This window comes from Hirundo rustica, chromosome 14, assembly GCF_015227805.2.
Source record: "Hirundo rustica isolate bHirRus1 chromosome 14, bHirRus1.pri.v3, whole genome shotgun sequence".
In the NCBI taxonomy this organism is placed as follows: domain Eukaryota; kingdom Metazoa; phylum Chordata; class Aves; order Passeriformes; family Hirundinidae; genus Hirundo; species Hirundo rustica.
This window is the reverse complement of record NC_053463.1, coordinates 1,783,286-1,853,219: the sequence shown is the minus strand read 5'-3', so window position 1 is coordinate 1,853,219 and position 69,934 is coordinate 1,783,286. Positions and strand designations below refer to the sequence as shown.

The 69,934-nt window shown below is 53.5% G+C and overlaps 1 protein-coding gene across 1 annotated transcript; it reads left to right on the top strand.

Annotated features, from left to right (window-relative positions):
* The first annotated feature begins 31,465 nt into the window (after positions 1 to 31,465).
* Positions 31,466 to 58,654, top strand: ADRB2 (adrenoceptor beta 2). The gene is made up of 2 exons (XM_040078464.2): positions 31,466 to 32,662; positions 55,670 to 58,654. Exons 1-2 carry the CDS (start codon positions 31,489 to 31,491, stop codon positions 55,702 to 55,704), a joined length of 1,209 nt encoding a protein of 402 aa, XP_039934398.1. The 5' UTR covers positions 31,466 to 31,488; the 3' UTR covers positions 55,705 to 58,654.
* The last annotated feature ends 11,280 nt before the right edge of the window (positions 58,655 to 69,934 follow it).

Below are 69,934 nucleotides of genomic sequence, written 5' to 3'. Positions count from 1 at the left end.
TCAGAGACACATGAAGTGCGGGATGTGATTCAAACCCTGGCGCTGGCAGGAGAGAGGAACTCAGATTTGGCCAGTCTCAGCATTTGGAGAGGGCAAATGTTGGTGTACCTCTGCTTTGAGGGGCAGAATTGTTTGTGGAGCCCACCAAGGCCCCCAGTGCAGCTTCCTCAGGGTTTAAAAGAGGCTGAAGCTGTGACAGAACTGCAAGAGAAAAAAAAAAAAAAAATACTGTTCAGTTAAGTAGAAAACACAACAAAAGCGTAACAAAATCCTGGTGGCATTCCCAAGGAGAGGAGAGCGAGGAAAATGTAAAACTGGGCAACCTGAGGGCTCTTCCCTGTGGGAACGCTGAGGGTTCTTCCCTGTGGGAATCCTGTGAGTCACATCAGGCGCTTCACAGTGTGCTCCCAACAGGAGTTTCTCGCCAAGACTATCGCCCTTCTTCACCCGTAAAATCGTAATTTGAAAGAATTTTTAATACTTTTTGAAGTCCCTGACTGCCACAGAGGGTGGGGAGCATCCACTCCTTGCTCCTCCTGCCTCAGCCTGGAATGACCTCGGCAGCCCTGGCAGCACCTCCCGCCCCAGGAGGAGCAGGGACGTTTTATGGCCTGTTTCAGGCAGCAATAAAATGTTCCACACCTGGATTTCGGATGCCTGGCTGCTGGAAAACGCTTGGGAAAGCCTCTGGTGGAGCCTTCCTTTAATGGTGGCTATTTTGGGGCTCCGCTGGGCGCTCTCCAACCAACCTCAGCCACACCAAAATGAATAAAAGCGGCGAAACATTTGTGATGTCGTTATCGCCTGGATGGGGAAACTCTCGAAGCTTTGCAGAGGAGGGAGGGACGGGGTGTAAATCATTAATTAACGCTGCTTGGAGATCTCCAGCACGGGATTCCCTAATCCATCCCTAATCACCGAGGCTTCAAAACCATTTAAAAAGCTGTGCCCGGGACCTGTCCCCCAGCAAACATCGATCACATTCCCTCTGATACCACAGCCAGGAATTCTGCAGCATGGAGGAGGCTTTGGAGCACTTGTCCAGCGTTCCTGACATCCAGCTGCTTTCCTTGGCAGTGCTGATGATGTTTTAGGAATTCCCTGCTGTTTGGAGCATGAAGGGCAGCAGTTTTGAGTATTAAGTCAGGTTTAATGGTATTAAGTCAGGTTTAATGTCACAAGCACTGGATTTTGGGAGGTTTAAAAGGTTTGGTGTCACCGAGACGCACAAAGCAGCCACACGTAGACAAGAGGTTTTGCAGAGCAGAGGTTTCTCCGTCCGCCTCAAAGCTGAGTCAGGGTGGAGAGAGAGCCTCTTTGTTTTATTTCTTACTTTTTATACATTTGTGGGTCTAGCAGAAGATTGGCTTCTGGGGTTTTTCACCCCTCAGCCAAGTGGCTAAACCAACTGTCATTTACAATTGTTTTCAGGTTAGAAATATGCAAGCAAAGGACAGAGAATGAAAAACAAAGGATTTGTTTATGTTACATCTGTGGGAAAAGGTAGAACTGCTTTTAATATCGTACAGTAACTAAAAAGGTCTGACTCAATTTATGAAAATCAAAAGGCTATAAAAAACTCAGAAAAACCAGGGTAACAGTTTGGGAAGCTACAGCTGGGACCAGTGTGTTCAACATCAATCAAAAATAGAGAAGGTGAAGTAAGAAACCCACTGAAGAACAAATTTAAGCCAACAAACTGATTCCCGAACCCCTCCCTGGTCAAATCCGAGGTGTTACAGCGGCTTTTAGACATTTAAATCTTTAATATTAATATGAAAATTTACCATAAGCCCTTACTGAAGTTGAGGCAGCAGCAAATCTCACTCTGGCTTAAACTCAATTTGGTGACACATTCCCACGGCAGGGAACACATCCCAGCGAGGACGAGCTGGGAGAAAATCACATTTCTAATTCCTCTTGGCATTGCAGGGGCTGCTGGTTGCCAGTGGAAAACCTGCTGGAAAATGGCATCACCAGTGATCAGAGCACAGTCCCAGTCTGTCAAACCAGTTTGCCGGCCTGTTACTGGGAGGGGTTTTCTAGCTGTAGATTTATCTGTCTTTTCACCCTGAGATTTTTGGATACCGCGACCAAAAATAATAAGTAGGCTCTAATTTGATGCCTGCAATCAGCTAGGAGCATCAATTTTCCCCAGCAGCATTTAAATTTCCATACACCCAGCACTTTCCTGACTAATTGAGAATCAAAATTTCTTCCCCAAAAGGGTTTTGATGAAGGCAGCCTGGCTGATTTCTTTAATTAGTGGCAATCATGCAGCACTATATTTAATATTTACTAAGAGCAAAGACTGGGGGACTCATCTTGCTCCAGGGGCACCTTTGATGATTCCAAATGTGGAAGTTTCTTTGGCTCACAGGTGAAATGGGGTTTTGGCTCAGTTCTGGGCACCAAATCCTGCCCTTTTGGCAGGGGACACCCAGTGTGGAAGGGACCTGAGCACATCCCCAGCCCTGCCCAGGGCACCTCACCCGTCCTGAGCCACCTCAGAGAGGGGCTGGAGAGCCTGAACATCGCCAGGAGCATCCCAAACCAGGCCTGAAACTCCTTCCCTTTCATGAGAAGCAAAGCAAATATTTTCAAAGTTAGTTATCCTCCCCAAGAGATTCATTACCAGCCAAAAAAAAAAAAAAAAAAAGAGATTTTAAAGCTGTTCCCGTTGCCAGTGTGAAGAGCTGTGTTGGTGTGGGTATTGTGCTGACACCTTAATGGGCTGCTGCTCATCTCTGGGATCTGTGGGACTGGGAACACTCTGCTCTTCACATCCCAATTTAGGGGAATTAGTGCTTCATTTGCCTCTGTAAATGATGTGGTTTCTTTCTTCTGGAGTTGCATCATTTTGGATGAGATCCTCCAGAAGAGAGGAGGCAGGGACCTTGTTCAGCTGCTTCCTACGAAGGGGAAGGAGCCCTGGATGAGTCTGGAAAGCCAAAGTGGCTCTTCCCAGCAGTGATTTAGGGACAGAGCACAGCAACAGATCTTCCTTCTCTCTCCCATCCCAGTGGGAACAGCCAGCTCACCTCCTCCAAACCCCTGCTGAGTTCTGTTCATTCTCTTTTTCCCATTTTTGGGGGAAAAAATTGCCCATTCCTGACCATCCCTCAATTTGGGCAGCTGATATCCAGCCCTGCCTGTGCTGGGAGTTTCTGCAGTGGGACAGGGTGTGGTGGTGTTGAAACCCTTTCTATTCCTCCATCACCCTTCAATTTATTTAAAAAACAAATAAAAATCCCTGTGAGCCACGCTAGACTGTTTAATCAGCAGAGGTTAGCAAAGGAAAATGGGTGGCTGAGCCATGTGCAAAATTCTTGGAAATAATTCAGGGATTGCACTGGAAGGAAAATACCCCAGGGCAGTTGTGACCAGAGGGGGTTGGAATTCAGATTCTGCTCAGTTCTCTGAAAAAATGAGGAGTCTCTGGGTGGATGCTCCCAAAAACATTGAGGAGCTATAAATAAAGGCACTGAGCCACCTTTCCCACTGGGAGCTGCTTTTCCTTGGAAGCGTTTTCTGGGATCAGCTGAGATAAGGGCTCTGTGTGTGCCAGTTAACTGACCCTCACTCCCATGACATCCCTGAATGCTTTCATCTCCCAGCTGCTTACAGCCAGGATAACAAAATCCCCAAGGATCCAGGGGCACCTTTTCAAACACAAGTGCTGGAGGGAAGGAATCCAGCCCCAGATCTCCGGTGCATCCATGGGCAGCTGCTCCTGCTTTGTAAAATTTCCGTGGTTTCTCCTCAGATTTTTGACCTGGTTTTTAAACCTTGAGCGTTTCTTTCAGAAACTTTCACAGCTTCTGCACCTCTGGCATCTCTGAGGAGTTTTTTTGGCTTCAGGAAGTCCTGGAGTGTCACCGAGACACACAAAGCACTCACACGCAGACAAGAGATTTTTGCAGAGGTCCTTCCAAACCAGCTCCCAGCTGAGAGAGCGGAGAGAAGAGGAGCCCCTTTGTTTATTTTTACTTTTTATACATTTGTGGGTCTAGCAGAAGATTGGCTTTTTGGGGTTTCCACCCCTCAGCCTCAGTGGCCAGACCAATTGTCAGTTACAATTGTTTTCAGGTTAGAAACATGCAAAGGACAGAGAATGAAAAACAAAGGATTTGTTTATGTTACATCTGTGGGAAAAGGTAGAAAACTGCTCTTAATATTGTACAGTAACTAAAAAGATCTGACTCCATTTAAGAAAATCAAAAGGCTCAGAAAAACCAGGGTAACACTGGAGCAGCCCAGGGATGCACAGGGAGAACCTCAGACATTGAATTCACCCTCAGCAGATCCAGGTGATAACATCAGCAGGCTCTGCTGCTGTTAGGGACCACTGGAATTCCAGGAAATTGGTGCCAAATTGACTTTTGTGCCCGTTCATCATCATCATCCCTTCCACAGAGGGGGCTGAACACGGGCAGGGATGAGTCAGGGACAGAAGGACAGGGCTGGGATGGTTTGGCAGAGCTCTGCAGGAGGATTTTGCACAGAAGCTTCACAGTCTCTACAGAGCTTGGCACGTTCAGCCCTCCCCAACACCTCTGGCACTTTGCAGAGCAAAGAGATCGATGCCAAACTCCAGATGACTCCTTTGGATGCTCAGGGAGAGCCAAGGAAAAGCAACCAGCCACAAAACTCCTTCACGAGGATCTTTTTCCTCGGCTGGGAGTGGAAACTGGGAGGAGCTTTGTGGGATGGAGCTGCCAGAACAAGCTGCATCCATCACCAGCTCCATTTTCCCCAGGAGAAGGGGCAGCTGTTAATTTATCTGTTTGTCTCTGCTCTGTGAATAGGATTAGGGGGAAAAAGCCTGGAAACAGTGGGACAAAGTGCCCCTACACACGGTGATGAGCACGGAGATGGGGGATTTATGCTCGAAGCGGTGGAAGAATTCCAAACTTGTTTTCATATTCTGCATCCTGCCTTTCATGCCTCCAGCAGGAGGAAAAATGTTGTCTTTACACTTCTGCCTGGAAAAACAATTAGGAATGTTAATTGCACTGCCCAGGAGGTGGAACAGAGGCTGGCCGGGAAGGAATTTTCTTTGCTTGTAAACAGGAAGACTCAACCTTTCCCGCCGTTCTCCGGGAAGGTGGCAGGAGGATTTCAGGGAACTGGAAAATGGGGCTTTGGTGGGAAAAGCAGCATAAGGGAGAAATAAAAATAGGGAACAACGAAGTAAAGGAGCCATCCAGGAGCAATCCCTGCTCCCCTTCCTGCTGAGGGGAAAAGAAGGGTGGAGGCACCTCAGCTGCTCTTTGGAAGTTCTCCAGGATTTTCCCAACACCCAGGAACACTCAGCATTCCCCCTTCTCCTGAAATTAGAGTTTTCATAGGCAGAAGTCTGAGTTATACCCAGAGCTCTGAGCCCTGCTCAGCTCCATCATTACGGACTGATGGGGGTCCCGTGGGAAGGGATATTTGGGGAGGAAGCTCTTCATTGCTCAGGCTGAAACTCTGAAACTCGGTGTTTCTCCTCAGATTTGGACATGGCTGTTAAGCCTTGAGCATTTCTTTCAGAATCGTGGTTTTCTGGTAAAAAAAATGTGAGAGATTTTCCTGATTTCACGTCTCCGCCTTCATCCCTCTGCTGAGTGCAGCGCGATGCAGGGCACTGGGAATGTGAGCTCTGCCCCTGCAGGTCCCCAAAGCACCTGAGTTGGGGTTATTTAATTAATTTAATTTCTTTTTTTTCCGTGAAGAATTTATAATTTATGTGACCTGGCCCACGATTTTCCCTGCCGACAAATCCCGATGGAAATACAGATATCGGATATGAGCCCTGGTTATCTCTGGTTAACTCGTGTGCGAAAACAAAAGGTGAAGTCGGAAGTTCTGAGTCTCCTTTTACGCTGCTTTTCAGGACATTTACGTTTGGCTCTCCCCAGGACACAGGGAACCGGGGCAGGGCAATTGGATAACACCAAGCAAATAATTTCCTCTCGCTTTGCTTCACTATTCCCATCAGGAAAAGGGGAAAGAGGAATACGGAGTTCTCCTTGAGGGGGTAATGAGCTGGCTGCAGGATCCTGAGCTGGCAGTGGTTGGATAGGCCATGTGTTATTATCTAATATTGGATAAACAAAGCCGTTTCCCCGGGGTCTTTAGGATAACAACACGTTTTAGTGGGCGTTAATTGACTTTCGCCCAATTTGTGTCTGGATCCCTTCGTTAAAACGGTGACTGCACGGCCTAAACCTTCAGCAAATATCGAAAAACTCGAGTTTCCGTTCTGTCCTGCTCGCCAAATGCGGTGTTTTGTCCCTTTTTGCGGTGATTCAGTGTCCATCCCTCCGCTGGCAGTGCCAGCCGCCGGTGACGTCCGGGATGTTGGGGAGCAGCTCTGCCCTGCAGCCCCTGCCAAACAGGAATTGTTCCCAAGGTGTCCCAGGGACCTGAATCCCATCCAGGGACCTGAATCCCCTCCAGTGACGAGGCCAGGAGCAGAGGATGCTGTGCCACTGCCCAGGTTTGTGAACGGAATCAGAGCCTGGAGAGGCAGATCCCAAAGGATCCGGGTGCCATTTCCTTCCCCCCCTAATTACCAGAGCCACTGGGAATTGTTGGCAGGGAAAACCGTGGGCAGGGTTACATAAATTCTGCAGGAAAAAAAGAAGATTAAAAGTTATTCAATAGCCCCAGCTGAGGTCCCAGTGTCTGCGTCGTGCTGCATTCAGCAGAGGGATGAAATCAGGAAAATCTGTCACGATTTGGCTCTGTCACATGACCCCGCTTTGGGTCGTGGCCATACTGGATGCAAACAGATGGATGAAAACAGATTTCCTGTAGGGATATTTGGCTGTTTCGCTGTTCCCCCTCCTGCTTGGAGCAGCACCAAGGTTTTGGAGGATGTCCCAGAGCACCAGTCACATGGGATAACGTCCAGCTACAGGAGAAACCCCTAGAAAAGAGCTGTTCATTCAGGGACGTGCCCTCATTTGCAACTTCTGGGCAAGTTCAGATGGCTCCAAGTGCTGGGATTCCAACCAGCACTTCCTGAATAGGGAACAGAGGTGTCCTGGCACCAAAGGGAGCTGCCTGCAAAGGAACATCCCTGTGGAGAAACTGAGACCCTTTGTGTGCTCCTGGCACAGACCTTGCACTTTTCATGGGGCTTTTTCTTCCCCTTCCTGGCATTCTGAGTTTTCTTTCCTAGGGAAGCTCTAGGGAGGAAAATTCCTGGGGGATTTTCTCTCCTAGGGAAGCAGGAGCTCTGGGAAGAGCCCAGGGCCAGCAGTGCTTCTGCCAGCTTTAAACGGGGTCGCACCCCAGGATTGCTGTGGGGGAAAATGCATTTACCCCAAACCCACACACCCGGGCTCAGGAATGAAAAAACTCTTAACTTGGGTGGTCAGAAATGAGATTATGGTCTGAAAGCATTTCTGGGACACCCGTGATGGATTCAGAGGAGTCAGCGAGGGCTTGGCTCTTCAAGAGGTTTCTGGAAACACCAGTGAACTTCCAAGGCTTTTGCTGAATCCTGGATGGCTTTGAAGGAAGTTAATTCATTGCAGGAGGTAAAACTGTCAGGAAAGGCTCCTGAGGATTTCATAAAAATCCCGTCTGAGTATTTAACAGGAGCTTGTGGTTTGTGCAGCCCCTGGAAGAACAAGGAAGGATTTAGGATTGGAAACACTGCGCGGGTACTTGGAGGCTCAGTGTCAGAGCAGGATAATTCCCTTCCTGCTCCCCTTCCCGGGCTTGCTTTAGGCACAGATTACAGTCTAATCCTCAGTATTCCATTTTTTTCCTGTCCCAGAAGTACAAAGGTCCAGGATTTAGGACGGTGAGACTCAGCGGGCTTGAGAGGAGCTTGCCTGGAGAGTCAAAGACAGCAAAATGTCAAGGAATCGCTTGAAATCCCTTCTAATAAGGCCTCCTGCCAAGTCTATCCAAAGCAGCAGGAGCTTTTCCATCGCCTCTAACGGGCTTTGGGAGACGCTCTGTGGCACAGCAGGGAGCTCTTGTCCGGCAGAGCAAACCCTCCCAAAGAATGATTGGATATGGGAACACCCCAGGTGGCCCCTGGTGGCCTTTGTTGCCTGGTGCTCGCTGGTTCCCTTCTCCAGAGGGGGAGCAGAGAGGTTCTGCCGGGAAAAGGCTGCAGAGGGACGGGCATGGGACAGCTCTGGTGAGGAGGCGATGCCACATGGGGGGAGAAATTCTGGAAAACAGGCAGGAGATGTCTTCCCAATTATCCCAGCAGCTTCATTTGGATGAAATTCCTTAGCTGTGCAAGGGAAAAGTCAAGGTGCTTTATGCCAGGCTGGTTTGGATTTGGCACTGGGAAGAGCTGGTGACTCCCCAGGAAGGGCTGCAGGTCCAGTGCCAGGGGCACATGGAATAACAACAATGGGGAACACTGGAAAAGGGCCGTGCGTGCCCGCTTTGCACCCTTGGAATCAGGATTCAGCCCTTTGCCACTTGCTGACGTCAAACATCATTTCCAGCAGCGCTGAGGAGCTTATGGAACGTTCCCGTTTCCCCAGGAAGAAGCATCACAGAACTCCTGTTCTTTTGTGCCTTCTCGTGGCTGAACTCATTCCAGAGGTCAAGTGGAGCGCAGGAGCTGTGGGCACCTTCCCTGGGATGTGGACATTCCTCCAGGAATTCGGGGATATTTATAGCCCGTGCCCAGGGAGAGGAGAGGGCTTGTTTTAAAGGAAAGCAGGCAGGGACAAGCAGAAGTATTGGGGAGACTCTGCTTCCTTCAAATTCCAGAGGAAACCTTCTTTTTAAAGCCTCTATCCCACAAATATCCCCAAAAAATGCAGGGAGGTGAAACGGGGGAAATAAATCCTGGTAATCTGTTTGTGAAGTACCTTGGAGCAACACAAACTTCTCCCTGGAGCCCAATGTTCCCAGAGTTGTTATCCAGCTGCCTGGCTACCAGATAATCAGGAGAGGCAAAGAGGAGAATTTTGGCTCCTGGCATGAGAACAGATGACCCAGCTGAGTATCCCAGTTCCTGGGAGAAGGAGTGGCCCAATCCCTTCGGAAAAGGGAAAGGAGAGCTCCAGAAATCCTCCCACATAACACAGAGCAATCCCCAGTTTGGATTTGTGGGGGGTTTTTCCCACCCACACAAATTGGCAGTGGCTGGTGGGAGGACAGTCCACGTGGGAAGCTGCTGGGGAAGGATTGGAAAGCGGAGGAAGCGGGAATGTGTTGGTGAGGCAGAGGGAAAATTATCCAGGAAAAGGACTGTAAGGAACTGTAGGAGAGAAGGGAAAGAGCAAAACCAGGCCCAGATGAACAACGTGCTCAGTGGGAGATAGAGCTGGGGAATGGACAGCCTGGGGAAACAGAGGGAGAAATGAGGCACCTCACCCTGAACCCCCTTGGCCACCGCCACAGCCAGCCCGGATTTGGGAACGGCAGCGTCCCGGGGCTGGGAACGCAGCAGAGCGGAGGGAGCTGGCTGCAGAGCTGCCCAGGGATCCATCGCATTCCCGGGGCTGGGAACGCAGCAGAGCTGCCCAGGGATCCATCGCATTCCCGGGGAATGCGGGCAGCTCTCCAGCCCGGCGGGGTGAAGGGCACCGCGCTCGCCGCAGGAAGACGCCAGGCGACCCACGGAGAGCACGAAAGGAAAGAAAACAAAGCCATGGGGATCGCTCGGCGTTTCAAAGCTCCGCGCCACGCCCGGGCCGGTTGTTGCTGTTCGGGCTGGGAGCCAGGGCTGGAATGAAGAGGGGAAAAGCTGCTTTATCTCGTTCTGCTCAAAACCTGGCTCAGCCCTGCGAATCGAGCACCTGAGAGAGGAGAAAGACTCACAGCTGTGCCTCCAGACACATCTCAGGGACATCAGGCCACCTTAAAAGCCGACCGACGTGACATTTGTCTCCTACATCACCTCCATGTCAGCATTTAGCACCCAAACTCCTGAAAATTCCAAGTTCCCCTGGTGCTGCTGCATCCCAGAACTGGCATGGCTGGAGCTGAACTTAGGGAAGAATTATTTGGAGGAGAAGAGTTGGAAAACTGCTCTTGAAGAAGGACAGAGAAATTGGGAGTCCAGAGTTTGGTAAATATTAAAAAAAAATTAAAAGTCTGAGTCACGTTCGCAAATGAATAAAATTAAACTGCTGACATTATTCCCAGGAGTCTCAAGGGGACTCACATGGAAAGCTGCTATGAAAAGTTTATAAATGGTGGCATCAATTATTAATTTTATTAAAATGTCTGCCGCAGAGCAGCACTCAGGAACCGCTGCGGGGTTTTCAGTCAGGGCTTGGAGCAACCTGCTCCAGTGGAAAGAACCCGTGATGTGGGGCTGGAAGGAGCTGATCTTTAAGGACCCTTCCAACCCAAACCATCCCGGGATTCTGGGATTCCAGGAACCAGCAGAGCAGCCAGGTGAAGCTGGCACTTTTTGCCACGGCCCCGCAGTTTGCCACACGTGGGATATCAACTGATGAGCAGCGACTTGTTGGGATGCTGTGACTTGTCCTCGTGCCCTGGGGCTCCAAAATCATCACTTTGGGCTGTGGGAGCAGTGGAAGAGGAGGCTGTTGCCAGCTCCACGTCCACCTTTGTGTGGTTTGGGGCTGCAGGGTGATGGAGCCTCCTCTTCTGCTGTGGTTCATCACCCACAGCCGGGGTTGTGTCACCCCCAGTGCTGTGACAGCGTGGGCAGCGTGGGGCTGGCTCTGCCTCCTGCTCCGTGCAGCTTTGGGCATCACAAAATAAATGTACACCAAGGAATTGCTGTCCAAAAGAGGGTTGTGCAGGTGGTGAAAGGCCAGCCTTGGGTGCAGCCTCCTCTGCCCGCCCCAATTTATCCCCCAGAGCTGTGGGATGTGGAATGGGGATCCAGGCTCTGGCTCTCAGTTCTGCCAGTCTGAGGTGCAGCTTCTCCAGCCCTGAAAACAGCTCTGAAATCAGCTCTGAAATCAGCCCTGAAATCAGCCATGAAATCAGCCCTGAATTCAGCTCTGAAATCAAACCTGAAATCAGCTCTGAAATCAGCTCTGAAATCAAACCTGAAATCAGCTCTGAAATCAGCTCTGAAATCAGCCCTGAATTCAACCCTGAAATCAAACCTGAAATCAAACCTGAAATCAGCCCTGAATTCAACCCTGAAATCAAACCTGAAATCAGCTCTGAATTCAGCCCAGCTCGTGCTCGGGTTGCTCGTGACTCAGAGGTGTGAGTAAGTGTGAGAACACTCCGCAGCCCGGCTCCTCTGATGGGAACGCTCCCTCTTTCACACGCTTCAGAGGTGATTTTTTTTTAAAAAAAAATAAAATCTAAAGGAGCAGAATGTGAGCAACAGCCAAGGAATTTATTTGCCCGTGTGCTTCCCACCTCTCTCCCACACCTCTGTTCTCCTGCAGCTTTGCCCGTGGTGCAGATCTGGGTGGAGTGGAGGGGATAAAGGTGATTTTCCTCATGGGAATCTGTGGGTTTTCACAGGGGCTGGCTGCACTTACACACTTTGCTCAGCGAGGAAGGAAGGCTGACCTCGAGGAGGGGAGGGGCAAGGAAAAAAATGCAGGTGAGTGTTTCTGAAGCAGCATCTGCTCAGAGGAAAAGGTTGTAGAGATCTCAGCTAAATATTCCTGGACATGGAACTGGACTTCAGAGGGAAATTATTATGGGATTGAGGGAGAACACGGCAAAACAGGAGCGGGGTGATGGTGAGAGCCTGGGAAAAGCTGTCTCTGGAAAAACAGTGCCTGTGGCACCGCATCTGGTGCCTCAACCCTGCATGAAAACCGGCTCCAAAAGGGAGTTTGGGTTCCTGATGCCCCTCAAGCAAGGCTGGGTGTGTCCCCTGCCCGGGCTGGCCTCAGATTCATATTGATGTAAATCCCTCAGCAGTGACATCTCTTTGCTAGCTGCCAGGGTGAAATTCTTCTGTTCTGAAGTCCTCACCTGTGAAACATCAAAAGCAAGAGCGAGGACACTCCAAGCTAAATCCAGCCTGGCAGAAACCAGCGCCGGCGTGAGCACAGAGGAAAAGGCTGCGCATCGGTATCTGGGTGGAGCTGGGCCTGGGGATTAGCTGAGATCAGCTCCAGCGAGTGACTGCAGGGCAGCAGGAGCTGATTCTGTCACTGGGACCTGTGAGAACCAGCTGGGAGTGGCTCAGGCAGGCGGGATCCCTTTGGAAAACATCACACTTCACTTCCCTTTTTGCTAAAGGCTGAAAGCAAAACTGTCCGGCTGAGGTGGCAGCTCCAGGCACCTGGGACATCCCTGGCTGGCATCAGCCTGTCCAACAGCTCTCATTTTTTCACCCAAATCAGAGCATGGGAATGGTCTCGGGAGCAGCTGTCGTGTCCTTATCCAAGGCTGTGGGAGAGCTCAACAGCCTGGAGAAAAGGAGGCTCAGGAGGAACCTTGTGGCTCTGCACAAGTCCCTGACAGGAGGGGACAGCCGGGGGGGTCGGGCTGTGCTCCCAGGGAACAGGGACAGGAGGAGAGGGAACGGCCTCAGCCTGGGCCAGGGGAGGCTCAGCTCGGACAGCAGCAGGAATTTCCCCATGGAAAGGGAGCTCAGGCACTGGAAGTGCCCAGGGAGGTTTGGATCCCCATCCCTGGAGTGTCCCAGGAAGGGCTGGAGGTGGCACTCAGTGCTCTGGGCTGGGGACAAGGTGGGGGTCGGGCACAGCTTGGATTTGATGGGCTTGGAGGCCTTTTCCAACCTCAATGATTCTGGAATTCTGGGAAGTGCCACTTTTGGGTGTCACCAAGCCTGTGCTGAGAGTGGGGTAAGAGACAGAGCAGGCGCTGGGAGGTTCTGTGAGACCTTAGAGACACCAGTGAGAAGAAGGGCAGAGAAACACAATAATTGGAAATAAATGGGAATAAATGGGAAGGCTCGAGCTGCTGACACATGAAGGGAAATGGAAGTGGCACAAATTAGGCAGTGACTAATAGAACACTGCAAACAGAAGGAGGGTCACACACCAACAAGGAAAGGAAAGCAATTAGGGGGATCGTTAAGAGAAATGGAATGACTAATTGAAGGAAAGTGTCAGCTGAATGTCAGGAAACAATTCCTAAGTGGGAGCAGCTCAGGGCTGTGGAACAAGCTCGAAATGAGATTTCCTGAGTTGTTCAACCCTGAGTCAAACGCTCAGAATCCACCACTGACCTGGCAAGAGGCCTGAGCTGCTTCCATCGGAGCCTCTGCTCTTGTCACAGTTGTTTTAAAAACAAAAATGATGTCAAAGTCCATAAAACACAGCTAAATTTCCACTCAGCCTTCACCACAGGAATCCCTATTCCTTGAAACTCCTGGTCAGGCTCAGACCTTTGGTTCCATAAAACAGCCATGGAAAGATCTCCAACACTGATTGAACGTGTTTGCCTCGAACCCTTCCTCCTCCCGCAGTTCACAGAAAACCAAACAACCTCGAATCCTGATTTTATCTTTATTGTCCTCCCTGGAAGGCACAGCCATTTTCTGATTCATTTACTCCTGTGGCCAGTGCCAGCTTGATCCCTGGAATTGCCTGTCTAGGAAGCTGCTGCCTGCCTGGGATGGGTGCTCTGGTGTTTTCCAGCTCGGATGGAGCTGGTTTCCACGTGCCATTCCTCTCCCAAAGTCCCCTGTGCCACGGGAACAGGAAAAGAGGTGAAGTCCCGACAAAACTTGTGCAGTTCTGGGAATCACAGAAAACTCCCAGCACAGGGATTTTGTGTTGATCTGGAGTTTGATATCAAGAGATAAACTTCCAGATCTTTGCTTCCATCCCTGATGAGCACAGGACTCCTCTGAAAACCTGGAATTTGCTGCAGGTGTGGGCACGAGTGCTGCCCTGCACTCAGCCAGGTTCTACATGGACCCATCTTTGGCCTCACCTCAGAAATCCTCCCTCTCAAAACTGTGGTTATCCCCAATTCCTTCTTCCCCGCTTCCTGCCCCAGATCCTTCCTGGTGCTGGAGCAGTGCTGGGAGCTCTGTTCCTGGAAAAGCCTCGCTGGAGCCATCCAGGGACTGATTTCCAGCTCTCCTGTGGGCACTCTGTGTCCAGCTGCTCTGTTCCCGTAATTGTGTGGATCTGCTCGAGAGCCACGTGCCCCCATCTGCCGGCGCTCGGTCCTGATAGGAAAAATAAATTTTCCCCTGCTGCTTCTGGTTTTCCACTCCGCTGTTTCTGCCTCGAATGCTGCGTCCTCAGCACGATGCCAGCTCTGCTCTTTCACGGCATGGGCGTGAGCCTCAGGAAAGCCTGGAGAGGGATCCCTGGGAATTTTGTCCAGGAAAAGAGGGTGGTGTGGTCATTGGAGCTTGAGGGGCACAAACCGCGGTGTTGAGTGATGGAAACTGATAAACAGAGAGCTCCCCAGGGTAAACATCCCCCCTTCCTCAGAGATAAACTCCAGCTGGCAGCATGGATCTGTGACAGCCCTGGCATGTGCAGTGGGAGGCTGTAGGGTCTCTAAGCTGATCAAACACCCCAAAGCTGCACCTGTTTCATGAAATTGTGGTGGTTTTTAGCTTGGCCTTGTCCAGAAGTAACCTCAGGTGTCCGGCAGTGCCTTGTGAGGGTGTCACTCACCAGGTCCCCTCTGTGCCAGTCACAGGACACAGCACGGCAGCTCGGGGGTCCCTGGTCCTGATCCTACAGCTCCCAGAGACGAGGGTCGAAATTCCACATGGGCTGCAGCTGGCCCCTGAATTCCTGAGTGTCCCAGCATCCTTGAACTTGCGGTGGAGTTCAGGAGAAGGCTCAGCCCGTGTTGAGCTCTGATTTATTCCTCAATTTTCACCTGGTTTCCCTCAGGAGAAGATAAAAGTGGTGACAGCAACACTCATCTGTGAGATCCACATAAACCTTCAGCTGCTTTTCCTCCATCCCTTCTCTAAAAATGAGCTGAAGCCACGGTGATGAACCTGTTTTACCAATGCTGCCCCTGGCCAGAACCTGAAAATGTGGCTGCTCGGTTATTCTGGGCTTGGAATCCCCTCTCCCTTTCTATCCTGCTTCCCCAGCCAGAGCAGAGTTTCAGGGGCAAGAGGAACACAAAAAGAAGTGGAACATCTCTGCCTAACCTTATCATCGTCTGTTCCTGGGAACGGCCCGAGATGTGACGCTTGCCCACGGTATTTTATCCAAACTGTGGATTCCAGCTGCTGTTTTTCCACTTCCCCACGAGTCCCCCGGAGCACAGGGACAGCCTCTGCTCGGGGCCACACCAGGATGTGTCTGAAATCCTTCAGCTGCCTGGAGTAGCAGAACCGGATTTTTATCGATGTAAGCAAGACGAGATTCTGTCCAAGATGTTCTAATGAAAACAAGAGTCTGCCCTGGGAACAAAGAGCCTGGTGAAAGGGTTTTTTTGGTTTTTTCCAGCTCCTTCAGCACTGAGGAGCTGCAAACAGGGGGGTGCTGCTGCCATGGAGGTGCTTATTTTACTTTATTTTATTTTATTTTATTTTATTTTATTTTATTTTATTTCATTTCATTTCATTTCATTTCGTTTCATTTCGTTTCGTTTCGTTTCATTTCATTTTGTTTCATTTCATTTCATTTCATTTCATTTTATTCTATTTTATTTTATTTTGTTTTGTTTTATTTTGCTTTGTTTTGTTTTATCTTTTTTATTTTGTTTTACTTTATTTTACTTTGTTCTGTCTCGTTTTATTTTGTTTTACTTTATTTTGCTTTATTTTATTTTATTTTATTTTATTTTGGTTTATTTTATTTTACTTTGTTTTATTTTATTTTATTTTATTTTATTTTATTTTATTTTATTTTATTTTATTTTATTTTCCAGGTCTAGCTAGGCAAATACTGTCTGCCCAGAACAGCACAGACGTGGTGACACGGCCTTGGCATCATTTAATGCCAACACGCACAAATGTCACATTCTAATTCTAACGAACGAGTTCTAATTCAGATCCAATCCAAAAAAAACTCCACCAGGATGAATTTGATTTGCATGGACTTTCTGTTCATTCTCCTTTTAATGCCAAAACCCGCTGGAAATTACCCAAACCCATTTGAAATTTAAAATAAAATAAAATAAAAAACCCTAAAAAGTTCTGCTTCATCACTGCATTACTTGGTCTCCAGGATCTACTGAAGTTTCTGCTTTAAAGATGTGGAGGAATTTCTCCCTGACTCTTCCAAAGGACGTTTTCCAGAGGCGCGCAGCGAAGTGTCCTGGCGCTGCTCCAGCCGTGACCCCACTCTCACACCATCCGCTCCCGAGCATCCCCCATCCAGTTTTCCCACCTGGGCTGGGCGTTGATGGGGCAGGAGCCGGGATGATGGATTGCTGGAGGTTCCCCGGTGGGATCAGACCGCGCCCTGACGGATTCCCGACGTCAGCAGGACGTGGAAAAACCTGGAACGGCAGCGAACACGGCCGGGTCCTGAGAGCAGCGAACAACCGCGAATCCCCGGGATAACGCCTGGAAAAGCTTTACCCTGGGCACGGAGCTGTGCTCCTGCTCCTTTCCTGCCGGGATTGGAGCGGGGCCGAGCTGGCAGCGCTTCCCTGCCTGCTCCAGAGCTTCAAAAGCTGCTGGTATTTCCTTTGAGTCATCTGGGTGAAGAGGCTGATAAGGCTGGGCTGGGGCTCGGGGAGGTGTCGGAGCCTCTCTCTGCCTGCCTGGAGCTGCTGAGCCCCCCGGGGACATTCCAGAGCTGGATTTGGGCTCTCCTGGGTACAAACTGTGATGGCTCCTGGCAGGAAAAGCTCCCTAGGAAAGGTCAAGCCAACAGGAACCCCTTGAAGAACAGAGCTCACCGCGTTAGGATGTTCCAAACCCCGCATCCCAAAGTTTTGCAAACTTTCTCAAGTCCCTCTGTGATGTTTTCTGCTTCCAGGCCAGCTCTGATGCACGTTTCTGACCCTCAGAAGGTTTGGGAGCACTTAAAGGACTTTTTAAAGACAATTTAGTTGTCCCCATCTGAACAAGTCAAAGTGAGTGTACAAAACACACGGACAAACTTTAGATTTGCATCCGTGTGCCTGGCTGTGCTCTGGCTTTGGTGGAATTCCATCATTTTTTCAGCAGGAAACACGCAGGGTGCTGTGATTAATGCAGCAGGGATGGAGCCAGGCCTTTGCACATCAGGGTTTGTCCAGAGAGATCCAGGGAAGCTGGAGCAGTGACAGCTTCCACAGGGATGGTGCAGAAATGTTACCCTGGTTTTTCTGAGTTTTTTATAGCCTTTTGAATTTTCATAAATGGAGTCAGATCTTTTAAATTACCATACAATATTAGAAGCAGTTTTACCTTTTTCCCTCAGATGTAACATAAACAAATCCTTTATTTTTCATTCTCTGTCCTTTGTTTGCATATTTCTAACCTGAAAACAATTGTAACTGACGGCTGGTCTGGCCACTTGGCTTGAGAGGTGAAAACTCTAAAAGCCAATCTTCTGCTAGACCCACAAATGTATAAAAAGTAAGAAATAAAACAAAGAGGCTCTCTCTCCGCCCTGTCTCAGCCTTGAGCTGGAGAGGAACCTCTGCTCTGCGAAACCTCTTGTCTGCGTGTGGCTGCTTTGTGTGTCTCGGTGACACAGAAAGCTGGATGGGGTCATTTCCACCGCTCACTTCCAGCTTCCCCTGTGATTCCCCGAGGTTCCTCCAAGACAAACAAACCCCTCTTCGCCGAGGCTTTCCCGATCCTCCCTCTGACACCAGAACTCTTTAGGGGGAGACAAATCCCCTGAGGCTGTTTGCAGCAACTGCTCCTGAAGTCTCTCCTGCTGCTGCATCCTTCCATACGACTCCAAGGTGCCGGGAGATCCTCCCTGTCCCATCCAGCGGCTTCGCTCTGGATGGAGTTGGAGAAAACAAATGGAAACCCCAGCGAAGCTCTCGTGTGCTGCTGAGGGGGCTCTGCTTGTCATTAGATCGCTGCCAGGCTGCTGCTGAATTCCAGAGCTTTATTTCCTGGGAAGCCAAGTGAACCAACAGGGCAGAGCTGCAGCTGGGAGAGGCTGGAGTGGGATGGAAGTTCCTCACTGCTCCAGGTCCTGTGGGAGTGGGAGAAAACCCTTCGGAGCACACAGAGAGAATCTGGGAAGTGGGAATTGCTCTGCTATGGATTTCCTGTGTGTCCCTGGGCATAATCTTCCCATATTTCCTCTTCTCTTGGATTAAAAAAATTGTATTGATTCTGTTCCGCTGCTTGTGCAGGGAGCAGCGAGGAGCAGGACCTCGGGAGGTTTTTGGTCTTCTAAGTCCTGTAGATGGATAGAAATTTAAATTCTTGTGTCAGACACTGAACCTGGTGCCAAGCAAAGGGACGGAGCTGGGAGAGGTCATCACAAAATTATGTCTCACCCTGGATTGTGCCAGAAATTCCCTTTGGTTTTCTTTCCGTGGCGAGAGGCTCTGTTTACGTCAGAAAGAATCTTCAGCCTTTCTGCACCAGGCTGGGAAGCTCACAAAAATCCTGGGATGAGGCTGATGCTGTCCAGGGTCTCGGCCAAATGTGCTGTACAAATCCCGGAGTTTCCTGCACGTTCCAAGCGTCTCCAGATGAATTTAAGATGTTCAGGATCGAGGAGACGTGGAAAAAAGGGGAATAAACCACGGGTGATGTCCTGTAAGATCAGTGGAACATCCATCCTGCACGAGGAGTTCCTAATTCCATTCACATTCCCAGGTGGCACCGCCAAATGAGAGAGGAGAAAAATTCCAGCAGCTCCTTGGGCTTTCAGCTTTAATGACCCTGATCCCCATTCCCACCTTCCTTAATTTATTTTTTTAATTTCTTTTTAAATTTTTTAATTTATTTTTTTAATTTATTTTTTTTATTATCTGAAGTTACCAAGTCTTGTCTTCTTTTCTTCTGATCAGCCTTCAGTTGGAAAGGAAAAGGAGAATTCCAGAAAACGCGTCCCAGCAGAAAGATGGGACATAAAGAAAGAGGTTTTTATGCAGCTGACCAAACTTTTACCTCCATGGACAGTGTGGAAAGTTCTCCCAGGTGTTCTGCACACCTGGAACAGGAGGAAAAGACTTTTTTTCTGTGGGTTTTTGTGTTTGTTTGTTTGTGGGAGTTTTTGTTTGGTTTTTTGTGATTTTTTTTTCTTTCTTTTTTTCTTTTTTTCTTTTTTTTTTTTTTTCCACAGAGTTCCTTCCATTCCTTTAAATTAAGTGTTGGACAGGGGAGGTCAGCACTAAAAATCTTTATGTACTTGTCAGTCTTACCATAACCAGGAATCATTAAATGCCTTCTAAATCTTTCCTTTATGTAGAAAACAAAGCTATTTTTCCATCTAGATTTATCTCAGTGCTACAGTTTAAATTTTGTGTTTGAAGTCAGAAATCCCCGGTTTTTTATGGATTTCATAACCTTTCAGGTTATGAAATATTCCTCCTGGCCCTTAGAAACCCATCGATTTTGCTTTTCTGGTGGCAATCAGGAAGAGATATCACCCCTATCATAACTGAGTTTTGTTCTTCTTTTCCATTAAGTGCTTTGTCTCCTTAGGAAAAGCAGGACATCCAAAAGGCCTTTTCCATATGTTTTTTAATGCATGATTTTCCTCATTACCTGTAAGTTCAGATCCCAGTTTCCAGGAGTTCTCTGAGCTATAACTCCGAAATGTTGCGGGATTTAAAATATAAAGAGCAATTTCTCAGAGCACTGAGCAGCGCTGAGCTCTCCCCAGTGCCCAGCAATACAAATTTCCCTGGATGCAGGATGAGGATTTCCCTTCCCTGGATGCAGGATACGGATTTCGTGTTGTTTTCCTATTAAAACACTTTGGGACTCTCGACCTTCATTCCCTACATGGTCAGATATGAAGACAATTCCCTGCTCGGAGCACTGCCAGCTGATGGCCCAATCCTTCCCCAGGGCCGTGTATTCCACGCCTTGAGGATGGAGTGCAGGATGGAAATCCAAGGGGATGAGTTGGATTTCTACCCCACGGAGTTTTCCCGAGCGCGGAGCCGAGCCCAGCCCCACAGGGGTGGGGGTTTTAGGGATCCCTTGGAGAATGGCTGGAAAGGCTGGGACAGGAGCTGAGAGGAATCACCTTTCCCAGGCACGGGAGCACAAGGTCCATCCCCACGGAATACCAAGGACAGGAGCTCTGGAGCAGGCAAACAGAAGCTTGAACGTCCTGTAATTCTCAGTGCTGCCTGGGCACTGGCAAATTAATGATTAGACAGCGCTGGCTTGTCAATATCGCAAAAATTCCCTCTAATTGCACACTGCTTCTTCCCTCTCATTCCAGCTTTTCCTCTGCCTGCATCCATGGGAACATTTATCCTCACAATTCCTTCTCTGTGAGCTCACATCTCCCATCCCGCTGTGCTGGAAAATGAACCTTTAATCTGAGAGTGAGAAATTCCTTCCAAAGCAATGAGGAAAGGGCTGCTCCTCTCTTGGAGGCAGGTGAAAACATTTTTGCAGCAGCCATTTCATTTCTTTCCCCTTTGTTTTTTTCTACCTCATTACCGTGGTTTAAAGTTAATTACAGTATTCCAGAGCCTGTTGTCAGCAAAGCTCTAACACAGGGACTCAGAGCAGCCTCTGGTCCTTCCTAAGGCAAATTTTCCCTTCTCTCCTGAAGCTCTGCAGGGATAAAAATAATAATAAAAATAATAAAAAAAAAAACTTCTTCTACAGCTCGTTCGAATTTTCCTTGCCACCAGCAGTTGTGAGTCATGTCCAGGCACAGAGGTTTTCCCCAGGGAGCAGAGGGGGTTCATTAACAGCCACAGCAGCTCCTCCAGCCTGCGCTGCTCAACACCCTCAATCATCCCCACCCTCCCCTCAGATCCACTCCCTGCAGCCCTGCAATGATATAACAAATGTTCACCCCCAGGTGGACTCCTGATTTTCTTAAATCTCGCCTCTTCCCCCAGGAAAGGCCCTTTAGGCTGCCCTTTTTTTGTTCTCTGCTCTCCTGAACCACAGCAGCGAAAGGGGTTTTAATCAACATCTCCCAACTCTTCCGAGCCTGGAGCAAAGAGAGGTGCAGGGACCAGGTGCAAAGGTGTGGTTGGTGAATCTGGGCGCAGGCAGGCACAGATCTGCTGACGTTAAGGAACTAAAATGTGCAGAGGTGGATGAATGAGCCAGGAAAGTCCGGAGCGTTCAGGGAGTCCCCTGCCTCGAGGAGAGAGCCCCAGGATTTTCCCTGTTCCTCTGCTGCAGAAAGGTTGGCAGCGGTGCCATCCAGCCCTTTCCCTGCCCTGTGGTTCTCCCAGCTCCCCTCCTGTGCATCCATAACATCTCTGGTGGCTCAGGAGCAGGAATCCAGGGGTGAAAGGAACATTTTCAGTGAAAGGGATACGCAGGTGAGCACGGCGTGGATCACAGATCCCTCCTGCACTCCAGAGCTCTTCCCTGTGCTTCTTGGAGGGCTCATAACCAAGCTCCTGCCCCACTTTGATGGTGTCTCCAGGCAGGAATATTTTGTTTCTTGTCCTCCCCTGTGGCACTGACAGGATTCGAATCCCCCAGCTCCAGGCCCTGCACAAATTTGGAAAGATTTTATCTCCAGAGAAACATCAAACAGCTGAGGGCTGGGTCTGTCAGGGCTGGGCCAGACGCTGGAATTCCTCCCCCCACAGCGAAATTCCTGTGAACTGGGGTCTCCCACGTCTCCCACAAAAGCCGCTGACTTGGTTTATAATGACAACAATAACCCAGACTGTGAGGAGTGGGTAATTAATGAGCTTGAAATCTCTGGGGGAAAGGAAAGCCTGGGTGACTTGGCTGGTGGTGACAGTGCTGGGGCCAGAGCCACGAGCTCCTGGTGCCACTCTTGCTCTGAAGGATGAGGTTTTACTCTTGGCACCAGATTCCAGAGAGGTGCAGCCGCCCCGAGCTCCTTCGCCTGCTCCAAGAAACCATCCCCATCCATGGCTGGGAGCTCAAGCTGCCAGCAGGTAAAGGAGAGGGGTGCTGTTTATTTTAGTTCAGCTTATTTAAAGCCTTACTATTGCTTTTCATATGGCTGTATCCATAATTATTTATTCTGGGCTTGGAGCAGGATTTTCCCTTTTAAAACTGCACCCACTTGAACTCGGCAGCTGCCTTAACTCATGCAATAGGAATGAGCTGAGATTTCCAGGGAAAGGGAACGCAAACCTTCCTCTGAAATGTTTCTTACCAGGGTCTGCCAGCTGCAGCCACCCCGGAACTCTCAGTCTGGACAGGGACAAGGTTCTTTTCCAGATGAAAACTCTGGGATGCACTGCCTGACAGCAGACACTGGATCTGTCCCACACCTCAGCCAGGCCCTCAGGAAGAGATTTAGGATGCTGTGGAAAATCAGGAGTGAGTTGCTCTCCAATGCCAGGGACAAGAGTTCCTTCCCTTGTTTTTGTGGGACGAATCCTGGTGCTCCCGCCGGCTCCTGGTGGTGACAGCTCCTGCCCTGCCTTAGGCCAAGCTGAGTGTCACCCACGTTTGTGCCCCCGACCCCAGTGGGGACATTGTGCTGCTGTGGTCTCCTCAATCTCCTTCTTTCAGCAGTTTAGGAGGCAAAACCAAGGATCTGTGCAAATATCTGGTGAGAAACGAGGGGCGACCGACAAAAATTCCTGTTCCCTGTCCCTGTGCAGTGGCACATGGAGGTGCTGCTGCTGGGCCACACCTGAGCCTTGAGAACCAAAGCAGCAGCTGGTAAAGAGACACAAACCTGCCCTGAGTGCCCGGGAAATTCCCCAGGGTCCTGTCCCCGCCTTCTCCCGGCTAATCCTGCAGGAATGGAGCCGCTGGAATGCGCAGGGATGCACACACATCCCGCTGGTTACATCCGAAATTCAGCTGGGGTGACTCGGGAATTCTCTAAAGCAGGGACAGCGAAGGGAACAGGGAGCTCAGGAGGTTAAAAACTGGGATAAAACTGCTCCTGATGGGAAGGACATGGAGCAAAGGAGGTGGGACAAGGCCAGCCCAGCGCAGCAGCTCCCTGCTCTCACACAGGCTCCTGCCCAGGACTGGTTGATTTGAAGGATGAAATTGATTTGTTTGCATCTGTATTTGTAAAATCTCCCCAGATCCTGTGCAATTCCATGAAATTCGTGCCTGCTGCTCTCTGGCTGGGCAGCAGAGCTGCCAGGCACAGGGATTTTAGCATCACCCCCTTTTACAGAGCTTTTGGGAGCCTCCAGCCCCAGACTCCCAGGGACCTGGCAGTGGTGGGGAGAAGAGCTCAGAGCGATTTTCAGGAGAATGGGAATCTCAGGAGAGAAATCAGAAACCCCATGGATGAAACTGCAGCGGCCTGGAGGGAGGAATTCTGCCCCGAGGGAGCTCGGTGGCATTCCTGCCTTTCCCCACCTAAAATCCCACCCCAGGCGCACATTTACAGCCAGCCCCGCATTTGGGCAGCGCAGCATCTCCCTCCTGGCTCCACCTGCTCCTCCAGGACCTTCCCCGACCTCCCACTGCCACCAGAGGGTTACGCGGGTGACGGTGGCACCAAAGGGTTGTGACCTTTGGAGAGGGGAGTCAGCGGCTGGGCAGGGCTCAGTTCCCTGCAGGAATATTTAACGGGCACAGCAGGAAGGTTGCAGGAAGCCAAGAGATTTTTTTTGTTTGGTTGGTTTGGTTTGGTTTGTTTTGGTTTTTTTTGGGTTTTTTTTTTTGAGGCGGGTTGGGGGGAAATATTCCTAGAACTGGAAATGTAAGTGGAGAAAACTTCTCTCGGGGATTTCTTGCGCTCAGAGTTGGACACAGGTGACTGAGAGAAAACTGCAGGGACAAGGGTTGGTTTATGGGGAACTTCTCTTCTGCAGCAGCATCTCCAGGGATGCGACCAAAAAGTCAGACAGGCACTAGGATGGATTTTTTTTTTAAGGCAAAAACTGAGCTTTTGATACTTTCTGGTGAACTGAGGGAGAAAATTCCCGTTCTCTGGGGAATGGCGAGGAATTCCCAAGGATGCAAAGTTCTAAAAACGCTGAGTCTGCGCCTCCCTGGAAAAGGTTAACAGCGGGAGTAGGAGAGGTGGGAATTGCAGCTTCCCTGGTCAGACTTGGAGCCATTTTTTATCCCAAATATTCTGCCGGGAGCTGGGGGAAGGGGCGAATTTGAACTTGCCAGAGCTAATTTTAGCACGAGACAGCCTTACACCACTTCCCCCAGGGCTGGCAACATCCAGGAAAAAAAAATTAAAATAAAATCAACCCCGGGTTAAAACCACCCGATTACCGTCGTGCAGCAAATCAAAACACTCGCCGGAGATGTAATCGGCCGTGCTACGAAATCCCGGCACCGCACAAAGGGCCGGTCCCAGATTCCATCTCCGAGGCGGGTGCCGCACACAATGGCCCATCTAAAAGCAATTACTGGCTTTGTTTAAAGGAGTTAAAGAGGGTTCGTTTAGGGAGTTAAACAGGAGTGTTTGAGGAGTTAAACGGGGGCTGATTAAGGTATTAAACAGAGGGCGTTTAAGGAGTTAAACAGGGTTTCTTTAAGGAGTTAAACAAGGGGGTTTTTAGGAGTTAAATGGGTTTCTTCAAGGAGTTAAACAGGGGATGTTTAAGGAGTTAAACAAGGTTTTTTTAGGATTTAAACAGGGTTTTTAAAGGGAGCAAAAAGGGTTTTTCTGACATTTCAGAGGGGTTGAGCTGGGGAAAGAGCCCGGCTGTTGCCTTTGGCTTCCAGGGGCTGCTCTGCCTTCAGCGGCGTTCACGAATGAGAAAATGGGAACTGGATACAAAAGGTGGGATGTGCTGCCGGGGAATGGCTTCAGCGGGGTTCACGAATGAGAAAATGGGAACTGGATACAAAAGGTGGGATGTGCTGCAGGGGAATGGCTTCAGCGGGGTTCACGAATGAGAAAATGAGACTGGATACAAAAGGTGGGATGTGCTGCAGGGGAATGGCTTCAGCGGGGTTCACGAATGAGAAAATGGGAACGGAATACAAAAAGTGGGATGTGATGCAGGGGAATGGCTTCAGCGGCGTTCACATCGTGGCCCGGCTGAGAGGGAATTCTCCTGTCCACCTCACCCGGATACCTTCGCGCTTCCCCACCCTTCTCGCCGCCAGACTCGCCCCCCAGTTAAGCGAATTAGTTGATGGTAGCCAATTCCAATTAAACAACTGACTTCGTCAGGAGGTGGCTGCGTCCGGGATTCTCGGTGTGATGGCTGTTCTCAAACCCAGCCTCCTTTTAAGGGTCCTCCGGTCCCCAAATCTTGCAGAACTCAGCCAATGACTTCCTTTTAGGGCATCCGTTCACTTCCATGTCCAGAGCAAAATGCCCGACAATTCCCCCCGGAACTGTCCGGTGTCTGTGTAAAACGGGGCGACCGATGGTACCGCCAGGCTGAGGCTCCTCAAAGAACCCCAACAATTAACCCAAGCCGCTTTTGAATTGTTATTTTCTTTTTCTAACGAGGTTTTTAGGGAAAGGATGGGACCCTTTATGCTGTAGCCAAGGAGAAACCCAAACTTTTTAGGACCGTGTTGTGCAGTCGCTCCAAAAGGACACACAGACACCGGTGAATGTCCTCTTAATGTGCCTGGAGAAATAAAGAATTGTTGATTGAGTTTCATTGAGGGAAAACAGAAAATCGTGGGCACAGTGGCTGCAAGGATCCATGGGATCCGGGAGGAAAAGGTGATCAAAACAAATTAACCCCTCTTGGGTTTGCCCCAGGTGAAGAACACCCCTGCAGCACCCACCGTGGCCATCCCACCCTGCAGCAATTCCTCCTCAACCCATCCTCCCGGAGCTGAGGCAAAGCTCAGCAGCCACTCCGCTATTTTGAGTTTGATACGAGGCAGATTTGATAAGAAAGCTCTCAGGAAAAACCAAATTTCCTCTTGGACTCGGCTCATATTCCGGCACCCGCCGTTCCTTTTCCTATCAGCTCATGGAGCAGCCTTCTAAAATTAGGAGTGAGGTGGAGGTCTGTCCTCCCTGCACACAGGGACCTGTCCTTCAGCTCCAGGGCTCACCTTGGGCCCAGCAGAGCCTCCTGGATGGAGAGGTGGAGAGGGCAGAGCTGCCTGTGCTGTTTTCATGGAATATCTCCTGGATCCATGGTCGTTATTTGTGGGAGTCAGAGCTTCACACCGGCGGAGGTGCCAGTAATTCGCCTCCTGCTTAATGACGCTGAGAACTGAGCAGCTCAGGCCCCTGGGAGAAAGGCAGGGAAAAGGTTTCAAATCGGGAGGCATCTTCAACTCAGCCCAAAATTCGGTGCATTTCTCTTGGAATCATCCCTGGCCTCGCCCCACGAGTGTGCAACTCCAGCCCAGGCTCCTGGGAATTAAGGCGGCCCCGCTCTGCCCGTGTCCCCCCCGAGCTGCTGGGTGCGGGTGATGGAGCAGAAGCCACTCAAAAACCCCGCGATGCGCCGCAAATTCCCCTCCCGCAGCCTCCCAGCCTGCGAGGAAACCAGATCTGGGGACGGGACGAGGGAACACTGCTGGCACCACGGCTCAGGGGTCACCGGCAGGGACGGGACGAGGTGTGGGTTGGAGACAGCCGCCTCCCGTGCTTGGGAAAACAGCGTTCAGTTGTGGGAAAAGCGGCGATAGGCATCTTTTATCCCGGCGGTTCCTGCGCTGCTCTCCCCCTTTTGCTCTGCTGCCCTCATGTCGTGTCACCGTCACCTGGATTCGGCAGCGATGTTGATTTACGGTCGAGCAGCTCGGTCTTTGGCCCAGAGACAACGAATCCCTGGTGCTCAGCTGTCCCGGCAGTGTCATGTTCCACACAAAGCGCCTCGCTTTCCACCGGGGTCATCGCTCCTGCCCAGCGGTTTCCTTTTCCCTTGCTCTGCTCTGAAACACAGGAGCTGCTTCCCTGCTGGAAGTGCTGGGACCGCAGGGGTTGACAGCTGGGTGTCGCACCCTGGATGCCCTGCAGATGCACCGGGAGGAGCAGAGCATCCTCCGGCCCCGGAGCACGAGGTCCTGCTCCGCTCTCCCTTCCCACCTTCACAGCACCCTCGGGTGGGATGAGGTGGGGACGGTGGCACCTGTGGGAGCTTTAGGGAAGCTCCGGGGTCAGGCAGGAGCTGTCCCTGGCATTTCACATCATCCTGCAGCCCCCAGAGTGGGGCAGAACCTCCCCCGCTGCCCCTTCCCCTGCAGGGCACAGGGCGGGCACTGCCTGGGGCAGAGGTGACAGCATCACCCCCTTTCAGCGTCTCTGTCCCTCCTCCTGCCCCGCCTGACACAGCGGAGTGCAGATGGAACCCGGGGCTTCCCTCCCTGCTGCTGCAGCACGGACACAGCCCAGAGCTCCCTCCTGGCCATGCAGGGAGCTCCAGAGGGAAAACGGCAAACGAAAACTCCACTTTGTCACTCAAAACCTATTTGTGATTGCACCAACAGCGATAAAGGAGAGATTAACGGGGAGCTGCGAGTCGGGGGTGGCTCCCTCTCATGGCTTGGAGGGCCAGAGGGGAAAAGAAGTGAGGAGCCAGGAGGCTGCACCCTACTCCCCCCAAAAAACCTGCCCAGAGCCCCCTGACCCTGCCAGGCCGCTCTGAAACAGGAGCTGGAGAGACTCCAAACAGTCGTGGAAAGGGTTGGGTTGGAAGGGACTTGAAAGATGGAATTCCAGCCCCTGCCATGGGCAGGACACACCTCCCACTGCCCCATGGTGCTCCAAGCCCTGTCCAGCCTGGCCTTGGACACCGCGCAGAAAGTGCTCCTGTCCTTCCCAACAGCCACAGCTGGCACATCCAAAAGGAGCTCAGCAGAAAAATGAGGGAGAGCAGAGTGAATCCGCCCGGAGTGGGCACAGGGAACAGAGTGAATCCCCCCGGGCAGAGTGAATCCCCCCGGAGCGGGCACTGAGCACAGAGTGAATCCCCTCGGAGCAGAGTGAATCCCCCTGGAGCGGGCACTGAGCACAGAGTGAATCCCCCCGGGCAGAGTGAATCCCCCTGGAGCGGGCACTGAGCACAGAGTGAATCCCCTCGGAGCAGAGTGAATCCCCTCGGAGCAGAGTGAATCCCCCCGGAGCAGAGTGAATCCCCCCGGAGCGGGCACTGAGCACAGAGTGAATCCCCCCGGAGCAGAGTGAATCCTCCCGGAGCGGAGTGAATCCCCCTGGAGCGGGCACTGAGCACAGAGTGAATCCCCCCGGAGCAGAGTGAATCCCCCCGGAGCGGGCACTGCCGGGCTCGGGCGGTGCCCGGCGTGGCTCGGGATGGGCAGCAGGGTGGGTGGCTGTGAGCCGGCAGCCGGAGGAGCCGCCATCCCTCCCCGCTCTCCCCATGCTGCTGCTGCCTCCTCACACCTTCCCCGCAGCCACGCCAGCTCCCTGCAAGGAATCTCACAGATTCCTCTGCCGCCAAACGCTGCTTTTGGTGAGGATTGTCACTTCCAAGCTCTTGCCAACAGCCTGATCTGGCCAGGCAGCTTCATTCCGGGCTGTTTGTGATAAACATCTGGGCAGGCACGGTAGGGCCAGGGCATCCAGCTCCTCACAGTCCTCGGGAAAGTCTTCCATGCCCAAAAGCCTGCCTTGTTTATTCCAATTATGTCAGTCGGGCTGATAAAAGTGATTATTTCTCTCTCCCAGCGCTGCTTTCTCATTGATCCCACAGGCTGCTCTTCAAATGTCACTCAGCAAGGAGGGAGCACACATCCAATTATGAGAAGGGAAAAGATCAGCGCGATGACAAAGCACCAGGGCCAGTGGGGCATGAAACAAATGAGATCTGTCTGGGTTTGGCACCCTGCAAGTCCCAGGAAGCCAGAAGGAGGCATTTCGGGGCTCTCCCCTCCAAAAAAATTCAAACCGAGCTGTGTCCACAACATCTCTGAGGTTTGGTGTTGTATTTGTTCCAATTTGAAGCCTTGAACCTGATGGAAATCGAATAATTACTCCAAAGCACGGGTAAAGTCACACAAACCTCAAAAGCCAGACAGACTTGGGGTGATGGAATTTATTATTGTGTGAGGGAAGTTGCTGCCTCTTTTTTGAACCTGTGGTCACTTGTCCAGCTCACTGAGGGCTGTGTGGCCAAAGATGAAAATCATCTCAAGCCCTGGGCCCACCCTGCCCCACCTAAAAGGCGAGCAAAGATTGCCAAAGAGGAAATCAAGGGAGAAAATCAAGGAACAAAAATCAGCCTTGCCCTGCTCCCTCCGGCACAGCCTCGTAACCAAAGCCCAGGCTGAGATTTCTTTGAGCAGGGTGCAACGAAGACAAAACAGCGAGCTGTGAGCCGGGCTGGGCGATCCCTGCACCCTGGGCCACAGATTTACGGAGTGCCGGAGCAGCCTCTGGAGAGGGATTGCCAGAGACAGGGATGCCGTGGGTGAAACACTGGTGGCAAAGCAGAGAACTCGCCTTTGTCTCTCTCAGAGCTGGGGTTTTCCCACCACATCCCCAAATCTGCTTCTGCTGCTGCCAGGGCCCGGGGCTGCCCGCAAGGCTGAACATCTCTAGGATGAGCATCCCTATGTTTGTTAGGATAGGGGACTTAATTCACCGGGAACGTTTGGATTTGGTGTCAGAATACTCAGAAACAGCCCAGCGATCTCACCCGGTCACCACCAGACACCTCGAGCGCTTCCCAGAGCTGTCACATCAGCTGTCACAATAAAAGGAGGAACAGGGAGCTGAGGATGAGGTGAAGTTCCCATAATTTCCGCTTTTCCTCCTGCCTGTGCTCCTCACTCCCGCTGCTGCACCTCCTCCTCATTCCCGCTTTTCCAGGAGCTCTTGGCCGTGTTTTCCCTGCGAGGGGAGCGCTGCTGGCCTGGGGCAGAGGGTGGGCATGGATGTCGCTCCCAGCCGCTGTTCCCCGAGCCCCACAGCCCTGCCGGCGGAGCTCTGTGGAAGCCTCGGTGCCACAGACCGAGCCCAGCCGGTCCCAGCTCTACCCGGCCGCGTGTGCAGGGGCTGATGTCCCCGTTAATTTATCTTACAGACAGGGGAAGCTCCAGGTAATTAGCCCAGGTCATTAACTCCTCCCAGCGCCCCTGCTTTCCCAGATGCCCGCAGTGGGAGGCGGTGGCTTCTGGACCTCCCGTTCCTCGTTTTTAAAGCTCTGAAGTGTGTGGATGCAGAGGTGGAGGGTGGGAAGAGCTGGGAAGCCGCCGGTTCAGGGGGGGCTCTGCCGAGACAGACCCCTGAGAGCGCTCACACTGCCTCCAGTCTCGTTTCCTGATTCCACTGCCTCATCTGCCCCTCTGCTTTAAACCACGGCACTTCCTCCCTCCTCTGTAAGCAGAGCACAGCCGGGGGCACGGCACGGGCAGCCCGCGGGCTGTGGTGCGGGGACGGCGGGGCAAAGACGGCACAAAGTGGGGAACTGGCCCTGGCACCCCAGTACTGCGGGAAAAATGAGGCGGAATCGTGAAAACGCATCGGAGCCCAAGAGCTGATGAGTTTCACACAAGATTCCAGTGTTTAACTGGTGACAAAGGCAGGAGCCTGGCACTGCCTGTGCCGTGGGAGGGACACAGAGCTGCGCCCCACCGGGGACCGACCTGCAGCTGCTGCTGGTGGCGTTGGGGTGATCTGGGTGTAAACTCTCCTTTATTTTCTCCCTTTCTGCGGAACCGGGCAGTTTTAGAGCCACTTCTTTCAGCTGTCGCCTCTGAAAGCACCCAGGGCCAGCAGAGCGAGATGCGTTCTCTGGGAGAGCTGTGTTGCTTCAGAGCGACGGCAGAAACGAAACTCCAGAGGCAGCGTTATCTCCTGTCAGGCTCAAAGGAAGTTTTCAGGATTCCTCAGCCCTTATTTAGCGAGTTTGTTTGTTTGTTTTGGAGGGAAGTGTTTGTGACAGCGTCTGGCTCTGACGGCGTGCCTGGCCGCAGCGTGGCCGGCCGCAGTGTCCGGCGGTCACTCCCTGCCCGGTCAGCGCTCCCAGGACACCTCAGGGGCGTCTCTACCCCTGACCAGCTCTGCTTCCCTTGGATGCACCCCACAACCGGGCTGCAGCAACAGCGCCGAGCTGGGGGCCGACAGGGATGGGGACAGGGGTGACATCCTGTCACGAGGCGTCACCAACCACGATGGGGTGCCAGGAGCTCTCCGGAGCCCCGGAACCCTCGGGCTTTTCCCGGCGCTGTGTGCCCTGGTGACACGCAGGGAGCGCACGGGAGGGGCGCGGGCGGCGTGGGGACACTCCGGGCCGCCAGCGCGGGGACATTCGTGGCACGGGGAGCTCACAGCGACGCGGCAGCGCGCGGCGTCACCCCGGGGCGGGACGGGGACGAGAGAACGGAGCCAGTGAGGGGGGCGCGGGCGGAGCAGGGGCGCGCACACGGTGCGGGGACGCGGGGCGGGGACACGCGTGGGGCAGGCGGGGGTGGCCGCGGGGTGCGGGGGGAGCTCGGGGTGCGGTGCCGGCTGCCATTGGCTGCGGCGGGCTGATGTCACGGGCTGCTGTCACTTAAAAGCTCCGCGGCGCCTAACGGGCTGGGACACGGGCTGGGACACGGGCTGGGACACGGCAGGGACGGGACGGGAGCGGTGCCAGGTGCCCCAGCGGAGCGGCCCCGCACCTGTCCCGTATGCTCGGCTGCCGGGCCGCGGAGCCCTGAGCGCCGCCGAGCCTCTCCCCCGGCCGCCCCGGGGCTGTCGCCGGGCCATGGCCGCGGCGGGGACAGAGCTGCCCGGCGGCAACGCCAGCGCCAACCAGAGCGCCGCCGAGCCCACGGTGTCGCGGGACGTGTGGATGGTGGGCATGGGCATCCTGATGTCGGTGATCGTGCTGGCCATCGTCTTCGGCAACGTGCTGGTGATCACGGCCATCGCCCGCTTCCAGCGCCTGCAGACCGTCACCAACTACTTCATCACCTCGCTGGCCTGTGCCGACCTGGTCATGGGGCTGGCCGTGGTGCCCTTCGGCGCCTGCCACATCATCATGGAGATGTGGAAGTTCGGGAACTTCTGGTGCGAGTTCTGGACCTCTTTGGACGTGCTGTGTGTCACGGCCAGCATCGAGACCCTGTGCGTCATCGCCGTGGACCGGTACTTCGCCATCACCTCCCCGTTCAAGTACCAGAGCCTGCTGACCAAGGGCAAGGCGCGCGTGGTGGTCCTGGTGGTGTGGGTGGTGTCGGGCCTGACCTCCTTCCTGCCCATCCAGATGCACTGGTACCGGGCAGAGCACGAGGACGCCGTCCGCTGCTACGAGAACGAGATGTGCTGTGACTTCTTCACCAACCAAGCCTACGCCATCGCCTCCTCCATCATCTCCTTCTACGTGCCCCTCGTCGTCATGGTCTTCGTGTACGCCAGGGTGTTCCAGGTGGCCAAGAAGCAGCTGCAGAAGATAGACAGGAGCGAGGGGAGGTTTCACACCCAGAACAAGGAGCAGGAGCAGAAAGGGGGAGCCGGGCACCGCCGCTCCTCCAAGTTCTTCTTGAAGGAGCACAAGGCCCTCAAAACCCTGGGCATCATCATGGGCACCTTCACGCTGTGCTGGCTGCCCTTCTTCATCGTCAACATCGTGCACGTCATCCAGGACAACATCATTCCCAAGTACGTGTACATCCTCTTGAACTGGCTGGGCTACGTCAACTCTGCCTTCAACCCCCTGATCTACTGCCGGAGCCCCGACTTCAGGTACGCCTTCCAGGAGCTGCTGTGCCTGCGCAGGTCCGCCCTCAAGATGTACGCCAACGGCTACTCCAACAGCAACGGCAGGAGCGACTACAACGAGGAGGACAACGGCTACCCCCTGGCCGCGGACAGAACCTGCCACCTGCTCTGCGAGGAGGGCTCCTTCCCTCGCCCCGAGGACTTTTTGCACGGCAAAGGTACTGCGCCCGGCGGGGAGGGTGCTGGGGGCTCCGGCGCGCCGCGAGGGGGTTGCACGGAGGAGCTTTTCCGAGGAAAATCAACCTCCTTTAGTTGCCATTCCTTTTTAGAGAGCGCCTAAAAACATAACAGCTGCAGGAACAAGCCCCAAAGCCGAGCTCCGCGCAGCGGGGCTGGCCCCTGGCAGGGCGGAGGGGGTGCTCGCAGCTCCCCCCCCGGTTTGGGGCGCCGCCCGGGGGTCCCTCAGCGGGCTGGGGGGGAGCGAGGCTGTGCGGAATGCTCGTCCCCGGAGGGATTTTTCCGGCCGCGGCCGGGACTGAACCGGCCTGGGACCGAACTACCTCATGACCTTGCTGCGAGCTGGAGCGGGGCCGGACCCCCCCTGCACCGGCGGCGCTGCTGCCGGTGTCCTTCTCACAGCGCCGCCGGTGCCTGCGGGAGCGGGGCAGGGGTTGTCCGCCTCGGGGCGTTCAGGGGAGATCGCAAAAGCCCTGGGTTTGATCTGCGACCAAGCGGCGGGGAGGGGATGCGGGGAGCGGGGCTCGGGGCTGCCGGCGCCGGGACGGTTCCATCACCGCCCAGAAAAAACTGCGAATGCTCGGCGGGGCTTGGTTTTTGCCGAGCGCTACAGGACTTTCTGTAGAAATAAATAATAAAAAATAACAACGACAACAATAATAATTAATAATAGAAACAAGCCGAGCGTTTGCCTAGAATGTCAGCCCGTGACTGCGGGGCTCGGGAATGTGGCGCTGGGAAGTCGGGTGACACGGGGCTGCGATCTGCGTCCCACCAAAAGCTTGTAAAGCGCCCGGTTTGTTCGAGTCCCGGGCTCAGATGACAGCGAGCCCGGGGTGCTGGCAGAGGAGGAGGCTCTGGATTTTCCTGGCACCTCGGAAGCGCCGCTCGCCCCGCGGGACGGCTGCAGGTCACCCCCCTGTTTGTACCCCGTGTGCCAGGCTCTGCCAGGTGTCCCCGGGCAGGGTGGGCTGCGGGACGGGACAGGACAGGACAGGACAGGACGGGACAGGACAGGACAGGACAGTCCCTGGCTGGAGGGAGCAGCGATTTGGGCTGGGGGCTCAGCCCGGTGTGACCCGCTGGACCCGCGGCCGGGAGGGTGTGCGAGTGCCGGGTTCTTTTCAGGAATAGTCGGGAAAGGTGCAGGAAAAGCTGCTCCCGGGACGTCCCGGCGCTCCAAGGGCCGTGGTATCCCCCCGGGGACGCTCGGGGGATGCTCGGGCGTGCGGAGCCCCCGCATTTCCACTCGCTCGCCCCGCACCACGGGGGTGTCGGTGGCGTTGTCGGGTGGCTCCGCGGTCACTTTGGGGGTGCTGGGCAGACCCGGGTGGGTGGCGAGGGACCAGCCCGGGGCTGAGCCCCGGTGCAGGAGGAGGCAGAGGGGCTGTGGGGCTGGAGAAGCCGGAGCTGGGATGGGGCTGGAGCGGGTTTCTGGTCACCGACACCCCCTGGCAGTCCCCGGGTGGCCTCGGCTGCTCTCAGGACTCGCCCCGAGCGCCAGGGCTGGAGAGGAACCCCCCTGATGGGCAGCGAGCACGAAGGGTGTCATTGCTGCCACCCCCCAGGTGAAACCCTGGGCTCTGGGAGCTCCTCCTGCTCCTTTTTTTTACTTTCCCAAAGCGGTCCTGATCCTGTTTGAGGAGGAGGAGCAGCTCTGAGAGCGCTCTCTCCTGTAACCCCGTGTCTGACCCGGCTCCTCTGCCCCTTTGGGGCTCAGCCCTGCAGCGGAAACGCGGCCGGGAGCGTTCCCTCACCCCGCTCCGTGCCCTCCCCCGCTGCCCCGGGAGGGGAAGGGTGCTGTGACACGGTGACACGGTGACACTCTGTGGCGTGAGGGGCCGTAGGGCAGCCCCTGAGATAAACATTAACAGGCTGCGGGGCAGCGCGGGGGGAGCGGGGCGGCAGGGCTGGAGAGGTTTGCTCCGGCTGCACCGGCACCCAGGGGTGAGGGGAGCGCGGGGGGGCCGGTGGGGGTCACACTGGGTGCAGGGACACTCGGTGTAGGGACACACTGGGTGTAGAAAACACTCGGCGCAGGTACACACTTGTAGGAACACACTCGGTGCAGGTGCACACTTGGTGTAGGAACACATTAGGTGTAGGAGCACACTCGGTGTAGGTACACACAGCGTAGGTGCACACTTAGTGTAGGAAAACAGTCAGTGTAGGAGCACACTGGGTGTAGGAGCACACTGGGTGTAGGAGCACACTTGGTTTTGGAACACATCGGTGTAGGTGCACACTCACAGGCGCACACAGTGTAGGAACACATTCAGAGCTAAACACTCATGTAGATGCACACTCGGTGTGGGTGCACACTGGGTGTAGGTGCACACTGGATGCAGGTACTACACCCAGTGCAGGTACTACACCCAGTGTGGGTACTACACCCAGTATAGGTACTACACCTTGTGTAGGTGCACACTCGGTGTAGATACTCACTCAGTGCAGATACTACACCCAGTGCAGGTACTACACCCAGTGTAGGTGCACACTCGGTGTAGATACTCACTCAGTGCAGGTGCACACTCAGTGTAGGTACTACACCCTGTGTAGGTGCACACTCAGTGTAGATAGTCACTCAGTGCAGATGCACACCCAGTGCAGGTACTACACCCAGTGTAGGTACTACACCCAGTGTAGGTGCTCACTCGGTGTAGATACTCACTCGGTGCAGGTACTACACCCAGTGCAGGTACTACACCCAGTGTAGGTGCACACTCGGTGTAGATACTCACTCGGTGTAGGTACTACACCCAGTGCGGGTGCTCACTCTGGGGCTGCAGATGCGATCGAGCTCAGTGCAGGCCGGGATTATCAAACAGCGCTCGGGGGAAATGAGCATTAACCTCTGGATTGCAGGGATCCATACCTCCGGTGTTTCCCATCCCCTGCCTGTCACTCCCGTTCTGCGATGCCCAGGGCACGGCGGGTTTGAGGGCACCGAGGGACGAGGGGACCCGCAGAGATGGGGCTCAGGCCAGCCCCCAGATTCTCACCAGTCTGAGGCAGGAGCCTCTGGCACAGAGAATTCCCAACGTCCACATGGCTGTTGTGGTTTGCGTTTTCACCAGGATTAATTATTTGCATTTTGGTAGCGCTCGCGGAGCAGGATTTGTTGTCCAAATAATTGTTCTCTTTTTTTTTTCGGCTTCCTCTTCTTACTTCAAATATTGCGGCTGCGGGTAGCCAAGGCTGGGAGATGAGCGAGTGATTATTTGCAGAAGCGCTCCAGCATCCAGAGCACGTGGCTGTGGAATGGACAGGGAATTCTGGGGTTGTTTGCACTGGACAAATGACCTCGGTACTACAAAGCTCAGCTGCACCATCAGGAAACCTCAGGCTTGCAGTGGAGTCTGGGTGTTGAAGAACTGATTTATGTCCTCTAAGGCAATGTTAGTAAAGCTGGAGAAATATAAACTGTGCAGTTCTGGGGGCAGCTGGAATCAAAAGAGAGAAATATTGGCAGAAAAAAATATTATGGCACCACCAAAGCCAGACTTTTCCATGTTTGGAAAGAAAAAGCTTTGTCCTATTAACGTATTTCATATTAAAAAGTTTTACAGACACATTAAAAAACGGAGCATTGAAGTCAGGAGCCGCTGTTGAAATTGGTTTTTTAGGATTTTCCGCTGGCAGGGTTGGCTCAGGTTAAACACATCTGACAAAACACACGGTGGTGACTTCATTCAAGGGAAACCAGTGACAAATACAAAATTCTCCCTGCAAACAGAGCAGGCTAAATGCTGTGCTGCTGCCTCGTACCTCGTGCCAGTGCCACGCAGGTGGGGACACAGAGGGGACACCGACCCCCAGGCGTTGGGCTGCAGCCAGCTGGAGCTTGGCCCTGCATCCTCTGCTTTCATCCACCTTGGCCAAACACATTGGCTTTGTTTCTAAAGTCTCGGCGGAGCGGACGTCACGAACACGGCTCGGGTGTTGTTACAGAACGCTGCCCTCGCTGTGCCTGGGACTGGGGCAGCGGTGGTTTCCACATCAGGGCTGCCTTTGCTTCATCCCCCGGCACAGAAAGCTGCTGTTATCCCAGTCCTTTGCCTCTTGGGAGCATTCCTGGGCAGCTCTGGCTGTCTGGGCAGCCAGGGCTGGAAATGCCGCTTGCTGCGGCGCTGGGGAGATGTGGAAGTGAACAGAGAGAAAAGGGTCTGGGCGCAGATCCCCAGCTGGAATGTGAACTCGGGCAAGTTTTTAGGACTGGCTGTTCCCAAAGCGCCTCACATCCCAAAAGGTTTGGCAGTTCCTGCAGTCCGGCACTGCCCTCAGGCGCACCTTGCGCTGTCCTGGCGTGTCAGGGCCGCGCTGCCCCAGCCTTACCCCACCCCGGGGCTCACAGCAGAGAGGGAGGGCAGAGATTTCAGCTCCTGAACGCCCCCAAAATGTTTGAAAATGGGCCAGGGATCAGGAGCGAGGAAAGGAGATCCCGCGGAGGGACGTGTGAGCAGCGCAGGGCTCTGCCCCCTCACAGCTGCTGCGCTTTGCAGAGCTGATCTCAGGGGTTATTTACTACAAGGGCCGTGTTTGTGCCACTGCCAGGCAGCCTCCACTTCACCTCCCAGCACCTCTTGCCCTTCTGGTGTAGAATCACAGACCCTTTTAGGCTGGAAAGGGCCTCGAAGGCGAGTCCAACGCTAAGCCAGCATTCCCATTGATCCACATCCCTCTCAGAGCTGTCCTACCCTCCAGCAGGTCAGCATTCCCCTCCAGTTTAGTGTCAGCCATGAACTTGATGAGGATGTACTCAATTCCCTCAGCCAGATCATTGATAAAGATATTAAATGAGAACTTGACCCCAAAACTGAGCCCTTGGGGACATCACTGGTGACCAGCCACCAGCTGGATTTATTCCATTCCCCACTCTCTGGGCTTTGAACCCTGTCAGGTTTATCCCAGTGAAGAATGGACCCATCCAAGTGAAAGGAATTCAGTTTCTCCCGGAGAATGTTGTGGGAAAACGGTGTCAAAGCTTAATTAAAGTCCAGGTGGGCATCACCCACAGCCTTTTCCTCATCCAGGAATGGTCCTCCTGTCACGGGAGATCAGGGCCCTGTTTTCCAGCTCAGGGGGTACAACATGAGGCCAGGAAGGCTTCGAGTACCTCAGCCTCTCCTTCACCCTTTGTGTTTCCCCAGTAAAGGATGGGGATTCTCCTTAGCCATCCCTCTCTTGCTGATGTATTTCTAGGAGCATCTTTAATTGTCTTTTTTTAACTGCCAGATTTAATTCTAGTCGGGCTTTGGTCCCTCTGACTTTTCTCCCTGCATCTCCCTGCGTCCTTCTTGTCCCAACTTTCCTGCCCGTGTTCCAAAGGTCTTAGACTCTCCGTTTTTCCCTGAATTCCAGACAAAACTCTGTCCTGCCAGCCTTGTTTCCTCCCCTGCTGTCTCGCCCAGCACACGGGCACGGGCTGCTCCTGCACTCCTCCTCCCTCTGCCAGCCCTCTGCCTCCCGGTGTTTGTTTTCCCTGGGTGATGGACGCGTTTCCCAAGGAGCTGGGTTCAGGAGCACGTTCGTTCCCCCGGCAGGAGCGAGGACGGGCGGCCCTGCCTGTTCCCTCTCTGCTCTCTCTCAGTGCCACCCCAGGGCGGAGGTTTGGTGCCCGCCGGTGTCCCCGGGCTGTGGGTGAGGAGCTCGGGGCAGGTGCTGCTGCTCTCGTCACGCAGTTCCCCCCGTGCTCCCCTCCCCAGCTGCCTGCGCAGGGGTCCCAGCCCCTCGGCTGACCCCGCTTTTTGGAAACTCCCCGGCTGCGCAGTGGGGACAGGAGCCGGAGCGGTTCTCTGCGGGTTCAGGGGAGCTCAGGCTGCTGTGGAAAGCTGCCCCGGGCTGGCTGCTCCCAGCAGTGCCGCTGCAGGCTCCCCGGGACCGGTGTTTTGCAGGATGAGGGCTTCTCTCACGGCTGTTTTCACGCTTTGCTCGCGTTCTCTGCTCCGCGGCCACCTTGGCACCTCGTCCCTGTGCAAGAACCTCTTCCAGTGCAAAACCCTGGCTCTCCCTCAGGCTGCAGCCCAGCAGCCCCAGCATTTCTCCCCCTTGTTACACTCTCACTGGAGCTCTTCTGAAAGCAAACACCGGCGCTGATCTCTCTTGCCGGGAGCAGAGAGAGCAATTTGCAAGGAGCACACAGCCCGGGCTGTGAGGATGCTGCCACGGCTGCACCCTCTCATCAACACATTTCCGTGGGGCACCAGCCGCCCCCACAGCAACCCGGAGGTGCTTTTTGTCATGTTCCAGAGCGGGGCAGGAATATTCCGCCAGCGCTGGCTCCTGGGAGATGCTGTTCCTGCAGCAGACCCTGTGGAACAGCCTCTCCCTGCCGTACCCTGGCACAAACAAAGCCCAGCCGGCTCCCTTGGGGTTTTGGGGACTCAGCCTGGCTCTAGACAGAGCTGGGGACTGGAGTTTCCACAGCTTGGAAGGGAATTCTCTCCCCTGGAGTGTTGTAAGAGCAGGACACAGCCCCTGGAGTTTCCACAGCTTGGAAGGAAATCCTCTCCCCTGGAGTGTTGTAAGAGCAGGACACAGCCCCCGTCCCCCTGGACCTGGCAGTTGGAATTGCTGTGTGCAAAGGTGCTGAATCAAGCACAGCATTTAAGGGAGGCGCTGAGATTGCTTTTAAACTTTCTCCATCATGGGAAAAAAAAAGTGGATTTGCTGCTTCTCCATGCACACAGTTTCAGTTTTCCCGTTTTTTTCCTGTGGCGGAAGCATCCAGCTGAATTTCTGTGCAATATTGCCAGTGCCAGGGAGAGTGGATTGGGAAATATTCCCTTGTTTCCTGTCCTGGGTGAGGTCAGTTTTGCGCCAGTGCCTATTTAGATATGTGTGTGTGTGTATCCATTATCCATACCCAGCAGTATCCAGTAGAGCTGTGCGTAAACAAGGAAACGTGAAGGGTTTGCTGTGCCAGATAAGCGCAGAGATGAAGATCTGTATGTTCAAAACTCGGAGTATTTACTGCGGGTCCTACTGACTGACGTGTTTAAATAAAAAGAGAACTTGTGGTATTTGTGCTGTCGCCGAGTGTCCTTGCTTAAAGCCATTTCTCCCACATTCCCCAACGTTTTCCCGGTGAATCCTCCAGGGCTCATTAAAGAAAACCAACACCTCGAGCAGCGGGGAGGAAGCAGAGTGTGGACAAAAATTTCCTTTATTTACCCAGTGCTTTGAGCCCTGGCAGCGGGTTGTGGGCGCTCAGCACTCTCTGCTTGTCCCCTCTCCCACCAGGAGCTGCAGTCAGGGGTTTCAAACCCCACCTGCTCCTCTGATTGCGCTGCAGCAGAGCATGGTTCCTGCGCTCCCATGGCTGGGAGGGTTCCGTCAGTGCCAGCATCCCCTGGGGCCGGGAGGGAGCTGCAGCTTCCCCAGCTGTGGTTTTTCTGCAGTTTGGGCTGGGAGCAGGTGACGAGGTGAACCCTGTCCTGCAGGAACGGGGCGGCAGCAGCGCAGCGCGGTGTTGGCAATCCTAGGAATTTGGGATTTGGGGTTTTGGTGTATGGTGGTACTTGAGAGTCAGGATGGAGGATTTGGGGTGTTGTCTGAGTCCTTCTTCACCTTCTTCTTCCTTCTTCTTTGTGGGTTTGGGTGGTTTTCTGTAATGGGGTGAAAAAAGACTTGCATTGCAGGTCTTGGATGGTCATTATTGGGTCAGAAACATAAATAATAGAGGTGTCACCTCATTATTGGGGGATTATCACTTAAATAACCCTGGAAAGAGTTGGAGGCACTTCATTTTACCTTCGTTTTCTAGGAGCTCACTGTGCCTGTAAATACTGCAAATAGTTAAGAGATAATGAACATTGAGTCCCAGCTCAAAGCTCGGCGTTTCCCCGGTACCTGAGGTTCATCCTGACCTCGGCAGAGAAGGAAAGGAGCCAGAACCTTTGCGGTGTGGGACACTCCTGTCTGCCCCGGGTTGCTTCATCCCGGAAAAGCTCCTGGAGGCGTTTCTTGGGAGAGGTCCCCAACCCTCTGCCTGCCCCCTGCTCCCCGGTGTCCTGATGTCCCTCTCGCCTCAGGCGGGGCGAGGAAAGAACACGGGTGGTGCAAAGCAGGGCGCCAGCCCAGCGTGTTGCAAGCACGAGGATTTCGTGTCCTTCGTGCCACTTGATCCCACGATGAAGCCCTGGCAGCAGAGGACACCGTGCCCGGCACATTTTGAGGCTTCTCCTTTCCGGAAACAACAGCAGGGAATTGCTGGACGGGGAGAGATGGCACCAGGCACTTCTGAAGCACTTCAGATGCCCGGATTACAATAATTTGTGCTTTCAGGGGATAGAGAGCCCCAGCCATCGCTGACTGCAGGAAGAAAAGGTCAGTCAGACCTCCGGCATCCGTGGGGGAGCAGCAGCTGCCACCCAGCTGCCCCTATTCCTGTTAAAACAGCACATTCCTGATGGGGAATATTCACCTGGAAAGATGTGAAGAGGTGCTCAGAGCCCGTCCTGATCTCCCCTGAGGATCCCAGCAGCCCCTCCTGGCTCTGACCCTCCGGGAATTCCAAAGGAAAATCCTTAGGGAGCCGCAGTGGCACTGGCAGAGCCTGAGGGCTCGCGGACACAGTGCCACGGATCTCCAGCCCTAAAAACTGTCCCTCAGTGGCTCAGGGAGGTTCAGGCTCTGCAGCCTCAGCCCAGAGAAAGGCATAAACAGCAAATGGCCTCTGGAGAGGCCCTGCCAAGTCCTTTTTCCCTCATGTAAATATTTTTTCCTCTTAAGTGTATGCAAGTGTGAAAAAATTCGCCTTAATAATTTTTTTTTTTTTTTTTTTTTTTTTTTTCCTGCCTCTCTGGCTGAAGGAAATGCTTGTTCATCCCTGGGTGGGAACGGCTTCATCTTGATATTTTGCAGCTGAAGCAAGAGCCACGCTGCTGGAAGTATTTCTCATCACCCCCAAAGCCACACTGGGGTCAGATTAAATGGTGCCTGTCAGGTCACGACCTCCTTGGTGGCTCTGGGGTGCAGGTCCCGTGGGACAGCAAATTGTGGGGTAGCCTTGAAGAAGACTTCAAAAGCAGCACAAAATATCCCTGGGATTCCAGGACTCCAGAGCCTGGAAGTCCCACCCTGTTGTATTGGGCACGTGAGTGGAAATGTGTGGCTTTCTTTTCTGAGAAAAAAAATGGAGACCTAAAATAAGTTTCTCGCTGTCTGGCCCTGAAATCAAATGTCTCGGGGGGAGCTGTGTGTGTTTTCCGATAGCTGGCAGTGAGAGGAAGTGTGTCTGCAGGCAGCAGAGCTGGTGGCAGCCCCAAAATATCAGGAGGGGTGGGGGAAATGGGTGAGTTCACTGGGGGATCTCTGCTCAGAGCTTTCCCCGCTCTCCATTCCCCAAAGCTGCTTGGGGCAGGCTGGGATCAGGCTGTCTCCCCTCTGTTCCAGCCTCTGCCAGCTGAGCTCTGTCTCGTGAGAATCCGAAGCTGCTGCTGCTGGTGGTTTTTGAGAGGAAAAGTGTCAGCGCCGCGGCCAGCCTTGCGTGAGAGGACGATGCTGAGATAAACCTGTATCAGCCTGGCCCGGTGGTGAGGCCTCAGCAGAACCCAAATCCTGCTCTGAGGCTCTGCCTTGACGCGAGAGAGGCCCGTGACCTCCTTTGCGGAGCCAAACCGGGGGTTCAGAGATGCACCAGGCGCTTCACAGATTAAAAAAAAAAAATCCCTGTGGCACAGCAGCGAGGCAAAGGGGAGCTGCAGAGGGCAGGGAAAGGGAAAGCACAGCCACAGGGAGAAGGTCTCTCTGTGAGTCACAAGAAGGCCGTTCCCCAGTGGCAGGGTTTGCACAGCTCATTCAGACCTGGCTCTGTCCCTCCGCACAGAAAGCCCCTTCTTAAAAGGGGATCCTCGGCGTTCCTATTTATAGCAGGGAAACGCTCCTGGAGAGCCACCGGCCCTGGATGAACATCCCTGGGAGCAGGGGATGCACGGACAGGCTGTTCCCCTGCGGCCACAGCCCCTCCTGGTGACATTTGCCAGGCTGGAGGGGACAGAGGCATCTGCCCGGTGCCGCAGGTGGTGACACAGGAGGTGACACAGGAGGTGACACAGCCCGGCAGGGCCAGGAGGAGGCAGGGACAGGGACAGGGACAGGGACAGGGACAGGGACAGGGACAGGCTGCTCCAGCCCCTTCCATGGTGGTGGGACGGAGGGGAGCGTGCTGTTCCCAAAAGGAAAGGTCACTGTGCAGGGCTGGGGGTGAGGAGCCTCCAGGGCAGGGCCAGCAGGGCTGGGATGGTGATTTCAGGACAGGACTTGGGGGTGTTGGCCAGGAGAGACAGAAACTGTGGCCAGGAGAGACAGAATTAATTGAGGATTTGGGGAAAAGGATTGTTGGTTTGAAGGGAAGCGCGGGGCTCTGCAGCAGGGCAGGATGGACAATTCCTGCCAGCCTGGAATGACCCCTGGAGCCCGGAGGGACCCAGGATGGGGTGCTGGCATTGCAGCTGCTCAGCTTTGGGCTCAGGCTGGGCTGGCTCCAACCCTCTGGTCTCCAAAGCTGTGCCAAAGGCTGCAGAGTGGGATTTCAATTTGCCACTCTTACACGGCCCAGCCCTGGGAATTTTCCTTTCTGTATGATTTACAAATCAGTGAACTCAGAGTGGATTCAGGGATGGTTTCTCTCACTGCCCAGGAATTCCCTTTAGCACTCCAAACTTGGGAGGGGAGGGATAACTCTTTTAGGACAGGTTTGGACAATTGCAGATGTCTAAGGAGGCTCCCATCAGCTCTGCCATGAAAAATCATAAACCCAGCACAGACTGGTGATGGAAAGAGTAGGAATCTGTGGAGAGCTGTTAAATGGAAAGATGGAGGTGCCAAATAAAAGAGGCAAAGTAAAATACAGCCCAAGGAGAGCGTAAAAAGATGGAGAAGCAGTTAAAGATGAGAAATCAGCCCTAGGAGGGCAAATGACTCCAGCACCAGCAGGAAACTCTAGAGGCTGGTCCCCTGGAAAGGGAGGGAGAAGGAGGGGATGGACTGTGGGAGAGGAAGCAGGGCTGGGAAATGCCCTGAGAGCGGGATCTGTGTGCAGAGCAGGATCTGTGTGTCAGTGCAGGATCTGTGTGTCAGAGCAGGATCTGTGTGTCACTGCAGGATCTGTGTGTCAGAGCAGGATCTGTGTGTCAGTGCAGGATCTGTGTGTCAGAGCAGGATCTGTGTGTCACTGCAGGATCTGTGTGTCACTGCAGGATCTGTGTGCAGAGCAGGATCTGTGTGTCACTGCAGGATCTGTGTGTCAGAGCACGATCTGTGTGTCACTGCAGGATCTGTGTGTCACTGCAGGATCTGTGTGTCACTGCAGGATCTGTGTGCAGTACAGGATCTGTGTGCACTGCAGGATCTGTGTGTCACTGCAGGATCTGTGTGTGCAGTGCAGGATCTGTGTGTCAGAGCAGGATCTGTGTGCAGTGCAGGATCTGTGTGTCAGAGCAGGATCTGTGTGCACTGCAGGATCTGTGTGAAGTGCAGGATCTGTGTGTCAGTGCAGGATCTGTGTGTCAGAGCAGGATCTGTGTCAGTGCAGGATCAGTGTGTGCAGTGCAGGATCTGTGTGCAGTGCAGGATCTGTGTGTCAGAGCAGGATCTGTGTGTCAGAGCAGGATCTGTGTGCAGTGCAGGATCTGTGTGAAGTGCAGGATCTGTTCCTGTGCAGGATCTGTGTGCAGAGCACGATCTGTGTGCAGTGCAGGATCTGTGTGTCAGAGCAGGATCTGTGTGCAGTGCAGGATCTGTGTGTCAGAGCAGGATCTGTGTCAGTGCAGGATCTGTGTGTCAGAGCAGGATCTGTGTGCAGAGCAGGATCTGTGTGTCAGTGCAGGATCTGTGTGTCAGAGCAGGATCTGTGTGCACTGCAGGATCTGTGTTTCAGTGCAGGATCTGTGTTTCTGTCCAGGACCCGTGTTTCTGCCCAGGACCCGTGTCAGTGCAGGATCTGTTCCAGTGCAGGATCCGTGTTTCTGTGCAGGACCCGTGTGTCAGTGCAGGCAGCCTGGCTGGTGCCTCTGCCCTCCCACGCCGGCCATTCCCCCGTCTGCTCCCGGGGCTTTCTGCAGACCATGGCTGCCTCTGGAATGAGCAGCAGCTTTGCTTCCTTCTCGGAGCCGCTCTGCTGCCTGCCAAGGCATGGCCGGGAGAGCGTGGAGCAGGCGTTCCTGTCATTCTGGAGCCGGGGATGCCTTTGGAGTGAGTGTGTGACAGGTACGGAGACAAACCAGGACAGCCGCGCTGTGCCCTGCCTGCCCCTGCGCGGGGATGGCCCCGGGGACCGGGAGCTGGGAACGGGGAATCGCAGAACCGCTGAGGCTGGCAAAGACCTCTCAGGGAACGGAGCTCAACCTTGGACGGCTTTGCCAGCCAGAGGAGCTGAAGGGGAAATGGGATTTTCCCAGCTGAAGGGCTGTGGGAAGGGGTTGGGTACCTGGGATGCTGCCGGGCTTCGGCATCAGCGTTGCTCCCGGGAGTTCTGCTGGCCTTAATTTGCTCTTTATTTGTCATCCTGAGGTCTTCACCATGGCAGCCAGGAGCTGTGGTTTGTTTGGAGGGGACAGGTCAGCGCTGTCACCTCTGCTGTGTGTCCACGGTGCAGCTGTCCCCGTGGTGACCGGGGCTGTGGCCCTGCTGTTTCCAGTGTTCCCAGGAACACGAGCACCGCTGTTATTGCCACTTTGCTGAGGTGGATGGTCCATGGGCAGCCCAGAGGATGAGGGGAGGGACAGTGCCCCAGGGAATTCCAGAATTCCCACAAGAGTGGTGGCAACCCACAGGAGGGGATGACCTGAGCATGTGGCCGTGTTAGGGACGTAAACCATGGCCCAGATGTGGACAGGAGCTGTGCAGCTGTGCAAGGAGCCCTTGGGGCATGGAGGTGTCTGTCCAGTGTCCGTGTCCACCCCTGAAAAGCAGCTGCCTGCGTTATGCAGTCCCTGGGCAGAGCTGGTGCAGCTCCTGCCGCACACAGGGCTTGGAGAGGCCAGAATGTTCCTGCAGGCTTTGTGTGTAATTCCCCAGGACCTCCGTCCTGCCCGGGCCTTTGGTGCGAGGGGCTCTCAGAGCGGCAGGGGGAGGAACGCAGCGTGAAGGTGTCACCCTGCTCCGTGGGGACAAACAGCAGGGCCCAGATTAGAAACCAGGCTGTGCCCCGGTGACTCACAGCCAAACCGGTGCCAGCTGCCAGGACCCTGTCCCTGCTCACCCTGCCAGGACCTGCCACTGCCACCTGCCAGGACCCTGATCCTGCTCACCCTGCCAGGACCCTGTCCCTGCTCACTCTGCCAGGACCTGCCACTGCCACCTGCCAGGACCCTGTCCCTGCTCACCCTGCCAGGACCCTGTCCCTGCTCACCCTGCCAGGACCCTGTCCCTGCCCACCCTGCCAGGACCCTGTCCCTGCTCACCCTGCCAGGACCCTGTCCCTGCTCACCCTGCCAGGACCTGCCACTGCCACCTGCCAGGACCCTGTCCCTGCTCACCCTGCCAGGACCCTGTCCCTGCCCACCCTGCCAGGACCCTGTCCCTGCTCACCCTGCCAGGACCCTGTCCCTGCTCACCCTGCCAGGACCTGCCACTGCCACCTGCCAGGACCCTGTCCCTGCTCACCCTGCCAGGACCCTGTCCCTGCTCACCCTGCCAGGACCCTGTTCCTGCTCACCCTGCCAGGACCCTGTTCCTGCTCACCCTGCCAGGACCTGCCACTGCCACCTGCCAGGACCCTGTCCCTGCTCACCCTGCCAGGACCCTGTTCCTGCTCATCCTGCCCAGCAGATGGGGAGAAGGTGCTCCCCGGTTACCACTCAACACTTTCCAGTGTGGACACATCACTTCCTAGTTACCACACATCTCTTCCCAGTTACCACAAAATACTTCCCAGTTACCACTCAACACTTCCCAGTTACCACACATCGCTTCCCAGTTACCACTCAACATTCCCAGTTACCACTCAACATTCCCAGTTACCACACATCGCTTCCCAGTTACCACACATCACTCTCCGGTTACCCCAAAACACTTCCCAGTTACCCCAAAACACTTCCCAGTATCCACACATCGCCCATCCTCGTTTTCCTCAGCAGGAATCCGAGCCCCAGCCCGATGCAGATGCACCTGAGGGTGAAACCCTTCCCTTTGTTTGCCGCTTTTGACTGCCAAGAGATCTTTTGGATTGTTATAAAAACACGTTATAAAGTTGGCTTTTCGCAAATATTAAAGCAAAGGCTGTATGCCCAATGTTAAAATTACTTTTATTTCTGCTACTAACAAAAACTTAAACATGGTTGTAGTAGTGGTAGCTAATATAATTATGCATAAACTGTCTATTTAGTCAAGATAACCTCTAATAACAAAAACCTGACAATTAATATGCTAATTATCAGCATCTGCTACTTGAGAAAAAAAAAATAAAATAAAATAGACTAAAGCCTAAACTAAAAGTAATAATAAAACTGCAGTCAAAGAACACACCTGCTTTAAAAAGGCACGGATCACAGAGGAGATGAGGCTCGGAGCTGGACCTCCAAAGGATAAGACACAGTCCTTCACTCCGAGCGTGAAACCCCTGCCTGGCAGTGGTAGAGAGATATTTTATGCTGTGGGTTTTTTTTTTAGTCTTGAGTAATCCTAACCCAAAAGTGACTGCAGCCCCTGCAGGGTAGTTCCGTTGACCTTAAGAACCTGCTAAATTCTCTGATGGAGCAGGTTGTGTTTGCAGGGAGCTTTCTTCCTTCCCCCTCCCCTCGGCTGTGATTCATCCGAGGGTGCCTCGCCCCCGGTTTCTGGAGGACGCCTCATTTCCCCTGCGAGTGGAGAAGTGAGAGGTGATTGCGTCACTGCAAACGGGCCCGAGGAGTCACAGGCTGGTAAAGGCAATTTCTGTACAAATGCTAATTATGGTGATGCCTTGGGAAGGCTGAGCTGGAGCGGAGACTGGACAGAGCTGGAGAATAAAGTAGAGATTTATTGAAAATGCCTTTAGGGTACAGCTTGGGCAGGACAGGAGCCTGGGCAGGGCTGCACCCAAGGCGGAACCAAAATAGACACAAAATGGACACAAAATGGTCACAAAATGGGCACAAAATGGACATAAAATGGACAAATGGTCACGAGGTCTCACATTTTTATAAGTTTTGGTCCATTTGCATATTGGGGTTTAATTGTCCAGCTCCACCAATTCCAGTTCCAGGCTGTGAGGTCCCATCCTTCTTGTTCCTCCTCCAGCCCCCGTTGTTTGTGCTTTTGGACTGAACACTTGTCCCAGTTGTCCCTGGTGTGCAGCAGGAACAGGATTTGTTTTGTGTCCCTGCTGTGTGCAGAGAGCTGAGTGACCCTGAGTGTGAGCTCAGAGCTGCACCTGGGCAGCACAGAACCTGAAATACATGGAAGATAGAACTGAAGGCATCGATGCAAACAACCAGGACAGGTCTGAGCTGGGGCTTTGCACGAGGAAATCCCACGTAGGTGTAGCCAGGAGCTCCAGAAATTCCTTTTTGTTTCAATTAATGGGAGAAACTGCTGGATTTCTGAAGGGTTCCTCTGCTCTAGTGCAGACACAGGGATGGTTCATCCCGCTCAGAAGCTGCCTGGAAGTTTTTCAGGCCGTGTCTTTGCAGAAGGACGAGGTGTCCACTCCTTCCCTGGATGAGAGAGTCAGGGACAAGCCAGAGGGACATCACCTCCTCAGCCTGTGTCTGCTGCCCCTGCCCCGCCCCGCTTCCCTCCGCTGGAATCCTCGCCCCATCCACGGCTCCTTCAAAGGATGCTGATGGGAATAACGAGCGCTTTGTTGTTAATAACAGAGACAATTTCGAGATGAGCTGCTGAGAGATTAAAGGGCTGCCGGACTGGTTTTGGAGGTGAGAGTAATGGAGCTGAATAAATGCGCGGAGATGAATAAATCCCGCTGGCTCCTCCTCTCGTCTTCCTTACATGGAATTCGTTGAAGTCTGGCTTCCAGTAATTTATGGAAAGCTCAGTTATCATTCCCACACCCCTCTCAGTGGTTTCTGTGCACAGAAACCACTCTTATTGCACAGCACAGGTTTTTACTGGCCATTTTATGTGACCCTGAGCCCTGCTCTGTCCTCCTGCCTTTGCAGTGAGCCCTGGAATCACAGGCCAGGTGTGGAGGAGCCAGACGATGACACCCAGCTCCGTAAAAAGCTTCAGATTTCTGTGCTGCCATAACTACAAAGCTGATTTAAAATGCAATGCACCTGAAAATCTCCCATATCAGACCCTCAAGGGGCTGTAGAGGAGTTCCTTGAACGCTCCTCTCATTCCTGCACAAATCTCCGGACCACCCATTTCCAAATGAGCTGTCAGGTCACAGCTGGGCTTCTCAATCTTCCTAAACAGGAGGGAAATTACAGTAAATAATAAAACAAAAACCCTGTGTGCCCTTAGCACCCTGCCCCTGCCATTCCTGCACATCCCTGGACTTTTCCTTCTGCAGGGAGCGTCCGTCTCGTTCCCAGCCCCATCTCTGGGAGCCAGGAGGACAGGCTGGGCTCACTGCTGTGGCGCGCGGTTGGGATTTGCCCAGGTAAAAGCTGGAAAAGGCAACCCCGACCTCCAGAAGCGCCGCTGCCGGCAGGGGCACGGGGCGAGGGCTGCACCCACCGAGAGCAGCGGGTCGCCGTGACTGAAACCCTGAGGTCACCACCAAGCCCAGCTCCAGATCCTTTTATATCTCCCCGGCAGATGCCAGCCGCTTGCTGACTCCCTGCAGAAGGGGTTTTGCCCAGGGAGCGGGGCAGGGGAGCGCAGCGGGCCGAGGCGCCGCGGTGCCCGTCACCATCGCGAGGCGAGGCGGTGTTTACCCAGGTGTGATGCCCGCCCCACCCGCGGGTGCCTGGCCCTGCCTGGGCGCTGCCCGAGCTGCAGAGCCTCTGCGAGGCCGTGTTGTGTCTGCCTGAGATACCATCAGCGCCCCGCTGCCAGAACCGCAGCGTGGCGTGAACCCGACCGCGCCCGAGCCTCTTCCACGCGGGTTCAGCCCTGGGAGCGTTCAGCAGGCCTTGGCACGGCTCCTGTGCTCCACCCTCGGATGTGGGCGAGAGGGATCGGGGAAAATCGGGATTTACTCCCATGGAGCAGCAGCTACTGCTGAGTGAGCGGCGGCCCGAGGCGATTTCGGGAATGAGGTTTTTGGAGCGGCTTTGGGAGCAGTCGGTGGGGAAGTGTTGCACCAGAGGCCAGCTGGGGCTCTGTCCCTGTCCCTGCCCGGTGTGATTGTGCGTTTGTGATCTGCTTGTCACTGATTGAACGGGATGGAAGATCCCTGAGACTCCTCGGGAGCAGCATCCTCCAAAATCCAGCGATTTAACCACGAGTGCAGGGGATTGCCACTTAGGTCCTCCAAACGTGTGTTTGCTAGGGGGTCATCTGTTCAATTATTAAAAAACCCCACAGGACCCAAAGCAAACAGCATCCTTCCACTTACCCAAAATTGACCAAAAGTAAAAACCCCTCAGAAAAGCTGGGACAAGGGAAGGAGAGGGAAATGGGACAAGAGAGCTTTAAAAAGCGTGTTGCTTTGCAGCTGTTCCCATCCTGGCTGCTCTCCAGAGGTGCTTGGATGATCCTCTGCCTGGAAAAAAAAAAAGAAGTCCTTCAAACCCATCATTTGATGGGGACATTATTTCTCAGCAAAAGGAAATGAAAATCCAGGTTTGGGGTTTGGGAATGGAAGTGCACTGGTGCAGGAGCCAGGGGTCTTCCCTCAGGTGGATTGGGAGATCCTTCAGGTGGGGGTTAAGGGCACAGAGCACCTGGATCTTCAGAGAATTTTGATAGCAAGTGGAAATGTGGAGTTAATCTGGTGCCTGGCTCGTGGGGAAAGCTGGACACGTGCTCAGAACTAGCTGGGAATTTGTCTCCCACTTTGGCTTCGTGGCACTGGCTGCTGGATCAAAAGCCCGGGCTTGGCACAGCAGAGGGAAGGGATGAGATGGAATCTTTCCTTTCCTAGATAAAAGTTATCAAAACCCCAGGCTAAATCTGGGATTGGGACACTCTGGGTGTTTTTTTATGCTGCACTTCGGCTTCTTGTCAGGCTTTTTTCTCTTCCCTTGAGCTGTGCAGAAGCACCTGATGGTTCCTGTCCTGTTGCTGTGCCCTGGGATTCCTCTCACACCCTGCACTCGCAGCAGATGCTGTTTAAGTGTTCCGGGAGGAACTGTTGGCAAATGGGGGATGACAGGTTGCAGAAACAGGATAAAATAGCAGGAGTTTCCAAGGAGAGGCCGGAGAGGCAGGAAAGGAAAGGGGGGGACAGTCTGGAGATGAGCTGTGCCAGGCTTGACCGGGTTGTGAGACCCCCGTGGAGGTGCAGACTGTGAGGGGCGAGGCTGGCAGATTCTCCTGGTTCCTGGAGGGCTGGAGCAGGAAATTCTGTCTCGCTCTGCCCTCATTCCACCCTGAATCCTTGGATTGCTTGGGGAGGAGCTGCTCAGCTGCCTCTCAGAGAGCTCCATTTCCATCCAGCATCCAGCTCCCATGGAGATTTCCTCAGGGTACGGGGTTCAAATGGAGTGAAGCAAATCTAGGATTTATGGAATCACAGAATCCCAGAATGGTCTGGATTGGAAGGGACCTTAAAAATCATCCCACCCCCTGCCACGTGCAGGGACACCTTCCACCATCCCAGGCTGCTCCAAGCCCCATCCAGCCTGGCCTTGGGCACTGCCAGGGATCCAGGAGCAGTCACAGCTCCTCTGGGCACCCTGTACCAGGGCTGCCCACCCTCCCAGGGAAGGATTTCTTCCCAATATCCCATCTAAACCTGCTCTCTGTCAGTTTGAAGCCATTCCCTGTGTCCTGCCACTGCCGTTCCTGCTGATTTGCAAAACCACTTAGCGCAAAGCACTAAGACAACCCACAGGGAATTGTTTTCCTCTTTATCCTCTCCTTGACCCCTTGGGAAATGTCCCTCGGGAGCCATGCAGCGACTCTGTGTGCAGCAATCCATTCCCATTGACTGGAAAGGGAATTTTGACTTTCTGATCAGCTCTTCGCCCTGTGGAGTGGCTGTCCTCGAGCCCGGGATTAATTAGGACTAATGACCAGAAACGTCATTGTCGGGCTTCCACCTCTCCTAGGACTGTGCTGAACCAAAGGGAGGGAATATAAAGGAGAGAATTCCAGAACCAAAGGGAGGGAAAGTAAAGGAGTGAATTCCAGAACCAAAGGGAGGGAAAGTAAAGGAGTGAATTCCAGAACAAAAGGGAGGGAATGTAAAGGAGAGAATTCCAGGATCAAAGGAAGGGAATGTAAAGGAGAGAATTCCAGAACCAAAGGAAGGGAAAGTAAAGGAGAGAATTCCAGAACCAAAGGAAGGGAAAGTAAAGGAGTGAATTCCAGAACCAAAGGAAGGGAAAGTAAAGGAGTGAAAGTAAAGAAGTGGGGAGCTGTTAGCGAGGCTGTGCATCCCTGGCTGTGTGGGATGTGTCTGATTCATCCTGCTGAATCCAAGATTCCCACAGGTGCAGCAGGCACCCGTCAGGACCAGAGGCTTCCTCGGCCAACTTCTGTTTTGAGTATTAAGCTTTGCCTTGTGAACCTTGCGGAACTCAGCTCCCAGGGCAGAGGAAACGCTGGAAGGGGTCGGGCGGGCCGCGCTCCGTCCGTGTCACTGGGAGCGGCCAGCGGCGTTCCGGGACCACATCTGATTTTGTGCTTTTACGAGGCAGATGTTTGGGAGAAGGGATGCGCTGTTTATTCGAGCTGCCATCTCCCAGCCCCGCTCCCTCCGGGCGCGCTGGCGCTCCCAGCCCATAAATAAGGATTCTTGGGACCGTGCCGCCGTTGGGGCAGCCCTGCCTTCCATCAGGGCCTGGGCGAGCTGCAAGCTCCGCTCCCCCTGCGCCTCGGCTTCACAGGGGAATAAATCAGCCAGGGCTAAACCCTGTCCCGGCGGCATGAGGATAAATCCGGGACGGCCGCGCTGACGTCGGCGCCGCGATGGAAGCGCCAAGGGGAGGTTCGAGTCTTTGATTTCGGAGTGGTTTGCTCCGAAAGAGCCTGGGCTCAGCACGTCCCGGGACTGAACAGCAAGGCAAGGGCTCGCTCCGGGGCGCAGTGCTGACGGCAGAGCAGTTCCGTGGGTTTTGCTGGAATCAAGCGGATGGAAATTGAGCTGTGGCACAGTTTGGGCCTCACAGGGCTCCAGGTCGTTAATGAAGGAGAGGATAAATCCTGTGTAAAGTGATTATTCCATTGCCTGACGCCATGCCAGGAGGATGAATCCCACCTGCTGCCTTGTTTCGGGAGGATGATGATGATGATGATGATGATGATGATGATGATGATGATTGATGATGATGGAGAGCAGGGCAGCGGTGACCTCATGCCTGGGTGGGCACCAGGCAGATTCCCATGGAGGGGCTGGAGATCCCAGCTGGTCCCAGCAGGAGGAGGAACTGCCCCTGGAGCTGGTCTGGAGGGGTGGGAATGCTGCTCTTGGCTGCGCTTTTCTCCTCCAAGAGGACACAAGAAGCTGTTGAAGGCAGCAATCAGGGTGTTAATCCTTTCTCATTTGTTCCTCTAGGTTTTCCCACATTTTTTTTTAAAGGATTGGAAGTGAAAGGATGTAAAAGAGGTGCTGGCCCCTCTCTGCTGTGGCTCCAGCCTGCAGCTTGTGGGTTTAAGCAGTCTGTGGCTATTCCCTCATAAATATTAATGTTCATATTCATACTCGTAGTTATAGTTTTATAGTTATAGTTATATAGATATAGTTATAGTTATAGTTAGTTTTAGTTATAGTTATAGTTATAGTTATAGTTATAGTTATAGTTATAGTTATAGTTATATAGTTATAGTATAGATATAGTTATGTAGTTATAGTATAGATATAGATATATAGATATAGAATAGTCATTATAGTTATAGTTATAGTTATAGTTATAGTTATAGTTATAGTTATAGTTAGCTATAGTTTTAGTTTTAGTTTTAGTTTTAGTTTTAGTTTTAGTTTTAGTTTTAGTTTTAGTTATAGTTATAGTTATAGTTATAGTTATAGTTATAGTTAGTTATAGTTATGGATATGAAGTGGGTATTTCCTCTGGAAGCTGTAATGTTTCCCAAACAACTCCAAGGACCCTTTTCGAAGGAGTGCCTGGAATTCTGGTGGCTGCTTTCAGGGAGGCTGGAGACCCCGGTGGTCACCTCAGGGTCTGCCAGCCTTGCCCCATAAATACCCCTGGATCACAGGGTGATTTACACCTGGGCAGCTCGTAATTGTTCAAAAGTGACTTTTTTAATGGCTCGGAGTGGCTTGGGATGCCGGCTTGCAGCCACGGGTGGCTTCCAAGGTCCAGGAGAGGGACCTGGAGGTGCCACCAAGCAGGACATGGGGTCAGCAGCGCCTGGGACCGACTGAGCGGGACCTGGAGGTGCCCCCCTGTCCCCCTCGGCCGGGAGGGGCCCACGGAGGCGCAGTGAGAGGTAACAGAACGTTGTCCCGGTTTTCCACACCCGTTTTGTTCTCACCAAAGGACCCTGCTCACGGTGGTGGGGTTTGCCAGGAGGGAAACCGAACTGGGGTTATTGCCGTGGAGACCAGAGGCTCATCCAGTGGGGCAGCAGGAAGAGGGCTGTGGGTTTCTGTCTCCTGTCAGACTGTGTGGCTTGGATCCGGGGCACCACGCAGTCATTATTATGATAATCTTGTGGTAAGATATCCAGACACGTCGACTTCCTTTGTTCCCCTGGGAAAAACCAACCCAGGATCTCAGCCCCTGACCTGGGAGGGGTGGGGGTGATGAGCAGCACCACTGTGATGAGCAAAGCTCTCTAATTGCAACAGCAGCAATTAAACCCTGGCGGCGAGGGATGCAGAGCTGGAGGCACTGCTGAGCTCTGTGGCTCCTGAACACAGAAATGGAATTTTTTGGGGGTATCCCCTTTTCCTTCCCACTTGAGCTCCACCAGTGCCTTTGCCCTGGGAGCTCTGGGAAGGGTTCAGCTTTCCTTGGAAGCTGGAAAGCACCATCTGTAGGATTGCTGCAGGAGAGGCCTCGGGCTCCCAGCTGATGGAAAAGGGCAGAGCAGCTTCACCCCGAGTTTCCCAGATGTGTTCTGGAGGAACTCCAGTGCGCTCAGCGTTCCTCAGTGCCCAAAGTCACGGCTTCCATCGTCCTTCCTTCGTGTCTGGCGGGATTGTCCACCCCGGATAAACTGCTGCTCCTTGGTCCCGAGGGGGAATGCTGCCTGTGGAGACTGCTGGAAGTGCAGAGCTGGGATCACCCACACAGGGGTTTTCTAAAGAGCTCAGTAATCTGCAAGATTTCCGGTTTTCCCCCGGGAATTGTAGGCACAGGACGAGGGGGAATGGCGTCAAATCGAGAGGAGGTTGAGGTGGGATGCTGGGAAGAAATTCTTCCCTGTGAGGGTGGGGAGGCCCTGGCACAGGTTGGGAAGGAAGAAGGAAGAAGGAAGAGGGGAGCAAGGAAGGAAGGAAGGAAAGATAAACACACTTGGCAGGGCAGATGGAGCTCAAATAATCTTTTTAAAGAGATGCTGGCAAGGGAGTCTGGTGCAAATCGTCCCTGTCACGTTGGAACTTCATCCTTGGTTCGCACAAGAAATACAACTCCACTTTGGATACCCAGAATTCTTCTGAGAGAGGCATTGTGTTCCCAAAGAACAGATATGGGGTTTTTTTTTCCTCTCTGCAGATCCATTTTGGCTTCAAAGCTGTTTTCTTCTCCTGCGCTCGCAGATGATAATCTTGTACATGCCCTTATTAAAAAATATCACTTCCAGAAAATAAAAACACTGGCATATTCTGTACTTGTTCCTTTCTCTATCTCTGAATTAATTTCCCATTTTTTTTTCATCTGACTTGTCAGTCATTTGATATCTCCACAATCAAGGAAAGAGGTTCAATCTCTCTCCTGGCTTTGGCACCCGAGCCCCTCCTCTATCCCAACCTCTGTGCTAAATTAATGCCCTTTTCCTTTCTCCCTCTCTCTTTTTTCCCACAGAGATCCCTGGATGCCCAGGAATGGTGGAGAGCTGAACGATCCAGCCTCTGTTCCTCACCGCCCTGAGCTCATGAGGGCTCTGGAGAGATGGAGTGGGAGCACGGCCTCGCTTCCCTGAGCCGGGGGATGCTGCGGGAAGCGATTGCCTTGGCAGAGGTCCTCATCCCAACCCATCGCCCACCCTGCAGCACCTCCAGGAGAAGCTGGGGAAGGACAACCAAGGGACCAGGAGAGGCTCTGGGAGCCTCGGAGGACACCGGGGAAGGAGCTACAGGAGCTGAAGGAGGGGATGGCCAAACCAGGACAAAACCTGCTGAGGGTGGGGGTTTTTTCCCTTGGAAATCCCTTTCCAAAAGGGAGCAGCAGGCCCACGTGGGGTGTCCAGCTGGTTTGGAAGAGGCACAGCCAGGTCAGTGCCTCACAGCCAGGTCAGGAGCCCAGCTCCAGGCAGCCTGTCCACCTGCTGGGTGGGGATCCAGGTGAAACTGTCCAAGGAGTCCAGGAACCTGTCCAAGACCAAGAGAGAGGAGCACGGGAGATTCCTTCGATTTATTCTGTGCCTGTTTCTCCTTCTGGTGTCTTCTCTGTCTACCTCTTCTTCTCTAGAGAGCATGGGGGGCCCTGACTGCCACCAAGGAGCAGAAGGATTGGCACGGGGCAGGAATGTGGCCTTTGTTCCTTGCTCCAAAAAAACAATCTCCAACTGTCCCACCTGGGCCTGGGCCGTTGGAAAGGCTGGGACCTGGCAATCCTTTTCCTTGCAGGAAGTCACATTTCAGCAGGACCGGCCACCCTTGGGAGCCAGGATCTCCCACCTGAGGCTGAAACCACGGCAGGACATCCATCCCTCTCCTGCAGCTGTGGGAAGGAGCACGCTGAGCTCCTGACTTTGGATCGTGGAAAACTCATTAAGCGGAGAGGGAGATGGAGGGACTGACAGTCTCAGGCAGAGAACAGCATTAAAAACTGACTGAAAACCGTGAAAAACCTGCACCTTGGACTGGCAGGGGGTGGCCCAGCTGCGGCTCTGTGCTCACTGAGCTGCCCCCAGACCCGGGCAGGACGTGCTGGTACTGAACTGTGGAGCCCCATCTCAGACCTTCCCTCTCGGGCTTCCAGCTGCAAAACCTTTCCCTCAAGTGCAATCCTATTTATTTATTTATTGTCTCGCTGCTTGATGTGAAGCTGCTAAAGGACCCAGGCGTGTGTGAGGGCGCTGAGCAGAGGGGCAGGACACGGGGACACCTCCCAGCGCACCAGGAGAAGGCGGTGGGGGCATTGGGCTTGGTGGGCTTGAGGGTTCCTTCCAACCGAAACCACTCTGTGAGATCTGAAAAGGATCCAGAAGCGTCCAAGGACGGCTGGATGGAGCTCTGAGCAGCCTGGGACAGTGGAAGGTGTCCCTGCCCATGGCAGGGGGTGGAACTGGATGAGCTTTAAGGTCCTTCCATTCTAGGATTCTATGGACAGGGAGTGGGCACACGAGGGAGGAGGAGAAGCTGAGACCAGGACTGCTGTCCCTGGGGTGAGGATGCAATCTGGATCTCCCAGGGACTAAGAGCAAGCCGGGCAGGGCTTTGTTGGGAAGGACAGAGGCTGCAGGAGCTCGGCAGTGCCCCTCTCTCCTGATTTTCTTTCTGCAGGGCCATGTCCCTGTGAGAATTGCTCACCTGGGGGGGGCTCTCAGGTCTCCTGCAGCTCTCCCACAGCTTTCAGGACACCCTGAAATCCCTTGGCACAGCTCCCAGCTGCCCTGGGACAACCTGATTTCTCCCTTCCCTCTGAAGACCCTCGCCGAGGCTGTGTCCAAACCTGCTGAAGGGAGATACTTCCCAACAAAATCCTGCTCCTCAGACGATTCCTGGCCGGCTCCAGCCCCTCGTTCTGTACTGGAAACGCCATCCTCGGGACTGTTTGCAGGCCAGGGCCGTGCATGGGGCCGTGGCAGCTCTTCCTCCCCGGGCCCTGATGTGCACGAGCAGGCACAGGGAGAGGGAGGGACGAACTTGCTGCAGTCGTTGGCCAGCCCAAAAGCAGAGACCTGCCGATTGCTGCCCTGCAGAGCTGTGCAAACCCCCCGCCTGCGACCCTCCAGCCTTGATCCACGCATTCCCTTCACTGCTGGATCTATCTCTAAGAGCCCTGACCCCGGGATTGCTGTGCTGTCCCCCGGGAGGTGGCTCCGTGCTCCACAGCAGGAGCTGCTGGGAGTTTTCCCGCCTGCGTTTTCTCCTGGAAACTTCATTCCGTTTTCCCCCTCGTGCTGCTCCTCCAGCGCCCGCTGTTCGCGTTGTCCTGCCGCTTGAGCAGCGCTCCCCTTCCCCTTCCACCAGCCTCCCCGGCTGCTGCTGCTCCCTGTCCTTCCTTCATCCGTGAGCCTGCCAGGGATCCAGACCCGGCCCTGGAGCAGCCTCTGGCAGTGCCCAGCAGCTGCTCCCCCCTCATCTGGGGTGCAGGGAAGGGGCAAACAGAGCCAAGAAGGATCAGTGTTGGCACGGAGCACTCAGATCCCAAAATATAGGGAAGAAATCCTTCCCTGTGAGGGTGGGGAGGCCCTGGAGTGGATTTCCCAGAGAAGCCGTGGCTGCCCCATCCCTGGAAGTGTCCAAGAGCAGGCTGGATGGGGCTTGGAGCCGCCTGGGATGTTGGAAGGTGTCCCTGCCCGTGGCAGGGGTGGGAATGAAATGATCTTGAAGTCCCCCCCAACCCACTCCGTGACCCCGTGATGAGCAATCCCTCCTAAGGACAAGTGCACGGCCAAGGTCCAGCTCAGCAAAACCCAGCCTGAGCTCCAGCATTCCCTGTGGAGACGCACTGGGAACCTGTGGGGAACGGGGAACCGGGAATTCCTGCCTGGGAATGGCATCCTGGGGCCGGAGCTGCAGCTCTGCCCGGCAGGAGAGCTGCAGGGAGCGGGGAGCGGGCGTGGGGAGCTCCGTGCGCCGCGGGGAGGGACACGGCTCTGTTCTCCTCACCGAACAAACTGTTCCCACTAATAAAGGATGGAAACTCCTGCTCTTCCCACTCCTCTTTTTCCCCAGGGTGGCACCAGGGGGAGGGGCTGCACCTGGCTGGAGGGAGCACGAAAATGCCAGGGCGGTTTGGGAAGGGCGGCGGCTGCCGGAGGGAGAGGCTGGATGCGGTCGGGATCACCAGGGGGATCCTGGTGAGGGGCTTGGAACACAAACCCTGTGAGGAAGGGCTGAGGGAGCTGGGGTTGTTCAGCCTGGAGAAAAGGGGACTCAGGGGTGACCTCATCACTCTCCACAACCTCCTGAGGGGTGGCTGTGCTCAGGTGGGGTCGGTCTCTGACTCCAGCAGCACTGACAGAAGGAGAGGACACAGCCTCAGGCTGCACCAAGGGAAATACAGGTTGGACATTAGGAAAAGGTTTTCACAGAAGGAGTGATGAAGTCCTGGAATGGTCTGCCCGGGGAGGTGGTGGGGTCACCATCCCTGGGTTGTTCAAACAAAGACTGGATGTGGCACTGGGTGCCGTGATCCAGCTGAGGTGTCAGGGCTGGGTTGGACTCGATGATCTTGAAGGTCTCTTCCAACCCAGACATTCTGGGATTCTGGGATTCTGGGATTCTGGGATTCTGGGATTCTGGGATTCTGGGATCATGGGATCATGGGATCATAGTGCCGTGGTCAGCCCTGGGTTTTTGGGGCTGGATAAGCCTGAGCCTTGTTTGCCAAGAGCCCACACAACTCCAGACATTCCTGGAAGTGTCCAAACATCTTCCTAAAGTTCCTAAACTTGAGAGCAAAGGGCCGTGAGGAGACGATTGCAGCACAGCGCCGCAATAAACCCTCTCTTCATCCTTTCATGGTCCGGGCTATGAACATGAATTATGGCAGCTTTAAACCTCCCGAGAGCCGCTGGTAAAGAGCATTGTTAAGCCGAGATGTCAGCGCTCGCTGGCTGAATGAGGCTGCTTTACGAGGCACTTTAATCCTTCCAGGAATCCAACGACCCCTTTTCCAGCCGCGGATCCTCTCCTTGCTCCTCCTTTTCTGTCCCGTTTGCTCCCTGGGGCTCTGGCGCCTCACCTCTGGCAGCCTCATCACTTCCAGACGCGAACAGGTTCCTAAAAACCCCACATCTGGCAAACAGCAGAGGCTGCAGAGAAATCGGGGGCTCCTCTTGTGAGTGGTGCACGTTTTGAGGTCATTTTGCCAGCGGGGCTGCCGGCCCCCAGCAGTCCCTGTGGGATGTCCTCCTGTGGTGCCCTGTGGCTTCTGGGCATGGATTTTGCTGGAGGGTGGAGGAGGATTGAGGGGCTGTGCCCCCAAAGAGCCGTGGTCATCCCAGGCACAGCCATGTCCCTTGGGGATGATCCTTCATCTCTCAGCATCCTTTTAAATTCCTGCTTTAGAATGAGCAGTAGGTACTTCCCTTGCTTTCCTTATTTCCCTCCTGGAGGCTCTGTCCCTTTCCTTGCCTTCCTTATTTCCCTCCTGGAGGCTCTGTCCCTTTCCTTGCCTTCCTTATTTCCCTCCTGGAGGCTCTGTCCCTTTCTCTGCTGTCCTTATTTCCCTCCTGGAAGTTGTGTCCCTTTCCTTGCCTTCCTTATTTCCCTCCTGGAGGCTCTGTCCCTTTCCCTGCTGCCTTGACCCCAATATCATTCCTGAGGGTTTTCCTTCTGGGTCTCACAGCCATGTTCATTTCATTTCAAAAGGCACAAACCCCAGCAAATGCAGGATTAAACCATTCCAAGCTGGTGATTCACCATCATTTTGATGGCTACGGGAGAACGTTGAATTCCCAGATGCTCTGGGGTTGGTCTCCATGGAAATTGGTAGGAACCTGGGGATTGCACAATCCCGAGGACGTGATGGGGGCTGCTCTGCCTTGCTTTGTTGTGTCAGTGAAATTCCTGATGGAAATGGGAACGGGCTGTCACCTGACAGCAGGAAACAGAAAACAGGAAGGAGGGGCGTTACAAAAATGGAAATGATGGTCACTAAAGCACAAAACAATCCCATCAAAAAATGAATCTGGACATCACAAACGCCAGGCTGGGCCGGTCCATCCGTGCTGTGCCCAGGGCTGGTTGTGGCTGGAAGCTGGAAAAGCAGGGAATTCTCCAGTGCTGTTAACCATTAACTACTTGCTGCAGGTTCTGGCTGCAGCCCGCACAGAGAGCCGGTGTTTTTAGGAGATGATCTTCCTCCCAGGGCTGCCCAGGCCGATGGAAAGGCTGGATGGGCGTCCAGGGACGAGCGTGACGAGGAGCCGTGTTTGCAGCGGCAGCCAGGAAACCCAGCAGGGAGCTGCAGGTGGCTCCAGGTGGGAAATGGGTTTGTGAGGATCCTCAGAGCCCGGCTGGGAGCTCACACGGTTTTGTACATCTGTGTGCAAACTCTGAATTTATCTGAGTGTGCTGCCTGAGAAAGGCCATGGGACAGGACAGACATTGCTGAGAGAGAAATGGGACTGGGAACATCTCAAATGATGGCCCTGCAAATAGACTGGATATTCTGGAGAAAGAGAACTGTGAAAGATGCATTGTAGCAAGATCCATGTGGGGTATTTTAATAACGATTGGCTTTAAGGCGCTCACAGCCTTGTGTGGCAAAAGCTGATGGGCCAAGAAACGCTGATAATGGATTGTGATTAGGAAATAGTTTGGCTCCTGATTGTGATGGGGTGAATTGGAACATCTGCACCGTCTCACCCTTCTCATGGGACTGAAAATGGAATAAAATCTTTTAAAAGGCCCCTCAGGAGCCCCAGGTCTGGGTCAGAAGAAGGGATAATCCGACAGCTCCAGGTGGCTCCAGGTGTCACAGAAGCTTGTGCTGGAAGCTCATGATCTAAGTGGTCAAGGAGGGATAAACAAGAGAATAAAAACAGGCAGAGGGAACATCCTGGAGGCAGCAACAGCATCCAGAGGGATCCCTGGTTCGGCAGAGCTCAGGGAAACGTCAGGAAATGGGAAAGGATGATTCTACATCAGGGACAGACAAAGAGGAATGGGTTTAAGAAAAAGGGGAAATTTAGGCTGAATATTGGAAGGGATTGTTCCCGGGGAGGGTGCAGAGGCCCAGGGCAGCTGTGGCTGCCCCTGGATCCCTGGCAGTGCCCAAGGCCAGGCTGGACGCTGAGGCTTGGAGCCATTCAAGAAACATCAGAAAAAATTGTAGATCCAGGAAGGAATTCCACACCAAGCAGACCTAGGAGAAGATCCTGTGTTTTGTTTGCCTTGAGAAACCATTTCAGATGTTTCTTCCTAGAAAAGCGGGAAGTCACAGCTCCAGGCTGGCTTTGTTCCCCTTTCAGAGGCGAGGGGAGTGCGCTGACCCAGGGCTTGTTCCTCTTCCTTCCACCCTCCTTCAGCCGCAGAAGTTTTGTGATTTTGACGAATTTTAAACAGCAAAGGAGGGGGGGAGGGGGAGAAACGAGAAATGAGAGCGCCCTCGGCATCCTCTCGACAAGTGCATTCCAGGACAGAGCAAACAAGGAGGAAATTAAATTTTCCACTTTTCTTTTATCACCCAAACCAAAGCGAAACGAAGGCGTCAATCCGAAATCAAATTTCCCATGTTTCAGGAGCCTCCCCCAAGAAAGTGTAATCAGAATTTCTTTTTTTTTTTTGAGGAAAAAGATGGATTAGATGGAATCCGACTCTTTGACCCCAAACGGTGGCTAAGCAGGGTGCAGCTTGCAGCTCTCCATCCTGTGGCTGTAGCTGGGTATTTCCTGCTGGTCCTTGTGCTAGCTTGTGATGGTTTCGGTAAGCAGGCAGAGAATCCCAGTTTGTGTCGGGCCACAGACATCCCACATGGAATCGGGCAGATTTTGTCAGGATTTTGTCAAGATTTTGTCAGGTTTTGTCAGGATTTAGTCAAATTTTTGTCAGAATTTTGTCAGGATTTTGTCAGAATTTTATCAGAACTTTGTCAGGATTTTGTAGGATTTTGTCAGAATTCTGTCAGGATTTTGTCAGGTTTTGTCAGAAATTTTCCAGGATTTGTCAGAATTTTGTCAGAATTCTGTCAGGATTTTGTCAGGTTTTGTCAAAATTTTGTCAGGATTTTGTCAGATTTTGTCAGAATTTTGTCAGGATTTTGTTAGGTTTTGTCAGGTTTTGTCAGAATTCTGTCAGGATTTTGTCAGGTTTTGTCAGAATTTTGTCAGGATTTTGTCAGGTTTTGTCAGAATTTTGTCAGGATTTTGTCAGATTTTGTCAGAATTTTGTCAGAAATTTTCCAGGATTTTGTCAGAATTTTGTCAGAATTTTGTCAGAATTTTGTCAGGTTTTGTCAGAATTCTGTCAGGATTCTCTCAGGACAGCTGTGAGAAGGGGAACTCCTCCTTGTCTCCCATCCTGCCACCTCCACCCCAAGCTCTGGTACATCCCAGGCGCTCCTGGGGACAATAATGACAATGGCCAGGCAATGCAAAGAGCAGAAAAAGCCACAGAGGGGCTTCACAGGGCAGGATTTTGTGGCTGAGAGGAGCCAGGTCACGTGGTGGCACCCACTATTTTATTTTATTTTATTTTATTTTATTTTATTTTATTTTATTTTATTTTATTTTATTTTAATTTCAATACTTGATGCCTAAGAGCACCAGTAGATTTTTAATATTATTTTATTATGGGTTTTTAAAAAATATAATTACATAGAAAGGACTATAGTTTAGGTTTAGGGTGTGTTTATTGTTTTTTTGTTTTGTTTTGTTTTGTTTTGTTTTGTTTTGTTTTGTTTTTAGGGGATGTCTGTGTTTGGTGTTAGAATTTTTGATTTGTATCGTAGTGATTTGAAGAACTTTTTTGGTGGGTTTGGTTTTTTTTTTTAGCTTTTTGTGGGTTTGTTTGTTTGGTTTTGGTTTTGGTTTTGGTTTGGTTGGTTGGTTGGTTTGGGGTTTTTTGTGAGGGTTTTTGTTGTTGTTTTTTGGTTTTTTTTTGTTTTGGTTTTGGGTTCTGTTTGTTGGAGTTGTTTTTTGTTTTTTGGGGAGGTTTTGTTTTGGTTTGATTTGGGTTTGGGTTTTGTTTCGTTTTGTTTTTTCTGTTGTGGGGGGGTTTTGTTGTTGTTGTTTGGTTTTTTTTTTTGTTTTGGGGGTGTTTGTTGTTGTTGTTGTTTTTATTTTTTTAATGTCGTGTGATTTTAGCGTTCCAGAGCTGACGTCCCCAATAACGACGCAGCGCAGGGCAAGTCCCTGGAAAGCTTTCAGAGGAGTTGTTTTCACCCCCGTGCAGACAAACCCGGCCCTTCCCCTGCCCCGGGACTGGCACCTTTAACCCACAAGCTGCTCGTGCCAAGGGCTGGACCTTCTCCAGGGCTCCTTTCCCTGTGGAGACACCAATCCCAGCAGCTCAGGGGGCTTCTCCCAGTTCAACCAGTTTAAAAAATAAAAAGAGCTGGAGAATCCTCCGCTTCTCCTGCCCGGGAGGGGCAAAGCTGGAGGTGCCCGAGGGCGCGGGGAGAATGGGTCACAAAGCTTGGAGGTCTTCTCCAGCCTCGGATCCTGGGACTGGTGAAGAGGAGTCCTCAAAAAGGGGTGAATGGAATGGCACCAGAGAAGGGGAAGGGCGGTGGGGTCAGGCAGAGGGGACACAGCAGCGCTGGGAGCCTGGAATCAGAGCAGCTCCCCGCAGGAAAATTCCCTGAAAACTCCAGGGGACGCCCGTGGCTCTGCCGCCAGTTCCTTCCTGTTTGTCACCCATCCATAGAACACCCATGTGCAACGGGAACAGCCCCAAACCCCCAAAGCAGCGGGCAGCATCCCCGAAATCCCGAGCCCTGCAGCTCTGGGGCTGATGGAGGCAGGCAGAGGATGGAAGGTTCCAGAGGATCCAGAGCTGGGATTCCAGGGATCCACAGCTGCCAGGCTCCAACCGCAGCAATCCAGGATTTCCCAGGGAGAGGGGAAAGAAGGCCAGAACAGAAATGCGTTCCCAGCTCAGGAGCTGAGCCGTCCCCGTGCTGCTGCAGGCGAGGATTCCCGGGCTGGCTGCGCTGGGAAGAGCTCACTGGCAATTCCAGGGTGTGCTGGAGCCTCCTGCCACGGCCCAGCCGGGAATTGTGGAGCTGTGTCAGCCCAGGGCTGCTCCTCAGAGGGGACCTCTCACTGGGTAACTCTGAAAGAAGGAAACACGTTTTTAAAATCTGGGTTTTTTCCTTTGCTTAGCTCAGCACTCAGCGTCAGCTGCCTGATGAAGCAACTCCCTGAGGGATCCCTCCTTTTCTGAGACTTTTTTGTTTTTCCCTTGGTTTTCTCCTTCCAGTGGGGGATAAATGTCCTCAAACCCAATCTCACGTCCATCTCTTTGCCAGGGGCTGCAGGAGGAGCCTCTCAGCGGAGCACTGATCCTTCTGCACAGCTGGGGAGGAGAAACAGAACCTCCATTTGTCCATGGACACCTCTCCCAGGGTATTCCCTGTGCCCTCCTGCATAACTCTGAACTTCATGCAAAGCGTGAGCGAGTTCCCTCACAGCTCAGTCACACAGAACAATCCTTCTCCAGCCCCAGAACCAAGGACACCGCTGCAGCTTTGGGCCCAAAAATGCAAACAGCGGGGAACTGAGGAGAGCAACCTGGGAGGGTGGGACTGCATCACCTGAAGCTGTAACTGGACCATGAACCCCAGTGTGCAAATGGACTAAAACTGATCAAAGTGTGAGAACTCCTGACTCAGGGTCCGTCCTGGTCCATCTTGGGCGCAGCCCTGACGAGGCTCCTGCACTGCCCAAGGTGCGTCCTTTGAAGGGCTGTTCATGAATTCCCACTTTATTCCTTTGACTCTGTCCAGCCTCTGTTCCAGGCAGCCTCTGAAGGCATCAAACCAAGTGGGAATTTGGTGCCAGGGAAGTTTTCCTAAAACATGGCACTGCTGGCAGTGAACCCAGGACCTTCAAACCCTTGAGGTTTATCAAAGCCTTTTTGATACAGAGCCTTTCTATCAACCACAGATCAGCTATTTCAGAGAGGTGAGAGTGCCCAGGAGGAATCACATGGTTTAAAGCAGCGACTCAAGCCCCAGAAGTGCCATCCCCGTGCCCAGACAGATCTGGAGGTGGGAATCCAGCCTCTGTTCCAGGCAGCCTCCCGAGGCACCACCAGGACAAGGAGGGCAGTGACACACTCCCAGCACCTCATCCTGGTGTCAGCCCTGCAGGCAGAGCTCCCGGGGGCACTGTCACTCTGTCCCCTGGGTGGCATTGCCAGCATGAAGTGTCCCCCCCTGTCCCCAGGGGCGATCTGGGAGCTGCAGACTTCTCCCTCCTCTTGGCCTGTGGTTTGTTTGTCACGGGAGCTCTGGTTATGCTCCCCTGGGAGGCCCTGAAGGCTTGGGGAGATAAATAAAGCTCCTGCCAGGCTGGAGGGATTTCTTTTTGCAGCAGCCATTTATCCTTCATGGCTTTTCCTAGTATTTATTGCCTGGCTTTTCTTCTGGAGCAGAAAGACTCTGAGGTGGGGATTTCAGTGCCTGGAAAATATCCCTTTTGCCTGGCTTTTGGAGGGTGTTTCTTGAATCCAAGCTGGATCTCCCTGCTCATTTGAATGGCTGTAAATCCCACGTCGCTCCAGCCCCTGCAGGACTCACACACAGCCAGCCCCTCCAGAGATCCTAAAGCTCTGCTTTCTCCTGGAAGCCTCTCCCAAGACCCCACACAGCCCAGCTTCCAGGGCCTCTCCTCAGGGGATTATTAGGGGGCAGAAAAAAGAGCCTGACTCCCCCCCTGCCCTGCACCTGCAGCTGCAATCCCAGACTCGTGGCAGGGCTGATTTTCCATCTGCTTTTCGGGATTCATCCCCCCAGGGCAGTGCCCTGACTCCATCCTGCCCTGGGTGGGTGTCTCTGTGGTGACAGAAGTGCTCCTGATGCCTGGCCTGCGACCCTCACCTGCTCCCTCCTGCACAGACATCCCCTGTTTTCCCTCTTTCCCCCCATTTCCCTCCATCCTCCGTGGTTTGGAACCAAAACCATGGAAAATCACCGGGAGTTCTGAGTGGGAAGATTCCTTCCAGAGAGCTGAGTTGTGTCTGCATTCCCTGCCCAGGCAGAGGGATAAATCCCAGTGGGAGACGGGTTCCTGTCTTTTAGTGATTAATGCAGCCTTCAGCAACATCAAACACTTCTGCTGATGCCGAGAGTTTAGAAGCAGGAGGATCATTTATTGCATTTGGGACCGAATTAACAGCTCTTTCAAGTTTTTTTTTTTTTTTTATGGAGTTATTTCCTCCCATGAATAAATTCAATTAATGGAATGTGTCGTTCCCCTCATGCCAGGGAATCCCTGAGTGCCCAAGGCTGGGTTGCACAGGGCTTGGAACAACATGGGGTAGTGAAAAGTGTCCCTGCCCATGGAATGAGGTGATTTTTAAAGTCCCTTCCAACCCAAACCATCCCATAGCTCTGCGATTCCTAAGGAGAAAGTTTTAGTCTGATGAAGTCTTGCAGGAGGAGAGCGGGACAAGAACAATAAAGAGGCTCTGACATTAAATCACATTAACTGCAACATAATCTCACAAATGCGTTGCTGGCTGCCAGATTTGCTCATTCCCTGAGCAACTGCACACCCACATCCCTTCCCCAGGAGTTCACTCCACACATAAATCACAGCAGGATCCTTCTCCAGCCGCCAGGATTCCTCCTGCTGCTGCGTTTTTGGTTGTAGTTTCTGGTTTCAAGCACTCTCAGTCCCTCTGTCAGGTGCTTCTTCCCGAGTTCACCTGGATCGAGCAAAGCACGATCCCAGCGAATCTCTGCTCTGCCTGGAGCCGCCGCCCAGCTGCCCTGGGGAAGGTGCCTGTGGTCAGGTTAGGTCCTGCCACCCAAAAAGCAGGGGAGCTGTGACCTGATGGAGGAGACAAAAAACAGCTCTTGTGGGTGGGCAAACCCTGTCCAGAGCCAGGCTGGACCCCCAGGCCAGGCAGGTTTAGGGCTTTCAGCCTCTCGGTGGGTTTGACATCCAACCCCACACCTGAAACCCCAACGGTCAGGTGGGGACTTTGGTGGGAACGTTCTGCTCTGCCCAGCACTAAAACCCCACAGGGTCCCAGCAGGAGTGAGGGGCAGGCTCCACGTGCAGATGCTGAACTCGTTTCCCTTCCCAGCCCGGCAGGACCCTGGGAAAAGCCTCTCCCTGTCCCTGGGAGCGGGCAAAGCTCGAGATGACCCCACCAGAGCCAAAACCTGCGGGTGGAAGCTGCAGGAAAGAGGCCAAACCCCAACAGGCTGGGCCTGTGTGTGACAGAGGGCTCAGGAGTCACTTTCTCATCCCAGCTGCCCACTCAACCACAACTTCCCCTGAGCCCTGCTCCAGCAGACCTCATTTGACATGGAATTCTGGGCATTCCTGCAGGCAGGAGCCTCTGTTTCCCAAAATATCGCTGACAGGTGCCCTTAAAATCCTGGCAGCAGAGTGACACCACCGAGAGAGATCCCAAAATGGATTTCATCTCTTTGAGCCCAACCAGACGCAGCCCTGGGCCTCCAGGTCACTTTTATTTGTCCAGCCTCTCTCAGGCGCAGGGACTGGAGAGCGGGAACATCTCCATGCCCACAGCTCCCCTCTGGCTGCCCAGGCCCAGAGCTGGGGCTGGGGCAAGCTCGGGGTGCCCACTGTTAAAATCTGGTCATTAAAACAATTAGAGAGGGTTCTCTGCCCTAATTAAGGTGGGAATAAACTCAAAGTCAACAGTAGAGGGTTTTATTTAATAGCGAATGTGAGGTTCAGAGGAATGGGCAAGGGATGGATGGATGGATAGATGGATGGATGGATGGATGGATGGATGGATGGATGGATGGATAGATGGATGATGGATGGATGGATGATGGATGATGGATGGATGGATGGATGGATGGATGGATGGATGGATGATGGATGGATGGATGGACGATGGATGGATGGATGGATGGATGGATGGATGGATGGATGGATGATGGATGGATGATGGATGGATGGATGGATGGATGGATGATGGATGGATGGATGATGGATGGATGGATGGATGGATGGATGGATGGATGGATGATGGATGGATGATGGATGGATGGATGGATGGATGGATGATGGATGGATGGATGGATGGATGGATGGATGGATGGATGATGGATGATGGATGGATGATGGATGGATGGATGGATGGATGGATGATGGATGATGGATGATGGATGGATGATGGATGGATGATGGATGGATGATGGATGGATGATGGATGGATGATGGATGGATGGATGATGGATGATGGATGGATAATGGATGGATGGATGGATGGATTCCCAATGGGAATCTGGAAGCCAAAGCACTGCATTGCACTGGGGTTTGTGGGATTTCTTCCCAGCGTTGCCAAGAGGAAATCTGAGACATCAACTCCATCACCGCCTGCATTTTGTCTTCTGAATTCTTCTGAAAAGGCAGGACACTCTCTCCAGGACAAGCACCAGGTTGTCCAACTGTTATTGTCCCTGGGGACACCATGCACAGGCAGAGAGGGATTTTGTGACCCTCTGCCTTCTCCGGGGCTGTCCTGTTCCCTCTCCTCCAGCCTGGGATTGCTGGGCAGGGACAGCACAGGCTGCAGGAGCTGCAGGAGCTGCAGGAGCCACAGGAGCCGCAGGAGCTGCAGGAGCTGCAGGAGCTGCAGGAGCCACAGGAGCAGCAGGAGCAGCAGGAGCAGCAGGAGCTGCAGGAGCTGCAGGAGCCACAGGAGCTGCAGGAGCCACAGGAGCTGCAGGAGCTGCAGGAGCCACAGGAGCCGCAGGAGCTGCAGGAGCCGCAGGAGCTGCAGGAGCCACAGGAGCTGCAGGAGCCGCAGGAGCAGCTCTGCCCGTGGTGGCTGTGGGGACCGCGGAGGTGACGGTGTGATCACACAGGGTGTGAGTCCTTCAGAGCTGCAGGGCTCCGTTCGAAGGCCACGGGGGAATTCCTCATTTGTAAAAGGACGCCGAGTTCCACAGGGAAAAGGGAAAAAAACCAAAACAAAACAAAATCCCCAGCAAGGTAAGTGAAACCAACCCGACCTCCAACAGCAAATCCAATCAAGCTTTCCTGTTAGCCGCAGGTTTGGGGAACATTGGATTGAGTCATTTACGGTGCTGGATCGATGGGAATCATCCGGAGTGGCTCCCAGCAGCAGTTTGTGCCTGCAGAGGTGGATATCGGTGCAGCAGGATGCTGCAGTGCCCACTCCCGCCGTGGTCCCCACGTGGGAGGTGACACAGGACACCAGGGAAGGGTCCCCACAGCGTGGCAGCTGTGGAAAAACATCCTGGAAATACAAAGGAGGCTGGTGTGGAGCCCTGTGA

Coding starts and splice junctions, on each gene's coding strand:
- ADRB2 (XM_040078464.2), top strand. CDS start 31,489: ATGGCCGCGGCGGGGACAGAGCTGCCCGGCGGCAACGCCAGCGCCAAC. Junction 32,663..55,669: donor GGACTTTTTGCACGGCAAAG/GTACTGCGCCCG, acceptor TTTTTCCCACAG/AGATCCCTGGATGCCCAGGA.